The 72,089-nt window shown below is 38.4% G+C and overlaps 1 long non-coding RNA gene across 1 annotated transcript; it reads right to left on the minus strand.

The window, feature by feature from the left end:
- Window positions 1-17,508: 17,508 nt before the first annotated feature.
- Window positions 17,509-31,693, minus strand: LOC122358947. The gene is made up of 3 exons (XR_006252661.1): window positions 31,567-31,693; window positions 20,508-21,001; window positions 17,509-19,011 (listed from the first exon to the last, which is right to left on the minus strand). It is a non-coding gene; the product is annotated as an uncharacterized LOC122358947 (long non-coding RNA).
- Between the last annotated feature and the right edge of the window lie 40,396 nt (window positions 31,694-72,089).

Raw genomic sequence — 72,089 nt, forward strand, 5'->3', positions numbered from 1 at the left:
GGGGGAGGGTAGAGGAACGCTTTTTTACCCAGCGTCCCCTGGGCGTTGCAGTATCAGTCAATCTGAGGGCTAATTCGTGTCAGAGCTTGTATCGTATCTCCTTGAGAGACGAGCAGAAGGTTGCTAAAAATTGAAGTGGAAATGAAGTTGGATGCACAAGAGGATAGGCACAACAATAGTGTGGAGAAATAGGCTTGTATTCCTGATGCACTTTACCTCGTTGAGAGGACACCCCTGACCTTGTCTCTGTCCTTGCCGCTCACAACTTTGCCTTATGTGCCTGCCTGTCACACCAGATCCAACGTGGCCTTTCGGCTCTGACCCATGCTTCTACTCAGCAAGTTTTAATTGAGCCTTTCCGGTTCTTACTTTTTCACTCTCACACTTTGAAAAGACCTGGGTGAACTCACTAAAAAACTGCAGCACTTTTGCATACAGCATTTCAAAGTAAGACCTGTGTTTTATTCATTGACCACCAGTGATTGAATTTAACAAGGTACTAAACGAACAGAAAAAAAAATTGCATTGTGAGTACTATGTCATTAATTTCTATGCAAAAACTTACAAAAGCATTATTTGTTTATTATTTGCTGTAAGATTATCTATTTGGTCTAAAATTACAGATCATTTAAATCAACAGCACTCGTGACACAATAATGTTCATAACAAATGCTAATTCTGACTTCATCCTTATTTAAAAAAAAAAGTTTTAATTTAAACATTACATTTAAAGTGCAAGTCAATTTCTGAACAGTATAGACAAATAAAAATACAAATCTGTGAGTATTACCATGTAATACAGATATAATATTGCTCTTATATATACTTTTTAATACACAAGGTTTAACATGAATAAATATAAATGTCTTTATAAAATTAATCAGTTCACCCTCCAATATAAATGGCCTAATGGCATTACAAAGAGTGATGCTGTACAGTATGCTGCATTACCTGATTTGTAAAATACTTCTCAGGACCTAGGCAATGTAGTGCATAAAAATACACTATGCGTGCAAGTAAAAATCAATTCCCATTTGAGGTTTAATGGGCACAGGGAAAAAAAATGAAAACAACAAATGAACATTTATGTAATCGGAGTTTAAAGAATTACAAGGCATCAATTTGCAATCAGCACCCAGGACAGACTATGTAAAATATGAACGAACATAAATGACAACAATGTATGGCTTACATGCTCTTAAGTGGATAAAAAAAAGTCAGGGCAGGTGCATGAGTTTGTTTGACTGATGAGTAAATGAAATGACTTAGCAGCAAATCCACAACACGAGAGGAATTAGACCTGCCTCCCTCTGCTAATGACATCAATTAAGCAACAGATTTGTCCTCATTTTGAGGTTGGCTCTCCTCTGTTTTTTTCCATCCCTGCTTTTGTGGCATTCTTTGTGAACTGGAAAGCAGCAGCAGATATTTTCTGAGCTCCTCCTCTGCCTTTTCCTGCATGTGCTTAGAGTTAATGAGATGCTAGTGTATGTGTTATCACGAAGGCACCAGCAGCTGCCAACAGGTACGTTTTCGGGCTTTACACAAAACGGGCAGGTGGCGGTTCAACGGCTGCTTGCAGGAAGCTTAATATCTCTCTCTCTATCCTGAGCGGCATTACCATGGAATGCTACCACCAAATCATAGAGGGAACGGCAGAAAATTAAACACTTGAATTCGGATTCCACCATGCGGCCAACACAAGCGTGGAGGGAGTAGGTGTTTTGAAGAATATTCCAGGGGCTTTTGAGCAAGACGCCGCTTTCCTCTGTGTTAATGACATTTTCAAGAGAACAACAGAGGAACAGTCAAGATGGACGATATCTGTACGTAATAAAAAAAAAACGAGCACACAAGAGATGCAAGAGGACAAGCGAACAGGGTGATGATTGATCAAGGACGGTTCAGTAAGAAAAGGCAGTCATGACCTTTGTTTGGTCCACTATGGATAATGCCAATTAATCTGTCAATTTGGATCCTCAAATAGACTTTAAAAATAAACCTTTGCCCCAGACACTGGTCACAATTAACGCTGTCTGGCTTCTCCTCTATATACAGCAACAAGCTTGTCTCTAGCACTTAAAACGGTGCTGGCTGCTGGTCATTAAGATTTAAGTAATTACCACCCATCTGTCTATCTATTCTAACTGTAACTGTTTGATCTTCTAATTAACCTGCTTACCCGGGAATCACATAAAACTGTATCACTTTAATTGAAAAAATGCTATATATATTTTTGGCAACAGTAATTGAAAAGTAAATGTCAAAATATTAGATACAAAATGTGCAGTTAATATATAAAAACTATTATATTATTATTTTTTATATTATTTGTATATCAAATGTATAGAATCAGTATTCAGCTCTATGTTTAATCACCTTTATATAATATTCAGTGTCACCGTGAACACACTCTATGATTAATTTACAGGTGATGCAGAGCAGAAGTGGACATGTAAGTGTGTGAAATTTTCATGCACACTTGTTTTTCTATTAATAATGATGGATTAAGAGACTTAACTTTCCCCCTGACTCCCACAACTGTAAAAACAGGTCTGGGGAATCGCATGTTCCCCTATCCTCCCCCTCTCTTCTCCTACCCCACATTTCTGTGCTGTAGAGGGAGACCCAGCCCCCTCAAATCATGAATAAGGAGTTGTGGCAAGGCATATTTTAGACCTCCATGGTGCTTTTAGTGTCAAGAGACCAAACAAGACCAGAATACATTAGGGAGATGAGTATCAGGGTATTGTTGAACCTTCAAATACATTTTACACTGAGTGTCTGAAAAATGTCTTGGAAATGTTTGCATTTTACAAAAAGCACAGATTTTCTGATACAACATTTAAATATTTTTACATATCCATGCCAGTGTGGCATGATAATGTCAGTAATCACATAGAATGAAATTATGGGGGCTGTTTCACAAACATTAAAAGGTAATTGAATTTTATTTCTTTCAGTTGTGACTTTATCTTTTGTTATTGACACTTCATATGACAACTTTTTTCTCTTAAAACTTAAAATAGATAGATAGATGCAAAATAAATTTTTTAAAATGTGTACACAGTACACACACATATATTATGTAAACAAATATTTTTAATTTGCATGTTATTAGTCGCGATTAATCATTTGACAGCATATATTTAACTTGTTATTTTATTATTAATTAAACACTGAAAACTGTGAAAAAACAAGTAAAAAGCAACCTAATTTTATTTATTTATCTCATAATGGATGTATGGATGGATACATTACGATCTATCAGTTTGTTTTAATGTTACGCAAAAACATGCTTCAATGCCATAGGATTTATGGATTTTTTTAAGAAGAAAATCAATGTGTTGTGAATAGGAATCATGAATTGGGTATTTCCTACAGTTTCACTTATATTCATGTAATCTTTCGTCATGGTGAAAATGTATGAGAAGATGCTTTTCAGAGTTAATTATTTTATGCGGCACCAATAGCATATCAAACAACACCTGTATCCCTTTCTGTCTCATGGGAATCGGCAGCTGTCTTCTCTACAAACACAGGGACAATCCCAAGGACAACCTGCTTGTCCTCTGGTGATCTTTGACCTTGAACACTGTGCTAATACCCTCAGCTGCCAATGTCATGGCTGCCTGGCAGAGGGGCCTTTGTTTCCACGGCCCTCACCTCTTGCAAAGGCAGATAAATGATTTCTATTTGTCCTCTGCAGCAATGGAAGAAGTTATCGATACAATCCACAAATGATGTCAGGGATTTGTCAGTGAAGCTTATGAATGACAAAAACATCCCCCACCCCCTCCAAAAAACACCTTCTCTTCTGGCCAGGAAGATTGAGAGCCCAAACACATTATTGATTTTTTTTTTTTTCCCATACCTTCTTCTAAATAGAGGCTCAGGCTACAAAAGCAGGAGCAAGGGCTTTGTGTGCTAAAATGTGGCTAAAAGCTTTCTTTAAAAAAGGAAGATAAGGATTATATAGGCCCACATATAACATCAAACTGTGTAACAACCAGATGGATGCAAGGTTGGAGGATGCTGGGTTGGCACACTTCAGGTTTGGCCCAGTTGTTTGTTGAAAAGATTAGGAGAACAGCTGAGATAGAAGCAAACTTTGTGACGTTAACCAAAAGGGTGCTGAATGAGATCGAAGCTCTCCAGTGAGAATCACCTTGATTTCTGATAGAGTGGCACAAAGACGCTCCCTCACTATTAGACGATGAGATAAAAACATGGCAGCCAGTAATCTAAATCACCAAAAAATGGTCAACAAACACTGGGGGTATAAACACTACACTTACAAATGATTTAAAGGAGTAATTAACTAAAAATAGCAACACTTTATTTTACTGTATTTGAGAAGAACATTTAGTTTTACTTTTATTATATCAAAAACTTATATATTAAAAATTGTCTTTAATTAATATTTATTTAGATTTTAGCTTTAATTAAATACACTGGTTCAAATAATGATTCCAATGGTCTCATAATATAAATTATTGACTGACTAACGTTTATTTTCAGTGTGTAGACAGACAAAGAGATGGATGGATGGAGGATGGATGGATGAAAGTAAGGAATCAATGATAGATAGATAGATCTGTCTGTCTAACTGTTTTACTAACTGACTGACTAAACTAAAAAAAATGGAACAAAGGAAAAAAACAGAACAAAACAAACACTTTGTTTGTGGAGACAGTATAATCTGCATTTATTTTTATTTTAACTATAAAAGGGCTACCTGCTAGGCCCAGTGTTTGGCCTTGTCGTATCCTACCTGCAACACAGAGGAAAACACAAGAACAGCCACCTCCAGGAGAGAAAAAAGAAGACGCTCTTTGGCAAACATAGTGCTGATTAAAATGAACAGCGGAGAGCTGCCGGCGGCAGAAAAGGAAAGGGCAAACAGGCCGTCCCTGCAGGAAGTACACAGACATTCTCACCATTATCTGACTCACACACTGAGATTGAGTCTGCTGAGTCAGAGAAAGAAACAAACGCTGCAACCTCTCAATATCAAACCAAGAATGGCAATAATCAACAACTTCATAAACCAATTATGTTCAACAGCAAAACGTGACCTTTTGGTGAAAAACCGACTAAAAATGAGCAGTGCTACAACAAGCCACATAAAAGAAGCTAAGATAGGTTAATGCTATTTTCATCAGACAGAGAAATTACTAAGAATCATTTTCAGAAATTATTTTTTTGTGTGCTTATTTCAACACAATCAAAGAGAGGGGCACATAACAGAAAAAATAAATTACAATACATGCACTTTAATTCATTGTATTTGATGCCTGAATACTAAAAAGTGAAAGAAAAACAGGGATGTGATATCTGAGTCCAATCAGCAGATGACTATGAGGGTGATCCTGCCCTTTGCCCTTACAAAAACAAGGTTAATCCATATCTCACACATTGTTTTCTGAGAGTCTCAACACCACAGTGTCAATCATTTCCCAGTGAAAACTTGTCCCATAGGATTCAGTGAATGTCCAAGCAAGACACAAAGAAAACTACTAGAGAAGATTTAATTCAATGAAGTAACAACCACTTATTTGTGGAAGTATTTTTGATACACATACTTGAGGTCTGTCCTCCGAGTTTGACACATAAAGCGCTTGTGAACGAGCAGAAAGGACGAAGCCAGGAGGACACAACTCCCCCACTCGGCTGATGGCTGTCATTTGTCTGGACACAGAATGGTTTTAATGTCTTGGCTTAAAACAGCAGAGGATCCTGCCAAGATTAAGTATCAGATCTCAAGGCATTTGCAGAGCATGTGAAATCACTCTCGATGGCCTCATTCTGCCCTAATTGAATTAGGAGCTTTCCCAGCAAAAAGGAGGGCCTGATGTGATTTTTTTTTTTTTTTTTTCTAGAGTAGTAAGGCTACGTGCCCGAGGTGTCAAGGCCAAATCCTTCGTCTAAACCCCATCGTCTCTGCACGCAAGTACCCTGATAAACATCTGATGCGAGGAGGGTCAGCCAGGATCCCATGACATCATGATAATGAGAGTGCAGCTCTCAGCCAATCAGAAACAAAGGATTGGGGTCTGCTCCATCATTTTCATGATGTCATGTCTATGGCTTTCCGGACAGACAGCACCAAGTGGCCGGGCTTTAGAACAGGGTACATGGATAATTGTTTGTCCTAAAGGTCTTCTAGTTATCCATCTTTCCAATAAGGACAAAATCTTTTAGAAAATTGTTATCCAAACAAGAAAGTTGTAAGTAGAAAATAATGCTAATGAAAGTAAGTAATAAAGTAAATGAAGAAAATGTATTGAATACTACATTTGCTATATATATATATATATATATAATTTTTAATTAAAAGGAGGAATAATTTTTTTCTAAAGGTTATTTTACACATTTTCAAAAAATATGAATTATAAAATATTTAGGTTAATTTAATTACAATTAGGAATGGTGAATGTATTTAAAATTTTGTCTTTTGTTTTTTACTTTTATGTGTTGGAAGACATGAATGTTTTTATTCTGCAATGACTATTTTATGAATCTGGTTCTTTTGATATTTCTTTTCTTCAAGTATCCATTCAAGAATCCTAAAAAGAATCAGGATTCTACAAAAATATTAAGCAGCAACACTTGTTGAATGGATGTTTCTTGAGTGCCAAATTAACATTACAATGATTTATGAAGTATAATCTGACACTAAACATTCTTTTAAGACAATGTATTTTTTGACGTCTTTCAAAAACAAATACGCCCATATTTTAATTTATGTATGTGTTTAGTATATTAACCTGTACATTTTTAAGTTAAGACGTTTAAGCGGTGACTAAGCAATTAAGTGTGATAGACGCATGATACAATTTTTCACAATCATGCTGTGGTTTTATGGGCTTTGGCCTACGTATCAGTGTAAGTCCAGCCATAGCTCCAGGAATGAGAGCTGTGACACCTTCCCTGCCTTAATCCTGACCTTGGGAGAAAAAAAAAAGTTGTACAACAATTTCTTCCCTCGGGATAGAGAGAGTTCTCTAAGGTGGCTGACACAACTGCACAGCTGCTTTCTCTATTAACCGCCTGCCCATATTTACATGGGGCTTATAAACAGGTCTCAGCGTTTGGCTGCTGCTTCTAGGAAATACAATCTGTCTGCCACTTATCTGAGAGGATTACTGCGCCCGGGCCAGCTACCGCAGATTAAAGACAAAGGAGAAATTAAAGAGGGAGCTATCAACAAACAGAGCGACAACATGACAGGGAAGTGATCCAATTTCAGTGATAGCCCAGTGACCCTCTGAGGTGAAAAAGATACTGAGCTGAGAGGTAGACCAGTAAGGCACAGGTTAGGGTAGCCAACATCAAGGTACAAAATAGCTGCGTAAAAATCATTTACTTTTTGAAACAATAGACCATGCTGTAGGAGACATCTATTTTACAGCAATTAGTCCTTATCAAACTTATAAATAAGCAATAAATAAAAACATTTGGTCCTCTATGATTATGATAATATAATCCACAGCTGGCTGTATCTTTAGTAAAATACATGGTTTCCAAACAATTCAATAGAAAATGAAATACGTTGAAGAATAGATTACTATTATTTGACAGATAAAAAACTAAAAAATACAAACAAGGGCATAAAGTGGTTATCAAATAGGTATTGTGCAGATCATTTGTAATAAAGGGGAAAGGAAAATGATCCAAAAGTTTTGATCTAGAAAAAGGAATATGTTTATCTTGTGCAGTGGAGATTGGGCACATTTTCAGTTATTTTTCTGCTAAAAAAACACACAATGACATAAAGAGCTAATTAAACATATTGTGATGATTATATCTAATACACAGACAGAGAGAGTGTTTTAAAAAAAGTTTTCTTTGATCTTAATAAATATAAATAAATAATATGCTTATCTATGTATTGTAATTATCTAGTGAAGTGAAAATGCCACATCTAGTGAAGTGGCCACATTTTCAGTAACGTCCATTACCAATTTTATGGCAGACATTTCTTATACATAAAAAAGAAAAATAAAAGAATACATTTTGGTACCATGGCTATATTTAGCTAGTACTATTTACAGTATATATATATATATATATATATATATATATATATATATATATATATATATATATATATATATATATATATATATATATATATATATATGCAGCTAACTTTGAATTAGAAATACATAAATACATTTTCAATAATTTCATAATGATGTGCATTTTAGTAAAGAATCGGTATGGATATTTATTTTCACATGTATTTTATAACCTAACCCATTTGTTCAATTATAAAAAGCCCAGAAGGAGATTAAAGCCTTGAGTAAGTAATACAAATGTCTGGCAGCTTGAATGTAAGTCCGCTACAAAGCCATGATGACTGAGAAAGTGAAAAATCAGCCTGCCCCTAAAAATGCCCTTAACGCTCGCAGGCAGACAGCTACGAACCTCAACTTTACTTTGTCAAATCCTCCCAGAGCTCATTACTGCCCTGTCCCCATTGTGTTAATTGAAGCCACAGAAACGATGCTCCTCGCTTGCTCTATAAAAGCGGAAGTCTTGTCATTTTCTCTGCGCGGCTCTCCCTCCAGCAACACAGGTAATTGAATTGTGGCAGGGATCTCTGTAAGATGGCTTGTTTTAATAACTTCACTAGATTATGTTTAATAAGTGTGCCTTAAATGGTCTTTAGTGTGGTCAGGGAGGATGAGGAAGGGCAAATGTGATAAAAATAAGAAATAGACATTTCTGGCAGCTTTTGGGACAGATGTAATCGCAGACATATGCAGTGGAACAGGCAGAGAGGGTTAATTCTGCATAGCAACCACTGCACGCCAAAAGATATTGGAACACATATAAGAGCTTATTCACACCTGCTCATTCATCTATTTGATATTGACTGATATTTGTTTTAGAATAGCAGGTCTTGAGCGTAGCAGGAGAGGGGCAACTGTGTTATGTTAGCTTTAGCTAGTTTGAGTGTGTTTACCGTCAGCTGTCCTTTCAGAGTCAAAGGTGAGATTCCGGGTGTTTCTTTCAGTCAGCACCTTTGAGAGCCCACAGCGGTCAGGTGTCATAATATCTCATCTGCCCTGGCTTACACCACAGAAAATCACACAAACAAGTTGTTATGCCTATGTGCCCACTCAGATTTTTGAGGCAAGTGGATTTTAAATGTAACTTCTAAGATGCAGAAAGACAGAGAGATAAATATAACAACAGAAAGACAGACAGACAGACAGACAGACAGACAGACAGATAGATAGATAGATAGATAGATAGATAGATAGATAGATAGATAGATAGATAGATAATACTATTTATTATAATAATGCATATAATCATCTCTATATCATCTCTATATTTTCATATATGTATGTGTATACTATATATATATATATATATATATATATATATATATATATATATATATATATATATATATATATATATATATATATTATAAATAATACATTAATTACATAATTGGACTAATGTTAATTAAAAACTTTCACTGATGATAAAAAAAGAATGGACATGATTCACAAAACAATTATAATATGAGTAAACTATACAGGCGCAACGCTTAATATAAGTTTACCAAATTAAACCAACCTCAAACAATATCATATGTTATAAAAGAACACCGTATGACTAATAAATACTATTTTATGGATAGTAAGCACATAAACAAACAGCAGGGAAAGAAAAAAGTGAAAGACAGCGAGACAATATAAAAGGCAGAGAGAATAAAGACAAGTTGATCAGTAAGCAGCAAGGATATTGCAGTGACACAGAGGTACAGGCTGCCATCACGCAGATAACCATTTGCATAATATTGTGTGTTGTCATCGGAGTGACGGCCGGTTCAGGCAGTTATCTGAGGGCCACTTGTTTCCCTCACGTCCAGCTCGCCTGTGCTCATCACAGCGCCGGACAGGTGGCATCCCCCAGCCCTGTGATTACTGTGTCAACGTCTTTACATGTCACCCCACGCATGCCGTACACATCTACATATACATATAAATGTAAATGTGTCCGCCTGCTTACACGCACCTGGGTCGACAGCATTGACAGCTGGGATTGATTCTGGGCCGTCCCCTTACAAGACATCGAGAAATTAACGTAATGGCCACCTCTGACACCGGGGACTGACTTTTTGAACTGGTCGGCAGATGAGGAGAAAGTAAACTTTTGAGATTCGTGCGTTTTGATATTTCTTCCCAGAGAATTATTGACTCTGTCATTGCTATTTACTTGTTTTGTTTTTCTTCAGACAAGTGGTCATTAAAATGCCTGATTCAGCCATGGTCTTTGACAATTTGAATAACAGCTCCGTCCAAAGGAAAAACAGTCTCCAGCCAATACTTCAAGCCCCTCCAAATGATTGATTTAGAAACGAAGTGACAACCATTCTGTGAACATGCTCAACATCGACAAATCAGTAATTGATGTTTTGTTTGTGAGGGACAGCAAAGCACCCTGAAGTCTGGAAGAAAGACTGTATATATCTCTCCTAAATCCCTTCACAATAGCATTCGCTGAGCCCTTTTTGAAGTTTGGGCCTGCCAGGGCGCCCTATAGTTTTGCGAATCTCTCTGTGGTTGGGCGTATGTCACACCTGCCATGTTGTGATTGGCCTGGAAGCCAGTGAGGAAGTTATGCTGGCTCCTGCTCTGCTGAGCTCCCGTTGATGACGACCTTCAACCAGCACCTTCAGTGTGATCTCAAACAGCTCCTTCTATACCTCTGACACCTCCACCTCCTGCAACAACCGCTTGAGAGCTCCACCAGGTGACGTCAGCCTTCACTCCTAGGCCATGAGTAAGGCAACAAGGAATTGATATCCATTCGCGAGAACAGACGTCAGCTGGCAACTGTCCACCTCCATATTTTCCATTCCTTTTACTGTCAAAGGATGCTGTATGTCAGTTAGGCTGTTTTTGTTTTTCAGAATTCAGAATCAAGTCTTGAAATACTCAAAATTGACAAACGAGCTATTTAAATTCAAATGTATAGTATTAAAATGAACTGAAATTCAACTCTCACCTTTAACTAGGGTCATTTGAAGGTCATTTAAATAGTTTTTTGGTTTAGAGGTTTAGACGGGTTTAGGTTTGGAGATTTAGAAAGACAGGCAAACAGAATGAAAGACAAACAGACCGACTGACTGACTGGCAGACAGACAGATAGATTGACAAATAGACAGACTTTGTGACTTTAAAAAAAGAAGAGAAAGAGTGAGACAGAAAGAGAGTTATCAGAGTTAGCGCTGAAAGAAACAATAGCTGATTATCCTGACCTCAACCTCAACAGGTCAGTGTGTGTGTCAGCGATGATGGGGTTGACTTAGTTTGGACCTATCTGCCACCAACAGAGACCCTCATGCTAGTTTATATGTAATTGCTTTTGAATTGCAGGCTCTTATGAAGTGACACAACAACAACCATGAAAAGTGTCCCTGAGCTTAATGGCTGAGAGAGCAATGCGAGGCTCACTGGACCCTGACCAGATTCATGCCATGAACAAGACGGGAACATCAGCCAAGATGACGACTTCTGACATCTCACCACCTCTGATCAGGCCTTTCCAACACCAGCTACTTTGAGACTTGCTAAGTTAAAGCTACTTGTGACAATAACAAAACTATTACATCAATATGAAAATTGTCATTATCTTGATTATATTGACATTACATTGATCTTGTTTGTTTGAACTAAATCACTTATCATTTGGCTATTGGTTCTGTTCACTTAAATTAGTAAAATATGCCATAATGTATTAGTAGTGTCTATGTTTGTCATACTTAGACATACATGTCATGACCATTTGCGGGATAAGGGAAGTAAAGGGATTGCTGGAGTAGATCGCCTTCGTTCTCCCACTCAGTCTACTACAGTCTACCTTTCTGTTGTGTTGCTTCGGTACTCTGAGTGAAGTTGTATAAGCACTTAATCCCTGAGCCATCTGTAAATGACCATTTTCATGTCAAGAATATGGTTTTGGCTAAAGGGCTTTGTGAAATTGCATTTGGAGATCTGAGTATGATCTGAACCACCAACAAAAATCTGACAGAAAAAAATGCTGCCCTTCCAACAGCCCTCCTCATTGACTCAGGGACTAGCCATGCCTCTTCAGTTTAACGTCACTGTTGAGAATGAAAGGATTCACCTTCGAGAGAAAAGTCAATAAAACAAATCACACCTCACAATGAAATAGCCTCTACACTTAAACGTGGGTTTTGAATCATGGCTCAGATTTATGTTATCCAGTGTACGTGACTGAGATGTTGCTGAGATTATATTACTATATGATATTGTATCTAATCAGGACATTTGTTAATATTAAAATTATATAATTAGTACATTATTTATTATAAAATATTATCTACTTATATATATTTTAATATGAAACATACTAAATGTTTTTTTATTTAGTTTTGTTCTAAAAAAATAACAAAGTGACTTTTCCATTGTTACAAAGAATTCATATTCAAATAAATGTTGTTCTTTTGAACATTTAAAGAATCAAAAAGAATCCTGTGGGGAATTAAAAGTATTACAGTTTAAAAAAAAAAAAAAAAAAACATTAAGCAGCAAAACTGGCATAATTGCTATTCAAAATTTAGATTTTTATCAAAGAAATAAATTACTTTTAAATATACTAAAATGGAAAAGAGTTAGTTTTTATTGTGATTATATTTTACAATATTACTGTATTTATTGTACTTTTGATCAAATAAATTCAGCCTTGGTAAACATAAGCGATTCCTTTTAAAAACATCAAACATCTCACTGGATGCTGTGTGGTAGTGTGTACACAATAAATAAATTAATAGATAAATAATATTCAAAATATCAAGAGATTGTGCTCTTTCTCTGTTATTAATAGATCAAAACCAGAATGTAAAAAAGTTTAATTTGGCACCATACAACAAACAAAAGAAGCTTCCTGACAGCAGATGGGAGCTGTCGGTTGCATCACTCCCAGCAACATTCACTAGGGATGTTTAATCTGGCCAGAACCAGCCGAGAAAAGTGTACATTCATACCCCTAACCATCTTTGATATTCAAGAGGATTACACCTTGTGTTCAAACAGAGGCAGGAGAGAATGGGCGAGAGAAAGGCGACACAAAATGGAATTAGAGTCTGCTTAAAGGGCTGCTTCATTTATTGTTAACTTCTTCCAGTTCATTAAGCCTAATCCTTATTAGGGTGTAAGTAACGCAGGTCTGAATGGGCCGGCCCTGGCCAAGGGGACATGTGCATCTATTGTGGCTCCACAGGGTTAATCCGACCCCTGAAGAAGGGGGCCGCGCTGGGGTCCAGTGCCTCACCAAAGGCCTGTGGTCCCTCAGGGTCCTGAGCAGGTTGGGGCCTCCAGAGTCCCCGTCGCCGAAGAAAACGGTAAAAAGCGTGAAGCGGCTTCTTTTGTTAATCAATCTGCCAGGCCGGACACATGCAGGGTCATGTGTGGCGCTGTTAATACAGATGTAAATGCCAATAAGGCCTTGTAATCAAGACACAAGAGGGAAAGATTGACTTTTTGTTGGGAGACATACGGGACCGTTGCCCCCGAAGAGCAAGTCCCCCAAGAGTTCCGTGCAGCTTGTCTATAGCAAACATAAATACAAGTCTAGTTCTCTGACTTGCCTCCATAAGACTTTAACAAATTGCAAAAGTCTATAAGGATGTAAACGTTTGATCCAAATGAATGCAAAAGAGCATTGACGTTTCGTCCAAGAGGTCAGGAGGTGAAATAAACACAGGCACGTCCTATTTGGTCACACAATATGTGTCAATAACAACTGCAGAATAAAACTGAAAGAGAATTGAGAATTTACACAATGCAATCTACAGTTAAGATTTAGTAAGGCCTAATAAGCATTACAAAACATTACTGTTTATATGAACTAATAGATTAATTGAGCAGCTTTTCCTTAAAAAAATCTTTTAACAGCTAAATCACGTCATACTAAGCAGGAGACAGGTTTGAGCAATGAGGTCCTGTAAATTGAGAGGTATCAACAAGGCAACAAGAACAATGGCCTTAGATTAGCAGCCATTAGTCTACTGCATTACTGCCTCGTGCATATTAAGACCATCGTTTAGCACCATTTAACAAGACAGAAATCCCAAGTTCTAAATTGGAAATTCATTCCCCCAGGTAATTTTAATATGAGAAACTTGAAATGCATTTGATCTGCCCTAATTTCAATTAATTAGACGGGACGACTGTTTGGGGAGACCCAGAGGGTCGTTAATGTGGGCTGAGGGGCCAAAAGGAACACATTGGAAAAGTATGAAAGAGCCATCAATAAACTGTTAGAGACTAATTATTCCACAAATCGGTTTCCCAAAGTCTTGACTCTTTAACACCAGCCTGTACCCTAATTACTGGTCACAGCATCCATTACTACTGCCCAGCCCACGGTGCTCATGCCACATGGAGTATTAATGACTTCTCTGAGTGCCGTTATTAGAACCTGCAAGTGTGTGTGTGTGTGTGTGTGTGTGCATGTCCTAAAAGTGCCCTACGTGTCCTCTTAATACCTCAGAGATAATATCAGACTTGGCTCTACATTAAGTAAACATGAACCCTTTTTATATTTTAATAAACATTTGTCTCAGTGGCCTGACCGACCTGACTTTGACTTTTATATAGGAATTATACAAAATATTTTAATACATAATACTTTTTTATTATTTAAATTTTTTTATTATTTAAAAAATGAATAAAATATTGATACAACTAAGTACTAATAAATACATCTAAAAAAGTAGCAATGCCCATCATTTTTAAAGCTATTAATTAAATTTAAACAATTAAAAGATAAACATAATTTTTTGTTTTGTTAAATCTGATAATGTAGTACACAAACTATTGAGCCTGATTTCATGGAAATGCATATCAACTGCAGTATTTATTATTTATTAGTTTGTTATTTATACACAGAAATTGAGTTTGGCATGCATATGATATACATGTGCATGACGTGCATATAATATGCAGTTTTTACATGCATATGCATGCAAACTCAATTTGTGTGTATAAATAGCATGCCAACAGAAATGCACATGCAATCGCATGACAACAGGTTAAACTATTAGAACAAACTAATTTACTGGAATTAATCTGACTTTCCGCTACATCAAAAACGACAATTTAAGAAAGAAAATTAAACGTGCTAAAACTATGTATCAGTTATGTGATATCACAACTTCTGTGCTTCTCAAAACAGCTGAGCTACATCCATGCATACAAAACTAGTTAGGTTAGTATCACTCATTTTAAGTGAACCGTGATGACTTGAAGGGATCGAGTTGGCCTGACATGCCCTCTGAACACAAGCTTACATCATTCAGAGCAACCAGGAATATTACACAACTCGTGTAGAGAGGAAAAACTTATCCGAAAAGCACAGGCACAGCGCCGTAAACTCCCACTCAGTCATTTTCACACCAGCGCCAGGTAAAGAGGAAAAAGGTAACAGGAGAGAGTCAAAAAAGAGAGAGGAGAGGAGAAAAGAAAAATTATGAGAGGATATGAGAAGAGAAGGGAGAAGGAGAGATGATCAAGGCTCTGATTACCTCCGGCTGGGTGTCTCTCCAGCGCCCTGCTGAATGTGCTTAATTGGCAGGGTTGTGTGAATAGACAGCTGCCCTGGCCGCTGAGCTCTGAGAGGAAGAGGCAAAGCTGAGTGGCTGCGCTCTATTCTTCTCCGCTGAAAGGCTCTCTCCTCTTGCCTCCCCGGGACCAGGCCTGAACCGCCACATAAAAACCTATCTAATCACTGCAGATTATCTGCCTCTAATGGTAACCCACGAGTAGGCTTCTTTGCCTCGATGAGCCAAGAGGGAGGGAGAGAAATACAGATCAACAAATAAAGCTGATGGCTTAGCGCAGCAGGGGGTCTGGCAGTGGCGACTCTTGAAAGCCAGTTTGGAAATGAATCCTTGTGTCTGACTCCCAGAGATCAGGGCAAAGTGTAAAAGAGCTACAGGCGCACGGTGAACGATTAAACGCCAGCTACGCAAAAAAAAAAAAAAAAAAAAAAAACAAAAACGCAGATTACACATACTGTTTATGCACTGACAGACGAGAGTAGATTTTTGGTGTCATAGTTAATTACAAGAGAAAAATTACAGCACTGCGTGATAGGGAAACATCAATCATCGATTTCACACACACACACGCAAAAAACAACATTTGCAGAGACAACTTTAATCTATGGCACACTTCACAGACGTGCACACACATCCATAAACAAGCAGTGCGGCGGCTGGGATCTCAGTATTGTCATTCATCCTCTCTAATGCCTGGCCCAGGGTCTCGTCGCAGGGCAGGGGAGAAGGCAGTACTCTTTACCTCCCGGGGTTTCCATTATTTCTCCACCATTCTCTAAAATGGAGGTCATATCAGGTGCCATTTTCACAACCTGCTTCTCCAGATGCACCATTTTCTCCCAAAATGACACACACATTATGCTTTAACGGAGGAGCAAATCTGAAAACGCAGCTCGCACCCTCCGCTGGGACTGGAAAGGCAAAAAACAAACAATAAAACACAGAAACCATCACGATATACAAGAATTGTTTCCCTTCCGCACAATATAACCCATAAAGTGAGGGAATTTTCCAAAGTGTCGGCACCCTGTTGACAGAGGCCTCATTTACCCAGAAGAGGATTCCTGAGTTTGGGGTTATTTGAGTCTAAGATGTAAATCTTGAAGCGATGAAGGTGATAGACTAGACAGAATTAGGCTTTGTTGTTATAAGGGTAAGATGTAGGAACACCATTCACCTTTATCAGTGGTTACGGCATGCTATTTAATACGCCGGGCCAAATTACACACTTGTTGACAATTCTCACTTTCTCAGATCACAATTATGGCAGCTCTAATATGAAAATTCGATAACATATTCTCTACTATTTAAGAGTTTCCCTTAACAAACTCTTTTAAATTTACTATTAAAGTTTAGGTATGGGCTAACAAATGTGCGTGCTAATAAGCACATTTTTAATAGCAACAATTGTGGTACAGAATAGGGAATATTTATTCACTATTAACTATGCTCAATCATAGTTCCTCAACTATTTCCTCAAAAAAGATCCTAATTTGCTGCTTATTAATAGATAGTAAGGTAGTTGTTAAGTACTGAATTAATGATGTAGAATATGGTCATGTAGAATAAGGCATCAATAAAAGCTTAAATTACTACTATTAAAGGGCTAATATTCTAGTGATATGCTTTAATAAGCAACTAATTAAGAGACCCTAAAATAAAGTGTCACCATAAAGGGTTATCAATATTACTTGTTATGCTGATTTCCAGTCAATGGCCGATATTAAAATTCCTTAACACGTTTAAGTAAAAAAGCAAACTACATTAATTAATATGGCCTAGAAATGTAAAATGCTATTAAAGCATTTATTATTCTTAGTTAAATTCAATATTTATTAATTCATTATTAAAATCAAAAGTTTTGTATATTAATATTACTTAACAGACCTGAGCTGACAAGAACTAAAAATGAAGTGCATGAGTTAATGAGTTACAAATAACATGAGTTAATACTGTAACAAACATTGCTCATTGTTTGTTAATGTTAGGTATTATATTAATAAACAAAAAAAAATAATTATGTATATATTTAAATGCTACAAATTAAAAGATGCACAATTCTAATTTACAGAACAATGATCATTTTTAACAGTATCAATATATTATTAGATGAAGATTTACATTTTTGTTCATGGTAAGATAGTTATTTGATTCATAAAACAGCAACTACATTTCCAAAATATTCAGAGCACAACAAGTCTCCTTCCATGTGCAAAGCCAACCATGCAGCTCGAGTTTTCATCTAAACATTTCTAAAAAGTTAATATTATCTTGAATATGAGCACAATCAGACAACCAAAAGCTTGTTTGGAAAATGAAATGCTAAGATTGAGCATAAGGGTGATGGTGGTTTTCTCACCCGCAGCAACACTTACTCCAGCCATGCTGCTAGTCTCCAAAATCATGACCATAAAAACAAACGTCCTGATGAGACAGAATGATCGAAACACATCAAGCGCATCATAGTTCTTCATATTCCCGGACTTTCCTTTATTGCCAAGTTAACAGCAACCTGCCAGCAGCGAGTCCCTCCTGCTCAAACGCAGCAGCAGATGCCAGTCTCAGCTGCTCAGTAGCTGGTCAGGGAACTGTGGTGTGGTGGAATACCTGCCTTTGAAAGCAAAACAAAGCCAACATCTGTTTATTGCCACAGCTATGGTAGAAACCGAGTTTAAAAAAACAATGCAAAGCAGTTGTGTCGTGACGCTCCCTCTTCCAGCCATCTGGATAATTGATCGTTTGATATCATAAAAAGAAGGCGAATGTCTCGTAATAGCCTGCTTCTTAAAAACTCGTTCATCGGTTTACTCCTTCCCTGGCTTGCTTTTTATTTGCATGCATTCCTGGGACCTGTCATGATGATTATGAAAGACACATTACGAGAGGGATTATGCATCATTTGCGGTGGGAGATGATCAATGGCTTGCTTTAATCTGCCATCATGGCTTCATTCAACAGAGAAGCGCTACCTCAGAAGAGCTAGCAGGTGACTATACCGCGGCTATACCCTTGGTATGTCCGTGACAAACATGCTCGTGCGCTTGTCAATCAGAAGATGTAGAGTCACGCAAGCGGGTCATCTGCGGTGTGCGCGCTCTGAATCATTTGCTGTCACCTCAGCGACATTTCCAGTCATACAACGGCCGTCATTGTCTACAGGAAAGGTCTGATTGCTCCACGCTATCTCACTGATAGCTTTCTCACCCTCTCCCCCTGCATTATGTAGATAACCTGTGACGATATATATTGCGTAGGGGTCACCCAGAGGTTGCAATCACATACTGTGACAGAGATAACCAATCCCGGCACGTCAGCAGCAGTGGGGGTGGAGAAGGCCCTCCTGTAGGGTGTCCTCAGCGTGCCTGTTAGACAACCGCGTCAAGCGAGGGGGGTTAGAGCTGTGTGAGAGAGGGGACAGGGAGGAGGCCTTTGATCACTGGCAAAGGAAATTAAGGAGGAAGGAGAAATACATACCAACAACAAATACTCAGATAATGATAAGCACAAATTATATATATATATAGTGTTCGTTTTATATTATGTGTTCTTTTATATATATTATTTATAAATACACACACATGCATGTACATTTATAAAAAAGTTTATGTTTATATATTACTTTTTAGATAATAGCAATAATATGAATATAAATATAAAGTACATGAAAATATTTTTAAATATATACTGTATGTGTGTGTTTATATATGCATATATACACAGTACACACACATATATACATTAATTGCCACTAATTATTTGACAGCACTAATATATTTGCACACACACTAATACACACACACACACACACACACACACATATATATATATATATATATATATATATATATATATATATATATATATATATATATATATATACACACACACACACACAGCATGTGGAATACAATATGTGCAATAAAATATCTTCTTGTACCTGTTCGATGGAAATAAATAGACTTTATTATTATTGCCATTTAGACTCAGATATGTTCATTTACTCTCTGACAGAGTGATGAGGAATACTGCTCGCTTGACATGAACACACGACAGCAATTAGCCACTATAATTGTAAAGATTAGATTGAATCGCCGGTACAGGAAGACCTTTCGCCTGTGTACTTCCTCCCCCTGGTGCTTCTCCCACCATGTGACGACCTCCACATTGAGTTCAGTCCTAATGAAAATCTCTGATGTCTGACCTTTCGCCTGTGTACTTCCTCCCCCTGGTGCTTCTCCCACCATGTGACGACCTCCACATTGAGTTCAGTCCTAATGAAAATCTCTGATGTCTGATAGATGGAGCTCATAGCTATCATATCTACATGCAATCACCGTAAAGAAGCTCAAGGACAACAGAAGAGACATTGTTTTCATCATAAAAGAGTCAATTAAAGTAGTTTAAATGCAACAACATTCAATTATATGTAACTAAATACTAGGTTATGAGTATTTTCTACAGTGTTATGGAAGCTTGATTAATATCCCCATAGCTGACCTCTTACATATGCAACAAATCACAGATGAGCGGATAGAACGAACAGTTCTTTTGAAACAATCCCAAGAGACACCTGGACACCGGGTACACGAGGTAGCGAGAGCCACGGGAAGCAATATCTGATCCAGCGGTTTCAATAAACACCCCAGATTCACAGGGAGCATCAGGAGAGCCAATTACTTGCAGGAGCACTAAATGACTGCGTGTGTGGCTGGAACATGGTGAGAGGAAGTAGGATGTGTGAGATTAAGGAAAGACTGAGAGAACTGTGTCAGCGACTTCCTCGCGCTCTGATTTCTGCCCAGGGTTTGGAGAGAGAAACAGGAGCAGCGTGGCAGATAACAGTAGGTGGTGTTTAATAAGGCACTGACAGTAACTGTATACTGAAGAAATGTACCTGTTAATCTGCCTGAGAGTCTGAGGGGAATTGCTGGAAGAAGTCGGTTTTCTGGCTGAATGACAGACCGGTCCAGATTCCACTCCAATCTCCTGGCTTAGCTTTACAATTCAGGCTCGAACCCAAGACTTCCAAGCCGGCCGCTAGCATTCAAATGAGCCTGTTCTCCTGTGAATGGAGGATGTCTTAATCATCAGAGGCGAGACTGGACAGAAGGGCAGGAGATTTCTGGATGCCGTGTACTTTGCTGCCCCTTGTGGTTGAAGATGGCACGCCAGTCTTGTTGACAACCTGTTCAGGGCTGCTGTCAAGGTTTTTCCAGGAGAACATTTAGACTTTCTCTCTGAGTTTCATCCAGAGCAGGGGCCTCTTATTACTTTCCCGATAATTACATTCATTTGCAAAACAGCGAGACAATGGCATGGAAAGGACACAGTGCTGCTGGCGAGGAGGAGGGGGTGAAAATTGACAACGGTAAAGGGCACGCTCAAGTGCTGTAGGGGAGGAAGTGAAGAGAGAGGGGAAAGTTTAGGAAAAAAAAGAGTTTTTGAATTTCAAAGTTTGATAAGCTCCAATATTTTTTTAACTCGGACCAACTTTCTTGTCCAAAAAGGGAGCTCAAAAAAAAGGTGCTATTGTAGAAATGTGGAAAACCGGCACTACGGAGATAAAACTAAAGGCATTTAGCTGGTCATGCAATCTCATCATGATGACCTGTTTCATTAAATATATTTAAAATTAATAAAATTAAAAATAGGTACTTAAAAATATATACATTAAATGATAAATTATTCATAATATTTTATGTAATTTATGTACTTTTGTTGTGTAATTGCCTAATGTTGTATTTATATTTAATAAGTCTTTCTTTAATGGTGGATTATAAATAAAACTAAATTTAAATACTCAAATTCTGTGTGTAATTTGCCCATTGTTCACCAAAAACATGTCAAAAGCATTTCACCCATACGTCACCATATCTTATAAACGGTTTTTATAATAAGGTTTTTTCAAATCTCTCATGGGAATAATTTATTACAATTGATGAAATCTTTGTTGATTTCTGACGTCATGACAGTAGATATTACAGTAAATGTTAATGTCTTAAAATATTACATTTATATATTTTTTTTATATATATATATATATATATATATATATATATATATATATATATATATATATAATGATAAACGTTTTAAACATTGATAAACATTGATAAATAACAATTTCAAATAGAAAAGAATTACACTCAAAATTAAAAATTTCATTCCATATGGTATGGCTGAAAGAGATTTAAGAGGACAGTGACTCCTCAACCACTCTTAAAAAAAAACTCAATGTGAAATATTTGGGTACATACCAACTGCAAAATAAGGGGTCTACTAAGCACCCCTTTGACATATGATGAACTCTTCGAAACACTGGTTCACCCATTTAAATACATTCGACCTGAGCTGAAGCTATAATGAGGAGGAAATGTGAAGGCCTAATCCAGAATTGGAGAGGAGAGAGCGTGGGGTGGATTTACAGTGCTGGAGAGCACACAGAGCGCCTTGTAATTAGGGAGAGAATTTGTCATGCTCTTCGGCAAGGCACGCGGATGAGAGCTGCTGAATAGCAATCTCCCCAATGTTTACCCAGAGAGGGGCGGCCGGTGCTGCTGCACGGCGCTGTAGCCACACCGAGATTAATATTTGATGCAGAGCGAGGGAATGTGTGCTTGGCTCCTGTTTATTTAGGATATTGTGAAAATATGGGGAAATTTGCAATTTTATTGGCTTTTGCGCACATCACTGTGGGTGGGGGGAAGGGGGTGCTACAGAGTGGGGCGGTGACCTCTGACCTCTGTACAGATCCTCAGTGGGGCATGAGACATGAGACAAGGTGCACTGATATTCACCTAAGCTCAGCTACAATCTCACTGCATATCCCAAAGTGCTCTAACAGCAGGACATACAAAGAATGTAAGCAGCAGAGTATCTCTGACACGGACTAAAAGGCTTACTTTCACACTATATGTGTGCAGGCAGTAAATGGCTGCTAATGTAAGTACATGGCAATTAAATCATATTTAACTATTACGCAGAGATTGTGTACATTTTATACCTGTGATTTTAACATGTTCATTAAAAAATGGATTAATGACATAAATGATAACAAATAATGTAATGCAACCTTTCATATTTTTGGAGTTTTATTAATATTTGCTGTTTTATTTATTTAATTATGCAAATATCTATTAAATATGTAGAATATATAGTTAAATATTATGAATATAATATAAAATAACAAAAGAACACTTTATAATAAGGTGTAATTTGTTAACATAATAGTTAATGTATATATAAAAATAGTTAAACTATATATTTATTATAATATCATCTTTGTTAATGTTTGTTGTCAGTCATTTATGGTTTGTTAGTTTACAGTGGAATAACTAATGTTAACAAACTAACTTGTGATTTTAATAGTGCAGTTCTAAATGTTAAAATTAACAACTGAGATTAATAAATGTTGCTTATTCTTAGTCAAGGTTGACTAATGTAGGTAAGTAATGTTAACTAATGAACCTTATTGTAAAGCGTTACACTCTCATTAAAAATAAAGGTACAAAAGCTGTCACTGAGGCGGTACCTTTTCTGAATGGTACACTTCTGCACCTATTAGGTTCAAATATATACACTTTAAGAACTAATATGTACCTTTAAGGTACCAAAATGGACCCTTTAGTTCTGCCCCAGTGACAGCTTCTGTACCTTTTTTTTGAAAGTGTATGAAATAATATAATACATTATATAACATATAACATGTTTGTTAATATAACAAATATCTTGCAAGTCTTTAAAATTTAGTTAAACTAAACCAGCCTAAAAACGCACTACTTTACTGTGTGAAACAGCACTCTGGAACACATGTGAAAGCATTTCTACATTTTAGTCAGTCATCAGCCAGCACGGCTCATTATTCTGTTTATACGGTCATTACACAAGCCCTGTTTGGCACCAAAAGGAAGGAATTATCCAAAAAGCCTGTGTGTGGTTTTGCTAAGTAGCCCAAAATCTGACACTGGTAATTCTGGTGACATCATGGTTTGAAAGATAATGCAAATCAGATAGCGAAGGTCATCGGGAGAAATATGAAGATGGGACCTATTTCTAGTATGGAGTCAGTCAGCTCTAATCTTATTTATCAGCAGGGTTACAGAAAAGTCAACTGCTGCAGATTTATGTTGCACACTCAGAGTGAAACCCAAGAACCATACGACATCCCTTATTTCAGTCAAGCATTTTGAAAAAGCATTTTGAAAAGATTCAAAAAAAGGATTCATCCAAGATTCCTGCCCTGACTTCGGTGTTGAATGCTGGCTAGCATCACTAACACTCATCTCCCCAGGCTGAATGTGATTAATACTTGCTTATACACAACTAGATCCTGGATTAATCTACACATCTACCAGCAGAGGCATCTCATAGAGAGAGAGAGAGAGAGAGAGAGAGAGAGAGAGAGAAAGAGAGAGAGAGAAATCGGCTGCTGAACCGTAGGTGTGTGCGGGTCAATGGCATTTTCAACCACCTTCGCTACAGTAAGAACATCACTCGCTTCAAATAAATAGACGCTGCAGACGGGGAGACAGGGGGAACGAAATGCTAAAAACCCAAACTTCAATCCAAATCACACTGAGATAGAAAAACACGAAGGAAGCAAATACGTCTCGCCCAGCTGTTATTAGTATTCCAGATACACAGGGGAGGACCGACAGCAGTCATGTGTTTTTTCTTTTCTTTTTCTTTTTTTTTTTGCAAATATGCATATAATTTATTGTGAGGAACACAATTTACATGGGTAGTCAATGCCTGTTTTATAGCCTCACAAATAGATGTATGAACTGAAGCATATAATGGCTGAAACCAGCAGGTGCAAATACATTCTAAATCTTCCAAATGTGCAGCAGGAAAAATGTAACCAAGGTATATAAAACAGATTAATTCTTGCATGTTATGTATTGGTTTTTGATTTACAAATCTAATCCGAGGGAAATTCGCAGGCAAACATGGTGGGGTTCGTAAAATGTCACGGAGCCTGAGGGGTGGTGGGTGGACGGTGCAGACGTCTCTAGTGTGGCAATCGTGTGTAGATTTGAGATGGTAATTTAGAGGCGATATTAGAGAGCGGGGGAACAAGGATAGTTAAACGGGCAATGAAAACCTCTGAAATGACGCCTTTTATCCTGGAGCGTAATGATGGAACCGGTCTTCGTCGAGTGTTTTTTGAAACTACGTTCCCTCGTCATGCACTCAAGGCGAATGCGCGCTGCGTCTTCGAGAGGGGGATGACGGTTGCCTGTCTTTCAGCACTTTATCTTCAAACCACAATAGAGGCGGCACAAAGGGTTATAGCCGCCCGACAATGACCTCGGCCCAATTCCCTCCTGATAAATTTCAGATAAAACAGCCCTAAACCTCAACCGTTAACTACAGCAGCAATTGGAAAGACGACTATTCCCAAGTGTGCCGAGATTTCCAAAGAGACTCGATTAATCCCACTGCGATGCTGACGTGTGTGGCACCCAGAGTTTTGATCTGGGATATTGTTAACGCATTAGCCGTTAAAGGTTTACAACGCACATATAAAAACACGGCAAAATGAGATTGTGACATAAATCAGTTCATTCACCATTCAGACCGATGAAGAGGGAAGGAAGCTGTCTACAGAAGAAGCAGCAATGCGTTAATGGACAGCTTAATGGTCAATAACTGGCGATGGGGTATAACCTCCGTAAGAGCTAGTATGCTAATTGTACATTTGGGAATGGCTTTTAAAATGAATCACCGTCAACAAAAAAGGAGGTCGAGCGGTGCTGGTGTGAGGAGAATTGAGGTCACTGCATGCGTACATGTCCCATAAAGCAAAGCTTCTCACAAAGGCTCAAAGGTGTCAATATGGGTCACGGCCAGAATGCTAAGTTCCCCAGGGAAGCGCTATAAAAAACAGGAGAAATATGTCCATGCGAGTTGAGTCAAGCTGGACGTCCGCGTGTCCACGATACTTAAGTAGCCAGCGCTATGTCTCTGTCAAACACCAGATTGTGATTAGCATTAGGAAGACCACACAAGCATGCCGGGGTATAACATTTCCAGCACATGGAAGATGGGGCTGTTTGCTGACGTAGCCAAAGTACATCTGGGGTGTGGGATCGTGGGCCGAGGTCAGCCAAACCAGTCTTGCTTTCTCTCCACTACCTCACTTTTTGCTGCCTCTCACTGCCTGACTGAGCAAACGCTCTTTGGGCAGACACACAGGCGATCAATATCCTGGCTCACACACGCGCACACACATACGGCATTAGCAGAGCGAATCAGTGCCGCTCCTAACCTTAAAACAATCACACGCCACCGGTCTTATTAATCTTTAACAAGGCAATCTCTGCCAGCGCCACAACGGCTGACGCAAAACAAGCAGAGAGAAAAAAATACATCAAAGTACGTGCGTTAAATAATACATTCGGTTGTGATATGAAAGTGAAAATAGAACCAAAGTTATTCGTTTGCTAAGTGGCTTGTGTGGTTTCCCTCGAGTGGGTCTGAGGAATCCATTTGCTGGCAGTTTCATATCGTCCTACTTATTCCAGCTCTTTTTGGTGCTTTCCAGCTTTTTAATTAAATTGCCTTTAAATGAAAAGTCTTCCAATCTTATCCCAAATAGACATCAGCGTTTTCCTAAAACATCGTCAAACAGGGTACAATCTGACTCTTCTGAGTCTCGAGTTCAATTGGAGGCTTCTGTATACACTTTATGATGGCGTCTTCTCTGTTTGATACCCTGAGCATCAACCCAAGGAAACTTTCTTCAAAGTAGATTGGTATTTAAAATAAAAATAAAATGAAATTGGTTGGATGGACAGATGGATGGACGGACCAATTCTATTCTTGAATGTGTTTAAATTTATTATCCTTCCCATTCATGAAGTATACAAGGCCTAAGTGCTGAAGAAGTAAACTTGAACCGAAGAGACTACAATAGGAACAAAACAGATGATTTGTGCCCCTGACTATGGCAGGGAGTGTGAGAGCAAATAGATAAATCACAGGTGAATTCTCTGTCTGGTCTTTAGTAGGTCACTGTTTTTGTCCTCAATCCATTAGGGAATAATAGGAGGTGCATTATTAGAAGGTGGGGGGGTAAGAGGACCAGAGAGAAGCCCTGCGGGAGGGAAAACCACGTAATCTGGCACGGACGACCATCTACAAAATGAAAACAAATGGGGTGTCATCCCCAGGAGGAAATATATCCCTTTTCTATTTTTAGTAATCTGTTCTTTCAGACACACACAAACATGCACACACACATGCATACAGTACATATACAAAAGATCAGAAAGGCGCTTTCTGCTACAAACATATGCTTTTGTGTCACTCTCAGGTAATTGTGCCATTAGAGTTAGAAAATTCAGATAAAGAGCAACATTACTTCAACTCAGTCACAGTAAGATAAAAGTAATATGAACAGATAAATGTGTATATACTATTCCAGTGTCTGTGCTGAAAAGACGAAGATGAAGGTTTTATACATTGTGATATTACATGAATGATGATTTCAGTAATACTTCACAGAAACGCAAAAAATATGCATATGCTGTGTTGACCAATCAGCATTCAGAACCCCATTAAAAAAAGCAAAAAATTTGATGGACGGATAGACAGACAGATAGATAGATGATATGGATAGACAGACAGACAGGCAACAGGTAGTAACAGTAGTATTTGTCCACTAGATTCAGTGTAAAACGTCTCATGAACCGGGGTGAAGGGCTCACATCCTTTTTTATTTATTTGCATACTAGAGCAAAAAAGCTCATCATGCAGGCCTCTAATTAATGAATAGCTTAAATGTCATGATATTGGGGGTTGAAGGGAGCTTGACAGGGAAGCAGAGCTAAAGCACAGCATCTCTGAAATAGACTGTCTTTCTCTCTGTAGAGCCCAGACACCCCAGGGTTCAAACTTAATTCACTATGTAAGGTACTCAATCCTCGCTCTTAACAACCTCTCTGCCAGCCTGGCCCATCTGGAGGCCACGGTGGGAGGCTCCACCCAGACGGACGACCTCCCCCCTTATCCTGCCCCTACTCCTCAGCAGCCCAAATATTAAATTAAAAATTAGGGCCTTTTGTCGCCTTGTTAGGGGTCTGCTGAAGGATGGTAATTGAGCCTTTACCTGCTGGGTGGATCCGGGCACATGCTGAACAGAAGGGGCAGACCTTTTGGAGACCAACCCTCACACTTTCACACAGGGAAACCGGTTAAAGGGGGGGCGTTTAAACTTTTCAAGTAGTGAAAAAGTGGCAACAAAAGCACTGACATTAAAAAAAATCCTAAATAAATAAAAATAACTAAATGTATAAAATATATTGCAAAAAAAAAACAATTAAAATAACATTTTATTTTCAACAAGACCTGTCAGTATAAAAAAATCACAAATAATCAGGTTGAAATAAAATATTCAACCAGCCTTTAGAAAGTGAACTGTAATGAGTTTTTTTAGTTGTTGTTTTTGTCTGTTTATGTTTTGTCTTTTCTACAAATAACTTCCAATTTTCCAAAAACACAAAAGAAAAGGAAAGAAAAATCACCACAAGCCTAACCATATTACAGCGATATCACGTGTTTGAAGGGATATATGTTAGCTAATGACCCATTATAGATATGCTGTTATGACAAAAATGTCTAATTGTTAACACCTCTGATAGAAAACAAGATCTAACAAGAAGATCTCAACGCATGACACATATCTGGAGAACATTACATTGTGCAGCAGATCCATGTTTGGATATGTAAATAAACACCATGGAGTGAATAAATTATAATTCCTAATGCTTGTGTGAACATGGGGAACTGGCCCTTTAAAGCGGTCGCCCGTATTCAAAGCAGGACGATTTTACTCGGCTCCCAGATAAGAGGTTTGAAAAACAGGAGCCCAATTCCCATTATCTGCTTCCCTTATTGTCTGCATTAACCTTCCCCATGGTAACTTGTTCTTCGTAATGCTACACTTGTCTAGCCGCAACACATCAGCACGGCAAGCCAATTGTGTCATGCAAATGAATCCGGGCCCTATTGTACAGCCTGCGAGAGAGCAACGGTTTATCAGGAACATGTCTGCCTGAGCAGCGCAGGATTGTCTCCTCTTACTGGCAGGCTGGGGGGGCTTCTGCTTTATTTACAGCTCAATGGTCATCCTCAGAGCTCCAGACAAACACACATACATACGTGAAGCACACACACACGCACAGGCTCCAAGATAATGCATACTTCTGCTGTTCAATTTGGTCATTTTCTCTCTTAATTGTTACTGTGCTGTGGCTTCTGTGGGAAGGTGGGGGGACATATTCACGGTTTTGTTTTGCTCCTTTCATGGTTCTTTTTTTTAAACTCTGGTGTAACTGTTGAAAGGCTTTTCAAAAAAAGACAGCTCCATGCATTTCAGAAATGGCTCTAATCCGCCAGCACTGTCGACAGAGATTGTGTGTATGTGTGTGTGTTGTACAGAAGAGCTCCACCAGACTTAACCTTCTCCCCTCCGCTGCCAGTCCTCGAAGGCAGGCATGTGCTTGAAGGGGGGGGGGTGCTTTGGGGGCTCAAGACCCTGCCCTTACCATCAAATTAACCAAAAGTGTCCCTCTCTCAACAGTTATTAACAATAATGTTGTAAACAAATATTAATGAGAAATTTGTATTTGAATGACAAAAAACAGTGAATGGCTCAGAAAATACTTGTTTATTTTTACTCTCTGTCAGGCTCTATAGATTACTGTATATAGTATGCATATATTGAATGCGTCTTGAACAAGCTCAGATTTTATTAGGCAATGTGAAGTGGTCTTATTTATAGATCAGTTGAAAACTACGCAGCCACGTTCTCTTTTCAATTACATGAAATGGCTAAAATGGAAGACGTCACATTAACTGCATTAAGTGTTTAATTTACACCTGCTTACATAATGATATTCTGTTTAGTGTTTGAAGAAACTATAGATTAGCTGGTTAAAAGGAGCCCAAGTTCCACCAAAAGGTCTATTATGTGAAGTGTAAGCAGCACGGACTTACTATTTAATTACTATTACTATTTAGTTTAGTTATTTACTAAAACAAATACAAGTAAAACCTGCAATAAATAAATAAAAACATACATAAAATATATGAAAAACAACAAAAACACTAAAATGACCAAAACACACAAAATCTTTTCTACAAATTTTACATGCAACAAAAACTACAATCAAAAAGAAAACACAATTTATTTTTTTGTCTAAAACCCCAGTATATAAAAGAGATTGCATAAACTTATTTTTTTTTCTGTAATAATAGTTTTGTCAAATGACAAAGCCGTTTTTTCAGCAAATTTGTATGTGGTATTTATTTTACCATTGCATGCTAAATAAATACGGCACCCATGTAGAATAGAATGGAATGGATACATTTTTCTTTGGTCACTTCATGGTGGTCACTATAATACGAAACCACTACCAGTACTAGAATTGCTTCCTCCAATTAGAATAAAAAAAAAAAAAAAAAAAAAGAAAAAGTGCTGAAGGAGATCTATGTGATGCTATGACAAATGATGCTCTTGTGTCCTTTATACCTCTCCCAGTCTTCCTGAGGGATATGCAGATATTAGAAAGCCAACACAAGCGAACAAGAACATGCATAATAAGGCTCATAAACTTCTATTCTCATGCCGGATGAAGTCTATCTGTAGAATACGGCCTTAGTGGCGTCTCCTTGGAATGCCACGAAAACATAAGCCATTGTTTGCACATGTTTGCATCTCGGTGTGCGTCCACTTCTCATATTCCATGCGTCTCATCCTATATGCTCGGTCCCTCCTGCTCACCCCACTATAACAACCACCCCTCTCCCTCATTCATTTCGGTTCTCCTCCCACTTTTATTCGTCGTCTTTTTTTTTAATTTATGCTCAGCATACTAAGCACTCAATACTGGCAGTGTCTGCAGTGGCTGAGATAGCTGTTAATGAGAAGAGGTCCCCCTTTATCTTCTTTATTCTGCCACTATTATCTGCGTGCAGTCTATAAGCGCGCAGTTACCTTACTGGCCGATAACACCCAAGAGGCAAACGCCGCTGATGAGCTTTCTATACAGCAGAGCCCGCACAATACCTCTATCGGAGGAGCAGACCTCAGGAAAAAAGGGAAGGGGAGAGGGTAGAGCAAAGAGAGAGACAGAAAAAACCCTGAACCCCATGTGACAGACAAGCAGGGCCGGCTCGAGCTGAATATCCAGTGAATTTACAACCCGGGCCCCCTTGAAACACGGCTTCTCGCACGCCTGATTCTCTCCCAGCTGCTGCAGTTTCTTATCTCGCCTCTTCCTCTTCTGCCTCGGAGATAACAGTAATTCTTCTCTATGCTGTATTTTCAACCCTCCGGACCCCCAATCCCCCAGTACACCCCCCAGTACCCAAAGCGGCTACAATCAACTTACACCAATCTCGCTCCTCAACCGAACCCCGTCAAACGCGCACGCACACGCAGGCACTCACACACCAGCAGAGAAACCTCAGCGCGGGATGCAGCAAACGTCTTTCTGCTCAGTCTAGATAAAGGGTTAAAGACTACCGTCGGCCTGCCGCTTTGTGAGATGAGGGGAACGCAAAAAAGAAAGACGGGACGGAAGAAAGGGGGACGAAGAAATCAAGTATTCAAGTAGAGATTTTTTTATCAGTTGTACGCCGTATAAAACAGTCATTTTTGCCTCTTTCACTTACTTTTTTCATGAATGTGGCTGCAGCCTGGAGTGTTGAAGCTAGATAAAAGAATTAGCGGTTGCACAGAGGGGCCGGGGCGCTAAGTACAGCCACGAATTAGAATGTCTATCTCTGTCGCTCTTGGCTCATCCTCTCTAGCCAGTCTGGCTCCGAGCTCGTAAACAATTTAATCTTTTCACTACAGTTTGGGGGGAAAAAGGAGAACGCGGAGAAGAAGGGAAAAAAAACGAGACGTGGACATTACTTCTCAGCTCTCTGTTTCTCTCTCTTACCTCTTCCTCTCAGTGGCTTCTGCTTTAAACAAGAAAACTGACGCAAACATTTGTAAGGCGCTTGAAGATTGAATCTTATTTCTTTTTTCGACGTCGTCTTCTTCTTCTTCTTCTCTCCGGCTCTCCCTCCCTCTCTCGTTCTCACCCAGTGTCCTGAAATTTAAGATGTAGTGCTGCTTCAGCTCTGGGGCCCATTTTAGAGATGTAATGTAATTCATAGCCTATCATATACCAGGAGCCACTCACAGACAGGCTGTTCTGCTGCTCCCTCAGTGCAAGTTTCTCTGCAATGAGAGCACAGACTCCTATATATCTTCAACCGTAATAACCATCTATGAAACACCAAACTTCTGTAGTCCATTCAGGTCACCTGGTGGTGTCATTTTCTCACTTTAAAGCTATAATGTACGAGGCGGGTTTTGTGGTAGCAATGCACCCCAGTGTTGACATGTGACCCAACAGGTGAGCTACCTTCCTCATAAGCACATATGAGGCATCACAAAAAAAAAAAAAAACATACTGACCAATTACAAATGGATTTTTGACATATCCATAGTCAAACCTTAAAAATGGTTATTTAAAATGGTTTCCTACTGATATAATTGCTGGTAATTTCTATTATTGTGGTTCATTTTCACAATCTCTTAAAATAACTGACTTTCTCTGAGAATGATGAGAACGTAAGGCAGATACATACATTCAGTTGCTTTTGTGGAATTTAAATATCAAAGAAGCTCAACAAGTATGAAATATGCGTGTGAAAATATCTTAATGCAAATCTCTCCAAAAAGAAATCACTGCTCTATATCTTTGTCTTATAACCTAGCAACATAATTTTAATGAAATCATGGAAATCTGTGTCCTATTCTATCATCCATCAATATATTTGCATCTTTTATGAAAACAGATTACGAAGAGTTAACTTATTAATGCTTAGCAATTAACTGCACAAAGAAAAAATACAAATAAATTAAGTGTAGAAAGGTTTAAACCAATAGTTAAATTAAAGGGTCACTCACAAGTGGAAGAAGATTAAACTGATCCAAAGCCCATAAAGCATGTTCCAGGATTCATTTAAAATCTCTAAAAGATTTGTTACCTTGTGTCATTTCCATAATTCCATGATAAAGTCAATATCATTAGGCATTATAAAAAAACAGTATCTAAAGATTCATCAACACAACAGACTACAGGACAAAAGACCAGGTAAGACCACTGAAAGCATCTTAAGGGGGTGAGTCAGGGGAGGTCATATTCTCCCAGCAGGCTCTGGACTGGATATGGTCATGGAGGCATGAGTGCAGGATAAAGTGGCAGACTGAGGGGAAGAACAGCACTGAAGCTGGCAGAGCTTGCACGGTACTGTCCAACTGATACCATCTCACTTCGTTCCACAATCACACCGCCTCTTGCCCCTAGGCAAATCAGTCATGTTCTCTTCCCTGTCTGTTTTCCTGCTTTATTTTGCCTTCTCGTCTCTATTTGTGCACTCCTAAAGCTGTTATTGAAGAGAGCAGGCGTATTCAGGTCAGTGATGGAAACCGCAGAGAATGCGATTTTACCTCCCCTGCTGGCTGGACATGTAGTGGATGACAATCTGGGAGGGGCAAGAGGCTGGTGTGGGAATGAGGGGAGCAGGAACATAAAGAGCCAAAGAGTTTTATTAGAGTTAAATTGTGAAAACAAGTACATTTGTCCTCAAGTTGGAGAATGTTATTTCTAAACCGCTAATGTCACCAAAAAGGGCTGCAAAAATAATGTTTTTCAAATAGGTTTTCACATCCCTTTATCCTTCACTGGTTACACAATCCCTCACGCATGCCATGTTGCTGTGGCAGGTTGGTCTGATTTTCATAAACAGTTCTGGTATTGCCAAAGAACAATATAGAAACAAATGGCTTATATTCCCCTCAGCACATTTGGCTGATTTTAAAGAAAAATTAGAACTTTACTACATAAAAACAATTCTTCTCTCTCTCTCTCTCCTTATATATATTAACTTAAATAATTAATACCGCTGTTTTAGAATTTTATACAGAACTACAAAAATACATTTTTTCAAATAGATTTCCAGATCCCCTTATTTTTCACTGGTTACACAAACAGAAAGCCCGCCCCCAAAATCCTGCCATTGATTGAGCCAGTGTTGCCATGTCAGGCTGGGCAGATTTTCATCAAGACTTTTGATAGCACTATAAAATCAACAAAATACTTTTTTATAGCTGCCTTAGCACATCTACAAGGTTAAACTTTTATCCTTTATAAAGGCACTACATTATCTTTTAAAATATGCATTATTTGGTCTGCAAAGCTGTTTAAATCATTTATACAGTCATCAGCTTAATTGCTCCTCAAAACTAGCCCAATCACTTTTCAGGAGAGACTCTCCATTACAAAGTTGTGGTCCTGGGGTAAAATACATATTTCTTTGGCTGGGTTCCCCTGATAAAAGTCAGATTCCATATCACAGATCACATTATTGCGGTCACATCAACCCGCAGACATGAAAACATGCTTCAGAAAGAGTGTTAAAGTAGCCCATATTTTTTAGGCAGATACAATATGTAAACAATTAAATTATTAACAGTGTTAATAGCACCACAGAACAACTCTATATCACAATTTTGGGGTGAATCAACCCCATTTTTGTGCATACAATAAAAGTCAATGTTGTTTGAAACCCGCCTTCACCTTCTGGAAAGAAAGTCATCCAGGTTTGGAATTACTTGAGAATTAGTAAATGGCAACAGAATTATCTCTTTACCAATCACTGACAGATCATTTCAAGCTCTCCCACAAATGTCAGATAGATGTGGGTGTCTCAAGTCAAAAGCCTTGAGAAGAGTCAAAGTGCGTTACAAAATGAGACCAAATCAGAGGAGGCCTTCTCATGTGCCGCCCTGGTGCTTTGGAGGTGAGAGGTTAACCATGGTAGCAGACTGTCGGCTCATCACTGGGATAATGAAGCTGGTCGACCAGGCTGAGTGACTGTCGGGACAGGTGGCGTTAAACCTGCTAAGATCCCATCTCCAAGGTCAGCCCTTTCCACCCAATCTCACTGGTTGCTGATGAAAGCACGATTTAAGGAAAAGAGAGGCCGAGGGTGGCGGGTGAGGTGGGGGCACCTCGTCGCCACAGTGGATAAGACTCAATTTGAGAAGCCTGTAGAGGGAAATGACTGTTTTTGGCCCCCATCATGTTATACAGCGAGGGCAGTTTACTGTGCTGTTTGCTAGGGGGGTGCAATTTTACAGCCCTTTCTGTGGCGGGATTTACTGGATGTGCAGTTAATAGTTTATATAGTTGACTCGGAGCAGCAGGGATTAAAGATAGAGGGTTGTTGGGTGCAGTGGCACGGGGAAGACATTTATCCACAGCGAGCCCAGGCCTCTTACTGCACTGTCTGGCCCACTGACCTTGGGCTGGGCTGCTACTGGGACTCCACAGCCCAGTGGCTATCATAAAGGGCTCTGTGTCTGATTGTGTAAAAGTTTTGATGGTTATATAGAGCTCTTTTGCTCTCATATGCCGAGTCTTTGATTTCTAACCCATTTTGCTGTCCTGTCTTTAGTCCCACTCGACAATTGCAGCGCTTTCAATATCTTTAGGCTTAAAAGAATATTCTGGTTTCAAAACTAAGGTTACTCACCACCATGTGTAGCATAATGTTGATTAACACATTTTGGTTCATTTTTGGGTTAAATTAATTGCTTCGTTTAAAAAAAAGCAGGTTTTTACAATGGAAGTAAATGGGACCACATCATAGGCAATGCTGCGTTGAGTTGCAATGGCAACACATTTTTAAAGCTGCATAGAATTCTAAACAGAATGGCTCAGTTAGTGGTCTTTTCACAAAACTCATTTTTGTATATTTATATACTACTATTTTTAATGTATATGTATATAACTTTATTTGGAGTACTACTTGCGCAAAATGCACATTTCTTAAGCCTAAAATGTGTTTTAATGTCACTATTGATGAGGGATATATGATATTAATAATGCCTGTTGTAATAGGTCTACTTTAACACAATGAAGTATACTTATATATTTGTATATCTTTAGTTGAACATTAGCACCTCTTTCACACAATTAAAGTGCATTAAGTACAAAATTAGTTTCTAGTTCAGTAGACTTTACGTATACCAGTTTAGCATACCAAAAGTACAATCACAGGGTATTTTCATAAAGTATATAAATATGTAAATGTTCTTGTAATATGCTTAGCATGAAATACACATATTTAAATCAGTAAGTTTGCAATTTTCAGATTTTTTACCCGTTGTAATATTACTATTTAGATTACATTTATTTTTGTTTTAGCTTCAGCTTTTATTTATATCCAGTTAGCATATTATTTTCAGTTAACAAGAGTATTTGTAATAGTTTTAATGATAACAACCCTGTTCCACAATAAAACCATGTTAATGTGCATATTGTATACATTTCATGAATATAAAACATTTATAATTTCACTTCCCTATTCACGTCCATTGTGAGTGTTTCACTGTAACCCATATTCTAATTCGGATTTTTTTGTGGTAATCAACATTTTGCCACAAATGGTGTCACAACATTCTGAACTCCGGAATGTTCCGTTAACACAAGAACTCTTGTCTTTGATTCTGTCACCCGCTGCATGTGGTCTGCGCTAGTGCTTGTTCACTAGTGATACCTCGGTGTCACTGACCCCTGGCAATGCTGTTTAACTTCACGGCTTGGCTGAAAATTAAACCGAGCCTCCCTTCCCATCTGAGGCCGGCCTTTGTGTGCGATCAGCCCTCTCACACCCAATCGTCATACCTTCAACATCGCCCCACCAGCTGGACCAAACACAGGCCAGCTCTCCTGTCCTCACACACCTGCTCAGAGACCCTCATGACCAACCCAGAAGCCCAGAGCTTCACAGGGCCTGGCCATCATTGACAACTTACAGGGACTTCTCGGTTGGACAATGAAAATCCCACCATACTGACAAGAATGCATCAACACAATGCTTGTTCATTGCAAGTGGCTGACGTGGTAAACAGACTACAGGAGGCACATTTGTGAGGGGAGCTGATTACAGCTCGCCAGGCTTCAAGACACACTTCACACCATTGTTCTATTCTGTTTATTGAGAAGAATCTCACAATGTCAAAGGAAAAGGAATATAAACAACATCTGTGTCTCAGTAAAGAGGAAAACATAAAACATATGTTTAACCTGGAGAGTAGATGAGGTGTTTGTTTCTTGAGCTTGTGAGGGCGATGGATGGGTTTGATCACTTGAATGGACAGTTCAAAGGAAGTAGTATTCTGGAGACATTTGCAGAAAAATAAAAAAGATTATTGCGTTTAAAATGTCAATAGCCGAACCAGTGGTAATCTTGGCGATAAGTCCTGACAATAGGTACTGACAAAAAGTTTTTTATTTGTCAAACGTTTAGGCAGATGGAAATACAATGCACCTTGATGATAATGAATCAACATCGAAATATTAATAATGCATCAAGAAGGCTTCTGAAGAAGAAAAATCTAGAAAGACATGATTGTTTCAAATAATCCAATCCAAACGTCATATAATTTGCATCTGCACAAAAATCACACAGATGCATTAGTAAACTAGTCAAAACGTGTAATTCATGCTGAAAATATAATAACACACTAAAATACGCCTAAAACAATCTAAAGTATAAAGTGCTTTTAAACTTTTTAGAGCCAATGTTAGCCAATAAATACATTTTTCAAATCTTTAAACAATGAAAAATGCACTGATGAAATATCTGAAACAGTTGGTTACTCCAACAAAAACGTTCATCAGATGAAACAGCTCTTTATTCACTTGTATAGTGCAAGTCAAAAATACAATAGCTTTAATTCATTCATTGTGTGTGTTGTTTTTAGAGGATCAGCGGAGCGAGGACAGCCCTTAACAAACTGACCAGCAAGAAGTAGAAGAAGCAACACAGCAACATCATGACACACCGGCTGCGACAAAACCCAGTGCCATCACACAGACTACAACGGCTAAATGCCAGACAAACCATTAAGAACAGTTGACGGTTAAAGCTAAAAGCAGACAAAAAAAACAATAATTACAAGCAGTTACATTTCTTCCAACAGCATACCACCTAAGTGTGTGTGTGTGTGTGAGAGAGAGAGGTGCAAAGCAAGATTTTGAAGAGGTGTAATAAGCGGGTGAGATTCAGAAGGTAAAACTGCTCCACTCCAGCGAACGAAAAGCCCAGACTCTTGGGCAATTATAACTAACCAACGCTTCGAAAGGAATGGGGGAGAAAAAAAAAAACAAAAATTGACCCACTTAAATACAGTCAACAAAAACTAGCTTTGCTACCTTTGTTGTTTTGCTTTCTCCCGCGCAGCCTGTCTTGCTTTTGTGAGAGAAAGAAAAGGTTAGAGAAATGATTGTCGTGCGATGTTTACGGTGGCCAAATCGCAGCCGAAATTATGCTGTCAGGGACACATCCAGCTCGGATGAGGAGGACACAATTTAAAATTTTCACTGTTGAACACCTTTAATGACTCGTAATGCAAAAGGTGTGGCTATTCCTATTAAACGTGTAGCTGAATCAATAAGAGGCATAATTGGAGTTGTTAGAGCAAATTATAACACAGCTATTATGTATCAGTGCGCTATTTCTCTGTAAACTGTTATTACAGACTTTTTTAATGCTGGGATTCAGTAGGAGGAGTGTTACATGCAATAGTTACCACTATAATCGTCACTGGCTTTATTGACTGCGACTTCACTCTCGTCTTTTGTGTACTCTATAATTTCCTGCACCTCAGCCCATCTCGAAACACAGATTGCTCGTTTTTGTTGTTGTTTATGGATATAACGTAATAGGAGGTAGTTGTTAACCTCAACTCTGCACGTTTGATGCTATGCTTCTGAGTAGTATTGACAGATATTGTACAAAACTGGTCGAAAGAGAGGATCCTTTCTCACTACATTTATATGTCTTCGACAGACTGATTGCTCTGTGAGCCTGACAGACCTTAATGTACTGAAGTGTGAACCCTTGTCAGCTGCTTAGACAGATAAATATGTGCCTTTGACTTCATATATGACAATGGCAGTGTCAGAGGTACAAACGGATAAACAAATAATAAGTCACAGGGAAATGATGGGACGACAATCCTCTTTTGCCATCTCTCAGAGAGACGAACTGATTCTGACGTATGGTGGTGAACAGAGATTGGGTTAAGACAAAAGACAAATAATAGTACTTAAGCATGTAGAGGAGAATGTATGGCATTCATCATGTTCCGTGTCTCTGTGGCCACTCAAGCTTAACATCCTTATCGAGACAATTCAGAACTGGGATAGCCAAGAAATTGTTCCTCCTGCGATAATAATAAAATAAAATAAAATAAAATAAAATAAAATAAAATAAAATGAAATGAAATAAAATAAAATGAAATGAAAAATAATTCATGAGACCATATGAGTATTTTACTATAATATGTAAATATAAAATGTAATACTTTTTCTTTTCTTTTTTTTTTTGTCCAGTGGGATGTTACCTGATCACCTGATTATGTTTATATATATACATATACATATACATACACATATACGTATACATATAGACACATATATATATATATATATATATATATATATATATATATATATATATATATATATATATATATATATATATATATATTTTTTTTTTTTTATTATTATTATTTATTTATTTATTTATTTTTATATATATATATATTTTTACTAATAGATTTAGTCCATATGAGATCATATGAGAATTTAGTCCAGTAGGATGTTACCTGATCATCTGTCCATTTTTTCCACAAACAAAACATACAAATAAAATAAAAAGGATATCATTAGTGTAAAATAATTTTTGTATATTTGACTTAGTCCATTAGATAGTCATCTGATAAGAATATAAAAAATATAAAGCTATCAGCTATAAATCCGTAGTTGTTCATATGTATTAATGTTTCAAAAAATAATCGAAGTTGTACTTAAAAGCCCTCTTGGTAGAACAACACAAAGCTCTCATGCACAATCAGCTGAGCGTGTCGTGGAAATCATGTGCTCGGCAGTCAGCGGGCAGCTGTGGGGGCCTCTAGGGGAGACAGTGATTGGGGAAATATGAGATGACAGGAATATCAAATATTGTCAAACTAATTAACTTCTTAAGATCAGGTAAAATCTCAATTCTTCGCTGTGGAAAAGGGATAGCATGCAGAATGGGATTAGCGCTTTGCACGCTGATGAGATGAAATTGAATGGTCCTGGGGCAGCATGACATGTTCCGTAAGGAGATGTATTTTCACATTAAGCAGATAACAGTGACTGTGTCCTAGATTACCTACAATACGCCTGCAACAGGGGGAGAGTAATGTACATCTGTAATAGAGGCTAATTGTGTTGTGTGGCACCCTGTCTCTGTTCATTTAAAAATGCTTTGATAAGGAAAGACAATGAGCCCAGGAGCCTTTCAGACAATAAAGGAAGAGTGAACTTCTCATTTTTGCTTGTTTTTGACGATCAAACTTCACCCTACAAAGTGTAATCCTTCCCCCGGGGTAGTAGTACATTTTGCATAACTGTCATCAGAACTTAAGAGTGAAGCTAAGTTTGATGCATTTGTTGATGGAAAAGTAAGTGTTAGAGACCGGGGCTAGTTGTCACACAGGAATGCTATAGACATAGATTCCACTAACAATAAGGTTTTAGACAAATGCATTATTTTTCAAGTATAAAAGCCTTATAAACTAGAATATTTGGTCTTCCCAATTAATTTGCAAACATATCTGACATACCACTGTGCAACCGCAAAACAATGTTTGATATTGTTGAATGCTATATTTCACAGTTTTGCTGTTTCACAAATTCGCAAATTTGAACTACAAAAACAAACACAAACAAATTGACCCTGATATGGTCAATGTGTGTGTTAAACTAAGTAAATCTACCCTTTAGAAATATTCAAAAAAAAAAAAAAAAAAAAAAAAGATAGCCCTGTACTGCACTATAGCAGCACTGGTGTTATATTTAAGGTTCAGACAAATGTACAGTTTATCTACTTACACAATTTATACAAAAAAATAAATAAAATAATAACAATATATATATATATATATATATATATATATATATATATATATATATATATATATATATATATATATATATATATATATATATATATATAAATATTTTAAATAAATACATTTGCAAATAAATTAAATTAATTAATAAACTGTCATTATATAATAAATAAATGATTAAATACATTTGATAATATAATACATTAAATAAATAAATAAAAAATCGAATAAATCAATAAACACATAGTAGTAAATTAATATGATTGAAAACATAAGAGGAAAGTGTCTCTCTCCTTAATGAAGAGCGACAGTCAGTACAGGTGTAGCAGGACTGAAGGAAAGGAGAGCGAGAGGGGAGAAAGGGTCAGGGAGAAAGCATGCAGGGTAAAAGGAGGGCGTGTTAGAATGGAGAGAAAAATGGGGGGAAGGAGAGACGAAATGGGGTAGGAGGAGAGGGGGAGAAAAAAAAGATTGAGAAACAGAAATAGAGGTGCTGGAAAAAAAGAAGGAGAGAGAGAGAGAGAGAGAGAGAGAGAGAGAGAGAGAGAGGTTAATAGCACGCAGAAGGCTCAGGGCTGATAGAAATGCAGACCGCGTCTGTGGCATGGCGCTCAGTGATGGGTTGGAGCTGAGATCTGGCGCATGCTATAAAGGAGCTCATTGAAAATAATTCAGAGTGACGGCTGTGCAGGCCCAGAAACAGGAAGCAGAGAGAGAGAGATGGGGAGTGTAGGATGGAGAAAGAGGAATAGTGAAAAGGCGGTCTGAGGAGAAGATAAGCTGTAGAAGTTGAGAAGCTGAGGGAAAGCTACATAGACAATGGGGAGAAGCAGACACTGGGTTGTGATGTAAACACTCAGGTAAATTGACACGAGAGTAAACAAATACAAACATAAAAACAGAAGGGTCTGGAGTGCAGAGAATCGAACTGTTGCCCTGCAGCTGAAAAATAACATGATAAGCATGAGTATCCATCTATACACTGACAATGACGAAATCCCAGGAAACCTGTAGTGTTCCCAGGCATTTTTAAAAGAATAGTCCAACAGAAAATACTGCTGTTATTTACTCATGTTACTCATGTTTTTTTTAACACAGTAGAATTTTTTTTTTTTTAGAAGACTTCACGTAGCTATTTTGCATTACACAACAAACCTTCAAACAAGGACAAACATGAATGAACGAATGAATAAATGTAACAAAATAGATATTTAATTTAGTCTATGTGAGACAGCATCAAACTGAATGGTCATACGCGTCTAGAATAAATATATATATATATATATATATATATATATATATATATATATATATATATAAAAATATATAACATCAAAATTACCATTTAAATATTTAAGATTTCTTTTGCAGTTTAAAATTAAGTAAATATTAGGACCTTTATGATTGATCACATCATATATTGATCGTAAAACAAAACAAAACAAAAATCTTTTGTCATGAAACCTATGAAAATATCTCAATGTAGTTTTCCATATCATTATTATATACATATATAAATACATTATATATATATATATGTGCGTATGTGTGTAAAATGTTACAAATATATAAAAATATTTTATAATAAAATTTAATATAATATGCATTCAGTAAAATGTAATGTATAAAACATTTATATATATAAAAACAATAAAAAAACAGTTAACACTACATATATTGCTATTCATAAAATGTTTTATAAACGGGGAAAGATTTTCAGTGAATAGCTACATACATAATATTTTTGTATTTTTCCCCCACATAAACAACAACAAATTTTCTGAATATAGTACAGTTAGTAATATAGTTTAAAACCAAACGGGAATAAGTAATACACTTCATTTAATAAAGTGCATACGCGAAATCTCCACAAACTGCTTGCACGAATACAATCTGATATTTTCTAAAACGGCGGTCTTGTGTTTGGTTCTGATTCAGCCTTTTCAGACAGAACAAAGCCGTGCAGCTTAGCAGAGGAGTCACAGTGTCAGAGCTCCGAGCCTTTCAAATTCAGCACTGGCCTGAATGTGTCGCCAGCGCAGAGATATGACAGAAGCCCATCACAGGGAGCAGCCCTCTGCCCTCTCCAGCACCACTGTATTAATGTGGACCTGCAGACCTCTATTAAACTGTGCAAAGCTCATTCCAGGCTTGAGGACATCGTTTACGCTAACGTCGACGCTTAAGCACACACTGGCCCCAGCGAGAGGCATCCGGGGGTTAATGGGGCTTGTCTGCGCTGGGGTGCCAGGGAAGGGGCAAGAGAAGGGAGGGCATAGGGTTTAAAACAGGACGGAGCCATAAAGCACTGTACAACCCAGCTGAGACCCCCACCGACAGGCTCTCCATACCACTACAAACATAAATATGCTACTACAGCCAAAATAACGTTAGCGCATTTTCCATCAGTCAAGGGGGTGAAATTTGCCCCTTACTGCAGGCTGATGTAAATAGGATGGACGTCTGTGTTTTGCTCAGAGATGTGCTGTATTTACGCCGGCTCTCAGAGTCGCCTCGATGCACGAAGCCCTGAGTTCACAGCACAACGATGAGATATTGAACCGCGCAATGTGATTTATAGGACGCTCTCGCTGAGACCACCAGATCCACCGGCCCGTATTTCACTGACAGACAGAGGAAAAATTCATCAAAATATTTCTTGAGGACCTGGCCCACTTTTAACGCTCAAATTAAATTCATTCGACGACTGCAGCGAATCAAATCCACGGGAGTTATTATGAAAATAATAAACAATCGAAATAGTAAATGCTAAAAAAAAAAAAAAAGAAAGAAAAAAGAAAAACTGCAATTTACCAAAAACGATGCTCTCGCTCACTATCTCAGACCGGAATCAAATCAGAAGCGACTGCCTCTCTATAGCTGATCAATTTAGCGTACCTTCGAACATAACAGTAAACATCGACCAAGTCATTTTCTGGCATATTAATGTTTACATCCAATCAGTAGAATGTAGGGCAGCCTAATTAACTCAAACAGACGCCGGAATGTGCAGAAAATGAGAAGTTCACCTAGAGACCGCAGACAATTGATCACTTCAGACCCTCTTCACTCAATTGTTTCTTGACAGCACTTCAGAGCAGCTGAATTAGCAGAGCTACATATGGTGATTAAAAAGCTGTTTCTCCCATCAAAAAGCACAGCATCCTAATTGTCAGAAAATGGAAGAGGTCTGCACTAATGGTTATATTATATGCTGCATCACTGGGGTGGTTTAGTGGATTTTCAGAGCGATCCGAAACAAAAACGAAACTCTGGTTACGATACGCCAAGTCTTTTATTCTATAAACACATTTCCAATCGGCTTTATATTTGTCTGCTTTTAGGTTTTGTTTGATGTTTACCGAGGTGTTTGTTCGTTAGATTATCGTTTTTGTTTCATTTACTTTGGCTATTTATTTGTTTGTAGACCGCGTTAACGATTACTTTGTCGACCAAACACTGTAACCAAACAACCCTGACACAGATCTGTCTGCTTAAATAGATAAATAAGTAATAAATAGTTGAGAGAAAATCAACAACAATAATAATAATAAACACTTTAAAAGGTTCTCCTTTTACTTCCCTACAAAACCTACTTAATTCCGATGTGCTTTCTTCTGTGGAACACAAAAGATCATCCCCCTTTTTATTAGAAAAGTTAGCGTGGTCCTGAACCATATTCTTCAAAATATTCTTGGAGGGTAAATAAATGACATATTTTTCATTTTGTGTAGAGCTATCTACTACTACACAAATGTTTTATAGTTGTTGTTTTTATCTTCCTTTTCATTTTTGCCTATTACAGGTAATTCAGTTTTTTGTGATAGCTTGCCAAAAGATGTCCAGGCTCTGTTTTTCTCGGAAAAAACAGTCAGAGCACAACGTGATGCAAAAGCTGATATCTCGGACCACAGCATTTACAGGGCCTTTCCCTCTTTCTCCTTTTACTAAACTAGCCTTGCTCCTCACTTCCCTCCCAGCCTATGAAAAATCAGCAAATAAAAAGTTACATTAACCCCAAGCCGACCTTTCCCACGTAATACACTGCTGCATGATGGGCTGGTGGGGGAGCTTCATCGAAAAGCTGTCACTCTCCAGTATCCCAAGCACTGCCTGGGGAACATTTACCGGATAATTAATATATTAAATGCATGAAAAATAGTTACACAGGGGCCTCTAGTCAGCTCTTCCCTAGCACAAGGGGAAGAGGGATACAGCCTGTGAACCATCAATATACAAGCATCCCCCTTGAATGGCCCATCATAAAAACTGCTCATAATTTAATGGCTTCATTCACAGCCCTCGCTGTAAAGGAAGGCCATATTTCCTCGTAATTCACTGGATCTCTTCTGGCTTTTATGATTTGGCAGTTTTAAGCTGCCGCCCGCTGCAATTATAAGGTGGTCTTCACTTTTGTGTGAAGGACACACAGGGGTCAGCAGTCGGCACCATGACTAAACAGGACGCTCTAACTCAAGCCGGTCTAAAAATACAGAGGCAACGGCACGCCGCTGTTTCATGTATGTCTAGACAGTCGGTGGTGTTTCTAATGCTCGCAGTGGCCAAATGAGAGTTTTCTGGTTTAGGACACGGACGTTCTAATGTTGCTCATTGCCGTCGCTGCTTACGATCAGATGTTATCAAAATCAATTGCGAAGCAGAAAATTAGAATGGAGAAAATGATCTCAGCCCTTTCGAGAGAGAGGGGGACGACTATCAGAGAATAGTTGTTTACTGGGATTTGTAGCTGCTTAGAGTACCTGCTGAAACTCACCACCCTGAAATTTATTTAGCACACGACTCCAGCATGACACAGTCTCGCTGCATCTGTGCCTCATCTTCTGAGCTAAATATTCCATTAAATATTAGAAATGATATTGAATGGGAAATGGTTTTTAAACCAGACGAGCTTATGAACAATGGGAGCCTTTTTTGGGGGGGGAATTTGACATGTTTTTCTGTTTGGTTTAATCTACATGTTCGTTAGTTAGATTGTTGTGTTTAGTTTTTCGCTTTATTACGCATTTATGTTGCTGTTTGTTTTTGTTTAGTTCAGTTTTAATGTACTTGTTTGTTGAATAGTGTTTTGTTTTAATTTCGTTACATTCGTTTTACTTTCCATTCATTTATGTATTTCTTTGGTATTGACTGTTCTTTGCTTTGTTTCATCTGACTATGTTTTGGTTTGTTAGACTGTTGTGCTTTGTTTTCGTTTGTTTTCGTCAAATTATATTTGCTTGTTAGATTGTTGCTTGTTTTGTTTTTGTTTCTATTCACATTTATTTTTTCTTATAGACTTTTGTTTGTTTTTTGTTTCGTTCTGTTATTGTATTTGTTCGTTAGACTTTCTTTTTTTGCTCAATTGTTGATTGTTTCATTTGATTATATGTTTGTTAGATTGTTGTTTGCTTTGTTTAATTCAGTTTATGTACTTATTTGTTAGACTGCTGTTTGATCTGTTTAAGTATTTGAATGCCAGACCACGGTTGATTCACTTGATTATGTATTCATCTATGTTGTGCTAAGTTTAGTTTACGTACGCTACATGTTTTCAAATCCTTGACTATTTAACAACTGAACTGCTAGACCAAGCAGGAAGCACTTTGAGGCATCTGACTATCTACGATACAGATTCTTTGCTCGCAAGAGAATAAATAAATAAAGTGGATGGAAAATAAATAATATATAGATGAGGAGAAAAAACAAGTTTACTGGCTTCATTTCTCCTGTAGTCTATAATTAAACTGCTCTCTGCTATTTTCATGGGACATTAAGTTGAGTCACGTGATCATTATTATCGTCATCCAGACACAGATGAACAAACACATGGAAATGCATGCTGGCAGACATGTGCTCATAGACATAATAAAAGACTACCGTGTACAATACATACACTCTCATAATCTTTTTCTCGCTCTCTTTCTCCACCTCTCTTTCTCTCCCTCTCTCTATTATTCCCTCTCTTGGAGTCGCTCTCTCTTTCAAACACACAAACCTATAAGACAAACGACTGCGCACTAAGATGAGAGATGGTATTACATTTTGCAGAGCACCTGCCATAACGCAGTGATTTAAAAAACACTGAGAGCAACAATATCGGAGCAAAAAAAATATTTGTTATGGGAGAATATAAAAACATAGAGCTGGAGGACCGCATTGTACCTCCCGCTCCAAAAAAAAACACCAAAAAAAAACAGCACATCCTCCCTCTGAGGATGCATGAAAGAATCCAAACCTTAACAATGCCCTCTCCCATACGTAATCTTGTCTGCGCCTATCCGTTACCAAGAAACATCCCCCCGAGACCCTGCCGTTATTAATAGTCTTATTCATTAAATATTACTCTTTGTGAAAAGGGTAGCATAATACTGGCCTGGAGACAGAAGCCCAGATCCGGGGGTAAGCCGAATTAATTTTCTGGAGCAAACGCCCCGATTTTGCAAATGACATTCTGTACCGTTAACATTTTAAATGTGACACAAACGACATTCAAGACAATTTAACCTAAATACATTGAGAGGTCCAGGCATGCGGTTGAGGTGTGGCTCTATGTGAAGTGCTCACAAAAACAAAGGTCAGTCCCTTGCCACGGCTGGCCTGAGCACATTCCCAAGGCTGTCAATCTCCATGAAGGTGATTTACCTGCTATATCATTCAAAAAATATGTATATATATATTAGTGCTGTCAAATGATTAATCCCATTCAAAATAAAAGTATTTCACTACATAATATGTGTGTGTGTACTGTGTATATTTATTATGTTTATATACACACATGCATATATATATAGAAAAATATGTTATGTTTCTATATTAAATGTGTTTATATATTAATTTCTATAAATATATACATGCAAATATTTTCTAAATATATGCTGTATATGTGTGTCTTTATATATACATAATAAATTTGTGTGTGTTTTATTTATTATGCAAACAATAACTTTTATTTTGGATTTGCGATTAAAGGCTAAATAACATTAATACATTTTAAGAACATATCCACCAAATTTCAACACAACAATCAATGTGAAAATACATAATTTCTTTTTCCCTTTGGAATCAGCTCTCCAAAATATTTGGCAGCCTCTTCCATCACCTGCTGAGAGTGTAACAGTAATGAAAAACAAATGGCAAACTGAACCTATATGTGCTTGGCTAGCAGCACATAATAACCCTATAATTAAAACGGCTTTTAATCAGAACTAAAGGGGAATATTTATTTGTTTCTGTTTATGCTTTAAATGGCATAGCTAATGTACTCAAGCCTAATGTCATTTCAGGCAGGGACGGATTCGCTCCATCACCATTCCAGCCTCATCAGCACCCTGACATAGAGAAGGGAGGGGGGGCCACGTTCGTGTCGTAGCCAAACTGGTGAGCTAACATTGTGCGTGTACAATACAGAGTATAGGTGATCCTGGAGAGCCAGCAATAAGCAGACCTAATCCTGTTGACTAAGAATGGGCACAGGGAGCCATGCCAGGATGCAAAGAGCTCAGTCTGCCGAGTACACAAGGGAATTACTCACCATGCCAGGGTGGTCCTCATTGAGCATCTTCTGGTGCCAATGGGCACCGGCGTTAGGCTGGCACACCCATGTCGACAACCTCTCTTCCCTCCCCCCCTCGCTCACCCAGCGCCCGCCAAGGCCAATTTCCCAGCTAGGACTTGGAATTGAGGGATTTTCTCAAATTACTGCATTAGAATAGAGTTGCAAATTGACTGTGTGTCTTTTTTTTGTTTGTTTTATCTCTCCTCTGGCCTTGCAAACCTCCCTGTCCTTTTATGACGAGGCCACGAAGGGCATTTGCGGCCATTTTCGGCCTGCTATTTTGGCAGAGGCAGTTCGGTGCCAGCGTGCGCCGTTCCCTTTGTCATCCCCTGTCAGGTGGTACCAAAGCACAATAATGAAAAGGCCGGAGAAGCTGTTGAACCTCAATCACAGAATTAGCACAACATTATGAGAAAGCTGTAGCTGATATGACATTTCCACTCTGAGAGACAGCTTCTCATTGTTCCTCGGAGTGTATGTGTCACTCTAATACCCTTAACTCTAGACTAGACTAGCAGCTCAGTGTCATACACAGACCCTTTCAATACAGTGTAGTGCTGCACTGACTTAATGTCAAGCCTCCGTGAGCCCTGTAAAGATTTTCTTAAGTCATTACGAGAGTGTCACCAGTTAATGAGATGACGGAGATTACGGCGATCGAGAGAAGGAGCACAAAAGATATCATTATGAACCCCCTCCCCACTTTTACTCAAAGTTTCCATTTTTCTCCACTGCGGGCTCCTTTCAGACGATTGAATATTAGCTGTTTAATCAGCTCAGCCGCAGGTTAGGGGAACTAAGCGCTGGAACATCCTCCCCTGCGCCCGCTCGGCCGCTGTTTCGCTATTAGGACGTGGGCAGGAGACGGAGGTCCTCGGGGGGTCGTAAGCAGAAGCGACGTCCCCCGTAGCCCCATTAAATCATTACTTTCCTTCCCCGCTTGGCCTTTATGAGCTGTGTCCTAATGGCCTAACAGACAGGGCGAGGTGGCCTGCCACTGCAACTGCCAAGCAGAGCAAGCGAGCACAGGTGCCTTACCGCCTCGCACCACGGTTCAGGGGATTCCGCGGTGTGGGGGGATTTGTTTCTGTCTCACTGTTCCAGCCTTCACGCCTCCAGCCAAAATGTCATGGCACTGGTTCTAAGAGGCTCCGGCGAGCTGGCTAGGAGAGCTAGACGGACAAACCCTTTAGCGACTTTTAGTTTCTCATCCTACACGGGGGCTTTTCATTAGATCTGCAAGGCCGGAATTACATCACCTCACAAAATATGTTAGCAAAACATTCAAGCGGGAAACAGGACCATATGCCGGTGCAACTACACTGATAGGCTACGATGCATGTCAGAGAACAGGGTCTTGAGGAATAGGGCCATGTCCATGTGAAAATAGCACCATTCATCAGTCAGAAAATAAAACTTAAAGCAGCTAGGAAAATAACACCCAACAGTCAGATAAAAAGACATATACTGTGCTTTGACTATACCGGTAATGAACTGGACTATAAAAGGACCCGGGGAAAGCGCGCACTTACTCACTGGGACGGGTTATGAGACAGCTCCACAGTACACCATTGGTGTCATCATCATCATAACAGGTAGTCAGGTAAGTCTCTCTGAGGCCAAATACACACTGCAGCTAAATACGGTTGTTGTTTTGTTACTTAGTGGAGTGAGAATTCTACATGTGAATTTAATCCATGAAAATTCAAAGCGACAAATTTGCTAAATTGAGTAAAAAATATTTATATTTTAAATAATTTTTGTAAACAAATGACATTTTATTTTAATTCTATTTACTTTGTATTTATTGTATTTTAAAGTTTGATTAGCTGTGCACTAACCTATATAAGCTAAAATTGTAATTCAGTTTGTGTCTGAGGTCATGGGGACTAGTTCTCACTATTAATTAGTTGCTTATTAGCATGCATATTGGCAGTTTACTAGTACTTATATGCATCACCATATTTTAAATTCAATAATTATACACTCATAGAGTAACTAAACTTAACAACCTCCACTCTAACTATTTATAAGCAGTGAATTTGGAGTTCACTAAGGTAGAAGTTGTAGTTAATAGTGAATTGGTCCCAAACTAAAGTATGACACAACTTTTATTTTGACTGATACTGCACACGTTTCAGTAAGAATTTGGTATAGGGACCATTTCTCACTACTAGTTGCTTAGCATGCCTATTATTAAAATAAACATAATTGTGCATAACCATATTCAACATCCTTAAAACCCAATACCTCAACTTTACAACTACCTAACTAACTTTTGAAAGAACTGGGAGTTTATTGAGACAAAGTCATAGTTAATGGTCTGTTAATAGTGTGAATTGGACCTTAAAATAAAGTGTGACCATTTCCTCTAATACCATCTATTTTTGACAAGCAAACAGGAAATCATGTTGACTGTAACATAAAAATCTGATGGCCATTAAAACCAGTGATCAATAATAACATTTAATCAGCTCGTCATCATCCCTTTCTGTAGCTCAAAGAGTATATTGCAAAGTCATCAGATTGATTCAGAAAATGCAGGAACTGATAAAATTCAATGGAAGTTGCATAACAGCCAAAAGCATAAATGCATAAATAAGCCATTTCAGTGGAATAATGCTAGTTTGGTCAAAATAGCTAATTATGAATCATGTAAAATAGTCCTCATCCATGTTTAAAACTGCAAGATTCCACAACGGTTTTAACTAATTTTGAGTTTAGTGAAGCTCCGCCTCACCAACTACTTGATAACTGTATTCATACTTATAAACAAACATGACTGTCACTCCCAAAACTTTGCTAGTCTAATAATGCATGTGATATATAACAATGGATATGCTGCTTCATATGTTTGTATAGATTTGCAAATTCAAATCTTCTTGCACAAGAATGAGTCCAATTTTAATTGTGTGCCTGAGTGTGTGCGTATATGTGTGTGTGTGTGTGTGTTGGGGAAAGCCCGGGGCCCAGCAGATGTGAGCAGATGTCAGAGTAAGTGAGCGGGGACTTGGGAGAGAGAGAGCAATGTGCCGGGCCAACGCTCTAATTTACGCATGAGTGGAGCTGCACCACCGATATTTACATTTAAATTGATGTTTCAGATACTTAATTAAAGACGAGGACTGGGCTCTTCTGGTCGACGGCGGCTTCTTCCTCATCCTCCTCCTCCTCGGCGAAGCCAACAGACCACTCACTGGAACCTAGAGCACTTCCCAAAACCCATATAAATATTTCACTGGAGTCACATTAATGACAATGGTCCCAGTCCTCTGGATGGTAATTTGCGAGAACATTACTGAAGACACAATGCCCCCTGGTGGATTCTAATTCCAGCCGTACTTCAGGAAGGGGCTCATGGTTAATGTCGCTCAAACGCCGGCTCCCCCTTTAAATCAGCCATTGTTTCGCAGACCGCCCCGATGAAGACCTGGTGTTGCCCAGGAGATGAAGCGAGGGAAAGGAGGGGTGGGTGCCGATATTAATGCACTGGGCATACAGTCTGATGATGAGGGGACTCCTGTGGGGCCCCAGCTATAATGCAGTGGCACTCCAACCCTGATGAACCGACGTCCCAGCATGCCTCTCCGGTCTCCCGCTTCCACCCACCGAGGGACCGTGGCTCCACGCAGGACATCCTCCTCATCCACTTACTCTCAAACAGCCTTTTAATAGAGTTTAAAAGAGGGTTATTAACATTACCTGCTAATTATGTTAAGGACCTAATTAGAGAAAAAGAAAAAAGAGGGCCTTTTTTGGTCTAATTAGGTTTTCTTTTTAAGTACACTGATAACCAAGGGAATGCCAAGATCTCAGTAGAAATGAGAGTGCAATGAGCCAGTGAGAGGCTCCTTCGGAAAAGAAGTTAACCCTCTCATCAGCGGAGTTGACTCTATTAACGGGGCCCTGGCAGAGTGCAATTACCACCCAAATCGTTTATTTAGGACGTGTTTATCTGGAGTGGACCGCATCATTTAGCGCGTTATAAACTCGCTGCCGGCTTCATTAGTGATTACAGTTGGTGGGTGGTAATACCTGCCTGATACAGCCAACTGAAACCTGATGCTATCAGTGTAGTGCTGAATTACACCGATGGGACTTAATTTTTCAGCAGCCCTGAACACTTCCTGCTGCTTCCTCCACTCACCGCAAACACACTCGGCACCAAAGCCACCGCTCAGGCATTGATTATGGGATCTGGCCTTGAGATCCCAGGGACAAAACACAAGAACTGCACTGCATCCAAGTAGCTTCTCTGCGCTACAGTGACGGATACCTTCTAAGCACAGTGCAGATGCTGCAATAACGCTCAATATGGAGTTTTCTTTTTTTTGCGGGATATTGTACCTGTTCAATCACCGTAAGTTAGAGTGCCTTTATCCGGCTCTCCACAAAGAAATCAAATGTCAGCAAAGAGGAGACTTCTGGAGTGTTTCAAACACAATCCAAAGCCATTACTAGAGTTCAAGTGCACTATTCCATCTGCCTCTAGTAGTGACGCCGTCTTGGGCGATGAGTTTGAAGAGAACCAAGAGAAACAGGGAGAGTTTCACGACGCAAGGCTATGACACGGATGGCCCCGAACTTCACCGAGAACCTCCTTGCGTGATTACATGTTTAATTTACTTCTCATCTCAAAATTGTCCACTATGACAGAGCCAATTTGTCGCGATCCCAAGCAAGTGTCAGTCGAACGAGGGGGGAGCACACTCCCACGTTCCTAATGGAATCTCAATGAAGCCCAGAGCCGAGGGTCCACAGGAGCAGACAGCCCTCGCCATTACGAGAAGGGACCCTCCTTCACCCGGACACCTCTCACTCACGGCTGTTATTATCGCTTCAAGCCACAGGCTAAAGAGCCGGGCAGCTAGGAGGAAAAAAGCACAGAAGAAAAGAGGTTACTATTACTTATCGCTGTGTACCTTGACATTTTCTAGATCTGGTTTGGAGGGAAATAGGCAGTCTTCCAAATTGACAGCAGTGGACACTGTGTTTAAACTGATAGCTGATCGCAGCCTTGTAGTCATCTCCTATTTTATTTTCAAAGCCTGAATCATAAATAGACAGACAAACCATAGATATCTGGACTCAAGGCGTCTCCCAGACTGTCACCTTTTTGTCTTCAGAGAAACAAGCCTACTTTCTTTTCAAATACATTCTGTCCATTCAGTATAACTCAACTCAAGCAAATTATGGAAATTTTTACACATGCCCAATATTGTGCAAATTTATGTAACTGTGATGGTGTTGTTCAAACTCGTTTCTAAACATCAAATAATAATACCATGTAGACCAATTTAGCAATGACTTAAAAATATTGTAATATTTATTATATACATAAGCAGTCTGTAAGCAGTCATCTTTGTACATAAACATGAAATTTCAAACAAAAAAAGATAACATTTTATTTAATATGCATATTACTGGAATGTTAGCCATTTATTGGTGCTAATTAAGCACATATTAATGCCTTAGTCTACGTGAACTTATTCTACAGTCCTACTCCTACCCAATGTCTAATCTTAACAACTACATTACTAACTATTAAATTTATTGAGGGAAAAGGCGTAGTTTACAAGTGTTACCCAAAAATGGGGGGGGGGATCAATAAACCAAAACTAAATAAATAAATATTTATAGAGAGAGAATGGTCCATAAGTTTTACACTATACATATATAAATAAATACATGGGTTCTGCTTGCATTAAAATCACAGCTCAAAAAATCTCAAAAGGACTAAAGTGTGCACAGCAAACAATGCAATACAATTACACAACACCAGGAAGATGGTTATTTTATCTTTCATTATAATTCTAGAAGTTGTTCGCATCCTATTGTAACTCAGATCATAGCACAATATCATTATTAGTTCAAAAATTAAATGTACAAAAATAAGAGAACACCTAACTGTACTATTCTGGCCCTTGAGGGGCCCTTGAGGGGCCTCTCGGAGAGTTTTTTTTCGAGTGCAGCATGTTTAATGGGCCAGTGCTGGGAGCAGCGCCGTGCAAGCTAAATATGTTTACTGTTTGCTCAGCCAGACCCTAGTCAGGAAAGACAAGATGAATTTGATTGCTAATGCAAAAATAACAGACAATCATAAATCATGGAAGTGGGAGTGGGAGTCGATGACGAGAGTTAATCAATACGAGCCCTGACTTTGCCATTGTGCAGAGTGGCACTCCATTTATAACAGAGGAGTTTGAGGAGAAACATTATTCACATTAGGGTATGCATGGAGGAGGGCGAGGGTGCGAGGAGAGGGTGCTTAGTCACCGCAGCTGCGGAATGCCGGGAGCGTGCCTGAACATCAGCCATCATCCATGCACCTCGTAGCTCTGCAGGGGCACAAACATCAATTCCCCAGACCCCAATGATAACGTTTTCGGTCCTTTCCACGCGTTAAGTTTGTGAGGCAACTCAATTGGACTGCGCTCATAGAAAAAAAAGAGAGAGGTAGGCAATAAAACAATGTGCGTTTTGTGTGGCAGATCAACAGAAAAGTTCACTAAATTCCATTTTAGTCTGTTGAGAGGCGAGGCTTTCCACGGTTGCGGAGTCTCCTTGATTTTCTGTTTGAAAGTCGGGCAGCCTACTTGATTTGAGTGGGTCTAGGATGGAGCTCTCGGGGGAAATTGGGCCTGGGGAGCACAGGCTGATTTACTCTTGGCTTGACCTGTCTACTCGATGAGCTGAAGGCATAGAGGCGACACGAGGATCTCATCCCTATAATATTTCCCTCTGCACACTAAAGGACAGGCCTAATGCAGCACAGCCTGGGCAATGCTTTCTCTCCTTCATCTCCTAGCCTCCCGCACCTCGGCTACAACTTTCTCATGCTGCAGTAATTTTTTTTTCACCAAGATCCCCATTCAGTGGTTCCAGGTGGAATGTATAGCTTTATTTGAGCTGTGACTGGGTTTCATTGGATTTGTATTGCTCTGAACAGGAAAGGACATTTGAGATTCATCAAGAGCCAATTTAATTCAGGATTCATGGAGTCTGCATCAGTCAACATGCCAGGCAAACTGCACTCAATGCCGTCTCCATTTGTGGAGGTGAGGTTTCGCTGCATTCAGAGACAAAGTACAGCATTCCATGATTAGAAAATACTATAATGGTTTCATTTACTTCGATTTAAAGGAGAAATAAGGAATCTCTTCCTTTTAGCCAAGGTGATAAAAAGAAAATCTAAGGAAGTAAGAGATTAGTATCTAGAGAGAATTTAAAGTAAAAATGTGTAGACTATTTGGATGCAACGGATGCAACTGTGGAGCCAAAAATAAAAAATCTAAGAAACAAACAGGAATTGAATTAAACGGATGAACGAAGATAGATAGATAGATAGATAGATAGATAGATAGATAGATAGATAGATAGATAGATAGATAGATAGATAGATAGATAGATCTAATCAACCAGGATTAATAATAATGTATTGTATATAAAGTGTGCAAAAAAACAGCTGACCACTGTTGAACGAAACTATACCAAGTCCGTTTGTTTGTTTTGCTTCCTACCACGAAGTCTCATCTTCTACACCCATAACAGGTCACATCAACAACGTGCTAACCGAGATAACACAGCAGCGCTCACACACATACCCACAACCACTCTTTTCTCAGCCTCTGCTTCAGTCCACTCGTCCTGACCTCTGGAAACGGTTAGAAATTTCACACAATATCCCAGCACAGCAGTGTCTGTGGCAACGCTGGGAGCCAATATGTTTCCATAATTGGGCCTGTAGTGGGGGCAGAGTCCAAGGCAATTAATCCTTTCCTCCTCTGTTGTTTTGCGGCCGGATGGCGGTGACTAGGTACAGAGTAATTGGACAGGAGCGCCCTTGTCCCCTCCGCTTCACATTAATATCCCTCCACCCAAGCTTTAATCCCGGCCAGGCCTCAGCCCGCACCGCCTGAATTGTTCCCATGTCAAGTGCATGCAACATCCACATGGAACCAACCTGCAGAGAAATGAAGGCAACGCAGACCCGGGTCAGAAAAAGGAAAGTGCCAGGGAAAGCAAGGATTGAGGGATGCAGAAGGACATTCCACAGTATCCCTGGATTTATCCACAGGTGTCCCACATGTCTGCACAATGGTTATTTTGAATTTTTTCTTTTGAGTTAGAACATGCTTGCTGATCTACAGCAGTGGCAGTTTAGCACTTTAAGGTCAAAACTAAGAAGGCAAAGAGCAAAAGCAAGTAGCTGGTTAGCCAGTTAACACCTGTTGGTAGAAGCTGTAACTACATGATTCTGTGGGCCAAATCACATTTATTAGTCAAAACGGATCTTTGTAGAAGCACTGTTTGCATACTGTATACGATAATGTATTCAGAATTTAAATAAAATGTGTTTTTCATGCTTGACAAGCAGCCATGTACTACACAGAGATATCTGACTGCTACGCTATATATCATTCATCTAATTCTAATTCTGAGCCTGGTTCAAATGCAGGATTTAGGTAAGGAAACAGTTTGTATTATATTTCACTTCTTCCATTCATTACTTGTAGCATGCAAAATATTTGTTTGTTTATTTTAGTTTTGTTGCTTTTGATATAACACAGCTCAGCTTTATGTCATTTTTATCACAAAATACAAATTATCAATGTTTTTCCTCTTTATTTCAAGTTTATAGCAAGATATAAAAGTGAAGGGACATCAGAAGGCATGGAAAAATAGTAGCTATAGCCTAATTTATATAAAAAATAATGTGTAATTATTGCAATCAGAAAAATTATTGACTTGCAGCTTAAACTGAAGCGAATGCAGTGATATTTCATGCCACATTGAAGAGCATAAAAAACATTATAATGCAGGCTACATATTGTTTGTATTTCGCTATAAAACTGACAGATTTTGAAAAATGATACTTTGGAATATCCTCCGATGCTCCCAGTCCAGGCCAGTTGTATGCACAAATGTATATATCAAAATATTATCATTTTTAATCTTTATTCTCAAAACATTTCAACTTTATTCTTGTAGTATTTCGACTTTGTTCTCAAAACATTTAGATTTTTTATGCTATATCAATGCCGAATTTACAACAGCCATAGTCTTCAGTATCAGATGATCCTTTAGAAATCATTCTTATATGGTGGTTTGAAGCTCAAGAAACATTTCTTATTATAATCAAAAAAGTACATATAAGTATATATTTCTTCTACAAAAATATAACAATATATCATTAATAAAATATTTCACTAACGTTAATTTAAAACACAGCACATGAGACACCTATGACACTTGTAAAATGTTCAAAATAATGCAAAGCACCACAGGGGTCACTTTAAGGTCAAGGTTCACAAATCAATGAGCTATTTTCTGAGCAAAATCACTACAGGCTATTCTAGCATCACTTAAAGCGCACAAAAACACACTTACAGTCATTCTGACCCAAGGTCTGCGGACAAAGACTATTGAACTCCATATGCTTTCTTTCTCTTTATCTATCTCTCTGTGTTCTCTCTTTGTGGCCCTCTCTCTCTCTAATCTCCTCCAGCAACTTTTATAAGCCTAGGTGCACCTCAAAAACAAATCAATAGAGGTGTAATAGCACAGAGCACGCTTTGTAATTTTTATATCATTAGTTTTGTTTTTTTTTTTCTCCACACTTGCTTCTCATGCATTGAAAAGGTGGTTGAAGGGGATCGGGGGCTGAAACGTACGACGTCACGTCCTCGTAAAGTTTATTTAGTATTCTATGAATATCATATCAGTTATGTTTCCTAATGACTTGGCAGAGGTGACGGTGGACAGGGGGAAGGGGGTGCAGGTGCTGATAGGGAAGGCAGAGGGAGAAAAGGAAAAATCAATAAGAGTAGCAGACTTTTCCGCAGCATGCTGGAGAGGGGATCTATTGTGGAGGAATTATGATTTATGTCAGGGGTGGAAGGGCCGTCAGGGTGCGGCACGGACGGAGGTGTGCGCCAATAATGATTAATGCCCCCCCCTTCCTCATCCCCATCACCTCCGTTCCCCCATTTCTTCTCCCACCTCTGTTCCTCTTGCTTTTGCATGCTCCTCAAAACCAGGCATCCTTCACCAGTAGCCATGCTTTTTGATATCACCCTGGTCTGCATCTTTCTTTGTCTCCTTATGCATCTCTCTGTCTTTCTTCGTCCTAACAGAAGGTGCTTTTGGCTTGCAGGCTGCAGTTGGCTATGATAGATTTGCAGCTCCCCAGCTGTGCAGCTGCAGGACAGGGCGGTCACTTTTTAAGCTGGATGTCCGCACTCTGTCTTTGCCAGCCCTGTCAGCGCTCTCAGACCGGAGACAGAGTGTGAGAGGGATGGACTGAGAGAGAGATGGACAGAGCAGGAGAGCGACTGATGAAAGCAAATGAAAAGATGGAAGAGGGCCTGGTGACAGGAGACAGAAAGAGAAATGAAGCTGCACCGAGTAGAAAAGGCAGCCCAGTGTCATAAGTAAAACTACAGTTTTAAGCAGTCAAGGGCTACTTGTGTGCTGAAAATAGAGATGTTTTAGAAGCTTAACATGCATTTAAAATGGTTGAACTGTATGTGGATGTTTTATACAAGAGTTACCATGGTACCACAATTTAGTTATTGAATGCAATACCAAATTAAAAGAGCATTTTGCATTTTTTTTATGTATGAAATGGAATGTTCATCCCAAAACATGTCAATGTTTTGACACTTTTTTGAATGTTTTGACAAATTTAGATTTTGATTGTATGGGCAAACAGACATTTGTTAATAAGGGAAAAATATTTTTTGATTATTATGAGCAATGCTGTAAAATAAAATCAAATAAAATAGTAGCTCAATTCTCGAACTGAGGTTCAATTCTCAGGAAATGCATGAACTGATCAAATGTGCATTGGATAAATTGTCTGCCAAATGTATAATATGTAATAACAAAATGGAATAGAATTATATATATTGCATTGCCACGAGTTTTCCATATTTTGACATGTCTAGTTTATTACGCCATGATGTCAACTATCGATACAGACTGTGATGTCAATATCAACACTGAACCCAAACTAGAGCACCTAAACTAAAACAAAAAAAACTCAGATTAAGTGTTGTACGATTTTCTTCATCATATCTGAGATTCATCAATTCATCTGTTTCTCTCTCATTAGATCCTGTTTGAATAACTGAATAGTCCCCCATTTTGAGAGCACAAAAACAGTGACACTTGCGGAACAGAAAGACGTAAAAGCATTGATAGTTTTCCTGATAGACCTTCGGTCCACTTAAAGAAATATACCAGGGAAATTGAATTTCAACAAGAGGCACTGTTCACACTGAGGTATATTCATACCCCGAATGTGCGCTACTTTGTGAGGGGCACTGAAGAGGAACCGTCGTGTTGAAAGCATTCTTTGGAACGCCTTTCATTATCACCTGGAAAGCAGGGGCACCCTGTGAACTATTCTAATATGTGGGGAGCTGAATGAGGCTGCTGAGGAGGGAGTAAGAGGCAGCCCATTGTGCCCTCGCTCCTGGAGCCAACGCCTCAGCACACTTTCGACGAGGGCAACGGTGCCGCTGCAGTGATTTGCCTCAGCCCCTAGAGGGCAAGCCTAGGTCACCGGAGAAAGGAGACCCGAAAAAGAAAAGAGAAAGAAAAACTTTTTTCACCGAAGTACAGATGATCAAGCGGCAATTTGCTTTAAACAGCGTCATGCGGAAGGTGACGCCACGCGGTCTGATTTCACAGTCACAGATAGTGCCCTGAGCGTACACCCAGGGAGAAAGGGAGCAAAACAATGGAGGTGAGAGAGCTGAAAGAATAGAGGTGGAAGGTAAGGAGGGCACTGGGTACAAAAGCGAGGCTGAGGGGGGAATACGGGAGGGAGTGAGACTGAAAAGCTCATTTCCACCCTCCACTGCCTTCTTCTGCCTAGTGTAAAAGATTACCCTACAGCAGCAGAGTATAGGAGCGCTGCACACTGAGGAGGGGGGCACAGATGCGGAGGAAAACACACTTGCACACACGTGTGCACGTACACATTCTGACAAGCTCGCGGTGAAACACTCTGTCATTGGTTTCTATATGCTCACACTCATGCATCTGCCAGCAAACACTTTTGTCAAGACATCCAAGCAACATGGGACCTACTGCAGTCAACGTGTCAGAATGCAAGGAAAAGAAATTTGTTTTCCACCGGTGGGTCTGTTCTGGTAGGGATAGAAGAGGAAAATTAAATAATTCCCAAATAATTCCCATTAAAATAATTGTATAGTTAGAGTAATTTGGATACACTAATAATATATTTTGTATCTAGAGAAAGAGACTGTTATTGGTGTTAACTAAAACTGTTAAAAATCACTTTTTATTTAGTAAACTTTCAGTAAATTGAAAATTGGCAATTGAAATAAAGCAGTTAGATGAAAAAATGTTACAAAAATGACAATTAAAATTCGGCAACCAACTGATATAAATTTATTAGTCATCAGTTAGAACATATTATATATATATATATATATATATATATATATATATATATATATATATATATATATATATATAAAGCAATACATAACTACAGGAATACAAAATAGATTAGCTTTTTTTTTAAGCTAACTTCGCCCCGTAAATTAATCTTCCACTTCGCATATTCTAATGAGCAGTGTGACATCCTAAAAACATTACGGTCTGGTTTACAGGTTTGGAACTGTGTGGATGTCCAACATAAAATCTAAGTACTGAAGCAAAGCAAGTGAATAAGCACTGATCTAAAACTGAAACACAAACCTGACCAAATTCTGATCAGTTCTTCCCCACCAAGACCCCTTAATTTATACACCCTATGCATGAATCCATTTCTTTTTTTAGAAGAGAGCACAGAAGGCAAACAGCCCCGGCAGGGTTTTTTCTCAAGCCATAGCCGAGAACAATGCAGAGGTTGAATTGGGTGCCTACCGCCTCAATCTCTGGCCTTCAAATTCTGTGCAACAATGTAAATAACAGCCGAAGAACAAAATTACGTATAGACAGAATGCTAGTTCCAGCCTTGAACGCATGGCCTCTAAAATGCCACATGGCGTCCGGCCGAATCCCAATCGATATTGAATCAGCAAGACACAAGGAGCAAAAGAAGAGGCAAGACAGAGACAAAAGCAGGATGTTGTTACTCGGCTGACACATTGTGCTCGCAGTCTTTTTTGCTGGCCTGTGACAGAGCCCTCTCTTCACCCTTTCACCATGAAGAGCCTGTACGCAGACCCCATGACTTGTGCTGTGAATGCAGAAACACCCTGTTCTGACCTTCAGACATTGAACTTGGTCTTGACTTTACTGTCCTTTGTGGAGCTGCTGCATTCTTTAAATCTGTCTTGCACTGTGTGAAGATTCAGACCAACACACAGGCCCTCTCAAGAGGTCCAAGGTCAATTTACATGTATGCAACGTATGGACTCGGTTGTCTTTTCCACTGTTAAACTTCTCTTATGGCTGAAACAGTTTGTGTTTTGTGCAGCACAAAACACACACTGCAATAACTCTGAAAGGAAATGGAGTAGGTGTTGGGAAACTCAACGACCTTTGACCTACAAGGACAAATAAATAACAAATGCTTCCTTAACCCATTTTTTGTCCATACAAGAGAACTGATGCTTCAGGCCACCAGTGTGAAATTCACCATGTACACTGTTCACAACATAGTGAAAGAACAGTATACCTTATAGTACTCTGACGCAACTGAATGGATATATGTTTTGCAAGACCTTAAAAATATTTTGTAATAAATAAATTAGATAAATAATTAGATAAATTTATTCGATAAATAAATAAATAAAAGAACATGCAGAATTAAAGTGTAATCTACACTTCCATTTTTTCCTAATAAAAACTGCTGAAATACCAAATATCCAAAGACAATATATGCAGGTTTTTGAATATTGGACAACTGGGACCTTTGAGTCAAAAAGATACATCTGATCTACAAGCTTGCACTGAAACATGAAAACAATTGTGTGGCCACCTATAATCTGTTCCTAATGCATTTATTTCTTCATAAAAAAATAAATAATAATATTTAATAAAATTTAATTTAATTTATAACTTTGATAATATTTTTTATTAAATTGATTATATTTTCAAACAAAATAAACAATTATCTGTTTGTCTATTTAACAAATGTAGTAACTGCATAATTCCCATATTTCTATTTTGAAATAGATGAATGGAGAAAGTGTCAATTTCCCTGTACGAGGAGACATTCAAATAGTGTTTTTCTTATTCCATGTTCGGGTTACAATCAAATACATAAGCAAGCAGCTCAAAAACGACCCATTATGTCAAGCCATTAGTGATGCTTTTTTTACCTCTGTGAGCCGGTAGATGAGCAGGAAGATTGAGGTGCGCAGACAGACGGTGGCAAGAAAAAAGTTCTCCCGGGCTCCACGTGAAGGTGTAGAGTCAGTGAAAATAGAGCGGCTCCCAGCGGTGCTACTATTAGAGCCTGCGAATTATAAGACCATTAACCAGAATTGTAACTTCCAATTAAAAGATGATTCAACACTGAAATCTGATGGATGAATTTTGATTAAATGCAGACCCCATTTGGAGCTGAGGGAGATGGACTTCGGTGGGCTCAGGGTCTGGTTAAGTGGCAACGGTCTAATAAAGATTTCTGTCTTTTCGGCAAATTAAGGTTAATTACTTTAAATAACGTGGCTGGAAGCGGACTGAAAAGAGTGTGCTTTATTCTCAGGACAGTTGTAATGGATAGTGCAGGTATCCACAGGATTTCATGGACGGGCACCCACCAGATATGCATGAAATCACTCTTACTTATGCCAAGGACACATACATATACACACACACACACACACTGTAAATGAATATGGAGCTATGAGCTCCACTGCAAACAATCCGGCAGCACGTTTTATTAGCCGAGGTGTCTGATCATTGACCTCCTGTTCAGTAATCCCAGAACACATAGGGGTGAGTGACAGTGCCATTGGCTCGAACAAGATAAAGGAGGAGGCCACAATAGCCTCACTCTTCTGGAGATCTGAGTGCAGTATATCTAATGCAGCCATGTGATGTCTCAGTGCCTGTTTTAAAGGGAAAGTGCAGCCAAAAATGAAAAATCTGTCATCTTTTACTCATTCTCATGTCGTTCCAAACCTAACTGACTGACAACACAATGAAATACTGCACTGGTTGTGTTGGAATGTACAGTAATGCTTTCAAGGATGAAAAAATATCATAAATTGTAATTAACGTGGTCCAAAAAGTAGGTTTGTATAAGGATCATGCTGATTTTTGTTCCAAAATGTTAATGTGACGTTTTAAGAACAGCTTATACAGAATTTCCTTTTACACCAAATAGCTTTCTATTGGTCAGCAAAGTGAATTCATGTCACCAACTTGAAACTGTTGTGAAATCTGAGCGGGGAAATCCTTGAACCTTACACTAAATTTGCAATTTTACATTCAAATTGCATAGATTCCTATCGAAATGACAGAATGTGACCACAAATGCGACCACACTTTTATACTTTACAGTATATTGTGAAAAGTATATTGTGAATTAATCAATTAGATTTGGGGAAGGAATTAAGCAGCATCACTAAATGATGTAGAATTCTCCAATGCTATCTCACAACCAATTCACTGAAATTTTCTGGATAATTTATACAATTGTGCAATTTTGTGAAAATTCTTCAAATTTGTCACCTCGTAAAATACATGATTTTTTTACAAATCATACAAATTCACAAGTGAGGTCATACATATTTGTACAAATTAGCCACCTTTTAAAATATATTTGAATTAATGTGAGATCAGGTTAAGCTTTATTGTTCTACCAATTGGTTCCACAGTGACTGAATTATGAGACAATATTTTCTGACAATCTTCCTCTCCAGTGACCTACTGCCAAATCACTGAATCAAGAATCAGATCATGAATGAATAAATTAGGTCATTTTTGTGAACTGTAAGAATAAAACCACAGTGTTAGAAAATCACTGAATCTGAAAATAAACAATCAGCCTTTTTTCACAACTCTCAAAATGTTTCTAGTTATTTTATAATGACTTTTGAGACCAGGTAGGTTCTCATGGCATTAATGCACCTTGGTGCACTTTTTAGAGAGCCACAAAGTGCGTACCGATAAGTACATCAATGCAGTTTCCAAAAGAAATTAGCACTAGAGGCAGTAAAATTCTGACGCTTTGAACGTTAGCATCACACATATCCTGCTTCATATCTATAGGTTTTCATAGACGGCAGTTTTGCTCGGTCGTTCACGTGATTTGGCATTAGTTGGCAAAACAGTGCATAAAACAGTGTTGCACAAAATATGGTACCAATTGTTTATGAGACCAGGTTGACTTTTACCCAATTGTCCCGACAATGATTTTATTTAAATACACATTTTTATTTTACGTACATATTTTTAGTATGTAGTAATATGAGAATGTAGTAGAGGAGAAAGGCAGTACAATGCAATTACAAATCTAAGTACTGAGTAAAATTTATTAACTACATGCACTTACGATATGGTTAGGTTGAGGATTAGGGTTTGGTTTAGGGTTATGCAATTATGCATAATTAATTGCTATTATATTAGTAAGTACATGTAACGTGTAGTTCAGTAAATGTTTCATTTTGATCAACTAATAGCATAATATCAGCGTTCAGTTAGTCATACACTTAGCCTGTATCGTACTAACCTTAAATTGATTCTAATTAGTGCTCTGCTAAATGTTTTGAAAGCCTCATGATATATACTCACTGCTTGCACAAGTCACAAAGGTCACATCCCAACACAGAAAAGAGTGTGTGTCGAGACACTGAGCTGCGCTGCTGTGATTACTGATGATGTCTGTCATTGATTAGCCAAACACAGTAGGAAAGGTAGACACACAGCTGGGACCAACACTGGTCTCCATGAGTTTATATATTTACACATCAGAGTCCACTACAGACCGTTCAATGCTCCGGGACATACTGCTAATGTAAACAAGTCACATTTACTAGCGCCTCGATATCCCACCCGCTCACGCAGCTTTATGAAGCAAAAGGGAACATACTCCTCCAAGAAGCGCCTTACATCCTGCCTGTAAAGTTAGTAAATGTGAAAACAGGCTTTAAACACAGCCCAGAACAAAAGGCAGCCTTGCACTGGGAGTTTGTATCCGATCGCATCCTTTCCACACATTACTTTTCAATTTGTAGCTATAGTATAAGTCTCCGTTAGCCCTCTCGCAGGCGAAGGCTGCTGTGTAATTGACAATGACAGAGAGCAGTCAGACTTGATTAGTTCAGGCTTGGTAAGCAGTTCATTACTCCCCGGGCTGGCAGAGAGAAGGGGGTGGCAAAGTAGTTGAACCCTCCAAAGAACAGGGGAAATTTCATGGACTGGGTTCTATTTTTGTTTGTTATATAATTTTGAGAATTACATCAAAATCGGAGATATAATATTGTTTTTTGCACAGCTAATATGTCATGTTTTATGTACTACATGCAGCGGCCACTAAAGTATTTAGACACTTAAAGGGACAGTTAAACAAAAATTTTAATTCTATCATCATTTACTCAACCTCTTGTCGTTCCAGAAAGGCTTTTACCAAACATTTTAACAAAATATTAAGTAGCATTTCATAAATGATAATAAAGAAATGTTCCTTGACCACCAAATCAATATTTTCTGAAGGATTATATAAATAATTGCAGGAATACAGGAAAAAACTACATGAAATGTTGATATAGCAATTGCAATATAGTATTTCCCAATATTACTGTTTTACTGTATTTTTACATCCATGGTACGAGAGCATAAGAGATAGCATAAGAGACTGAAATACACAAAAAACACACACTCTGAACACTATATCTATTGCTTTCCTTCTTTAGAATCGAACTGTTTTTGGTGTACGATTGTGCTATGACATTTAAAACAAATGCCATTTGTTTAGATATTTTTTTGTAGTGTACAGTCTTTAATATTTATTTAGTGGCATGAAAAGAAGATATGTGCTATTTAGCTGTTAATATGTTTTTCAGTGCATAATACAGAAATCAGACTAACTGTGAGGCCTTTTTATTATTGACATTGTCCTCTCATGTACACAAGGTTGCAAGATTTGCATGATTTTAAGATGGGTTTTTATGCACATTACATTTTTGCGTTTCATCTTACTAGATACTTTTTTGTGCTATTCTGAGTGACCTTGATATAAATGTTCAGCTATTGCATTAATAGCATCAGCGATGAATTGAACAAATATTTGCTTTCATTATGATTCATCGGTCTTTGAACATACAAGTAAAGAATGTGCTTGTTTTGTCTCAGCAAGCATTAAAAGCTGTGACTTCTGAAAAGAAATGAAGAAACTCTACAGTATATTGGATAACCTCTCTAAAAGAAATGAGTGCAGCGAAAAAAAAAAACATTCTCTTTTTTAACACTTCTTTTAAGAACTTAACTTTGTAAGTCTTTGTTTATTATGTGCGACATGAAAGCATGGCAGCAAAAATAACCTCTTTATATCTCATTTACAAAATTTCAGGATAAAAACTTAAATTAACTTAAATTACAAGTACACGACAATCACATAGTAAGTGGGTAAAACTTTTTTTATACAATATTATCATTATTACTACAAAATAACAAAAATGTGTGTCATAGTTTGATCTAGGACAGATTCTGCTTATGTAGCCAAACATGTATGTGCATTTTAGAGTGATAAGTGACTGTGCAGCAGATGTTAAGCAGGAAAGCCCTTATATGGCGACGGGGTGGGTGTGTCTATACTATAGACACTCCCACCCTCATTTAAAGTATAGTACTCCTTCATAAGTCAGACGTTAACTTGTGTTTAATTTTAGTGTGAAATGTATGTAGAAATTACCTTACAACGAATTGTAAAGCAGGGACAGTATATGGACGGTAGAATGAGGATTGTAAATTTTTTTACTTTTTTTTCAAGCTCTCTAGTACAGTTTAAAGCATCTTATTCACTAATAGATGTGCACAAGCGTTCTTTTTTCTGTACGTAGAAAAGTTCACATTCTAAATGCATTCACAACTGGGGTGTAGTCTTATTCTAATATTGATTGGTTTGGTCTTACTGAAGAGGACCATTAAAAAGTGTTAAACAGGTGAGACACTGAGAAGCAGAGATGCATAAGAGAAGGGAAGAGAGGACGAGATACAGATGGAAGAACTGAGAGAGTGTTTTCGCCATGGCAGAAGCAGCTCTGTGAAGAATTGCAAAAGCTGGGCTTTAAAGCAGCTGACAAAAGGCCTGTCCCGAACGATTACATGATCTAAATTCTAATCAAACATCATTTACAGCTTGTTTTATTTGGGCCTCTTGAGAGACTGTCCCTCCTGCCTCTTTGCCATGGCAACCAGTGTCTCATTTCAGAAGTGTCATGCCACATTATCATCTGGCTAGCTCACACACTCCGCCTGACAACTTCGCCCACCCTCTCTCTTTCTTTTCTTTCTGGCTACCTCCATTTTCTCTATTTTTCCCTCTTTCTTTTATCAGCCTATGGTCAAGGTTCTACTACAGTATTTTAACATAATACATTATATCTCTAGTCTTACTCATTTTAAAGAGATCAAACAATGGAAATTCTGTCTTTCTGACAAAAAATGTCTTGAAGAACATTTTGAACCAAACAACACTGGAGCTTGTATTTACACTTCTCAAAATATCTATTTCTGATTACAAAAAGGCATACAAAAGTGTAAATCTGTCTGTCATAATTCACTATTTTATGTCAATCCATATCTGCAGAACAAACAAAAAACATATTGTAGCCCATTGACTTCCACTGACGTTTCTCAAAATATCTTCTTTTTTAAATTTTGGAACAACATGAGTGAAGTTTTAAATAAAACAATGATTATACAAGAAAATACCATTTCAGTTTTCCTACTTCAAGATTTTATGTTTAATCCAAAGTGTTTGTGAAATTTTCTAGCAATTTCTATTTGGAAAATGCTTCCACTGCAATTTAATAACTAAACCATATCTTAAAACTTTATTTGCATGCGCATTTAGGAAAAATAAAACACATAAAAACCATAATAATAATGACAACTATAGTCTTCGGTAGCTTAATGACCACTTTCTTTCTTTATATAACTAATAAATATACCAAAGGGGCTAATTATGGCCCATAACATTAGCATAAAGGCAACTGGAGAGCTACTTTATGATTTTATCTGTAATATGTTGCTAATAATGTACTTGCACTGAAAGGTTCTTCAGGGACGCTGTTAGTAAAGTAATATATATCATGCAGCGATGTGTATAAAGAAGGCCAAACTTGTTTCTTCAATATGTACGGCTTGTGATTGGTATGATGCACACAGCTGGTGGCTTTTTCCTGGCTGCCTCAGCCTGAATCGCTCTGTTAATTGTCTAGATGGATTGCCTACATACCGTGCAGCGTCTATGCACTCAAACAGACATCATTTTCTAAAGATAGCTGCCGTTTAAAGCAAATCAGGCATCTCTTATGCCGGTCCCATACGTACGCATGCCCGTCGCAAATGGAAGACGATGGCACACTCAAGACCCCAATAAACGTGGCAATTTAGCGCAAACGCAAACATTCTTAGCACAAAGTCCAATTTCATGAGAAATAAACGGAGTGCGCCGCTGATTGCACACCACATCTGTCCTTAAATCAACAAAATTTAAACGTGACAAAAATACAGGCATATGGAGACGGTGCAAGCCCTACCAGGGGTGGGCCTCCTGTTCATGTAATTCAGCATGCAATGCAAATTAGAGCCCTTCTTAGAGGGAAAAACAAAATCACCGCCCTTGCTTTCTTAAATAACAAGCCTCATCGCGAGCTTGGGCCTGAAGAGAGAGAAAGTAATTTGAGAGGATATTTGCTTACATGTGTATCAGCAATTTGGTGTATTAGGACGCCCCCTCCCCGGACGTGTGCGGGCGCGTGTGGAAGTGTCTGCATGAGTGGCACCACGCAGGCACACGTGCTGCCATGCCACAGGACGGCTGCTGCCTCGGTAACGCTCCCCCCACCCTCCTCCTCCATCCCCTCCCTCCTCGGGCTCGGTGGGAATTAGATTCCCATCATCAGAAGCTGCAATTTGCTCAAAACAATGTGAAATCATACGCCGGCGTGTCTGGACAGCCCCGGCTCCCGAGGCGCGCAGCACATATGCAGATTTCTGGATTAATGTCCCCTGCGTGTAGGACGGAGGACAGGGAAAATCAAGTGAGGGAGGAACGGGTGGCGAGAGGAAAGAGGAAAAAAGGGAATGAACAGGGTAACAAGACCAGGGGCTTTTTCTGTATTGTTCTTTTCTGGTGTTTCTGCTCATACTTTTATTAGTTATTTACATTCTTACATCATTTACTCACCTTCATATCACTCCAAACCTGTATGTACCTTTCTTCTGTGGAGCATAAAAGAAGATATTTTGACTGATTAACTGTTTCTGTCCAAAGTCAGTGGGATCCAAAACAACATTTACTTTTATAATATGGTCCAGAACACCTACCAAGATATCTACAGAAGAAAAGACATACAGGTTTGGAATGAGGGTAAATGATGACTGCATTTTTTTCCAATACCTGTCAGTAAATCATGAATAAGATTAATATTAAAATCTGCATGAACTGGAAGTGGCTGCCAACTTTATTTCAGTGTAATGAGGCATTTTTGCACTGATCCTCTCTGTCTCTTACTCGTGGCAACCTATCGGTTATGGGATGTTTATAAGGATATCCTGCCCAAGCCGTCAAACTGGCATCATCAGAAAAAAAATGCCATTTCCAAAACGAAAGTAAATGTTCAGATTTTGATTAAAGATTACCGAGACAAACATTTTTTTTTCAGCGGATTAACTTGCACGGATTAATTGTTAACGTTAAGACTTGCAACGTGCGATAGTAAAGTAAATAATGTTTAAATTTTGATTTCACGTGGAATATTCAGGGTTAACTAAAAGTTCAAAGACTCATGTTATCACAACCTCAGGCTGCTACATTCTCCATTGAAAATAAAAGCAGACATTTTTAAATAATCTTCAAACAGCCCTTTTCAAGTAATAACAGTGACCACATCTAACAAGCACCAAAGAAGCCCAAAAAAAAACATAATAGTTCCAAGAAAGCTTTTTAAGTGATTTTATAACAGCAATTATGTCAATAACAACAACAACAACAATAATAGCAATTCACTAATAATTTAAATAATTATAAATCAGTGAGCCTTTTATAACATTTAGCTTCTATTCGTTTGGTTAAATTGATTAATCACAATTATTAAAAAAAAAGGTTTGTGTTTACATACAATACATGTGCTTGTGTGTATATATATACACATAAATATACACAGCACACATACACATATATTATGTGAACACAAACTTTTAATTTGGATGCGATTTATGGCTATTCAACATCTTGACAGCACTAGTTATATGAAAATCAATGGTGTCAGTATTTCAGATCATATTACCAAATTATTAAAATGAGAATGAGATTACTGTACAGTAACCATCACTAGATAAATAACACAGTTCCATATAATAATATATTATCTAATATAATATCTAGAAATGCAGGTGATACAAAAAATAGAAGAAAATTCTCTTCCATATGTTTTACAGTGCCAGACTTCCTGTTTCAATCAGAAGTACAGCAAGCAGGTCAGGAGAATTTGTCATTAAAGAATAAAATATTACATTAAGTGACTGTATATATATATATATTGTGTTCATATTGTATCGCAAAACACTGCTGTTATTAAGGTGGGATACAGCCACGGTTAGGGACAGGATTTGTGGTATGAGTAGGTTTAAGGTATAAGGTTAGGGTCAACAGTGTAATTATAAATGTAATTTACGGAAATGAATTACATATGTAACTACATGCAGGTATGTTTAAAAGTACAATGTAAAAACATTACGTACACAATAAGTGCACTGCACCAAATGATACATTTAAATGTAAGTACATAGTAGTTAAAACAGTAATATTAAAAAATAGTAATAGTGAGTTTTCAGCATCTTTATTTCAGTGAGCATCTCTTGAGAGGAGAGACTTTCAGTATCACAGATGTTTGAGCGTGTAGGTTCACTGCATGATGTGGGAGACTGTTCTCGCCTGCCGTTGTTTGTTTGTATACCATGAGGCATGAAGCCGTGGGTATCACACATTTATGCAGCGGGTATATATATGTGTGTGTGTGCACATGTGCACCGGTTCACCCTGGCTGCAGAGGCAGAGCTGGCTAGCACACTGAGGCCTGTGGGGAGTCAGGGCTGTTCCAGGTCCCTGCTGTAATTTTCTGTCAGCCTGGCAGGATTTACCTCGCCTGGGGCAACAGCGGCTGGCTGTGGAGCATGCCACCAATCAAGGATTGAACCTCTCACCTCACTGGCCCTGCGTGTGCACAACACTGCCTCCCATCCTTAATGCATATGTGTTTGGGAGCATGCGCGTGATCGAGTGTGTGATGAAATATTATGTGCATCACACAATTATTTAATCCATCATTTTGACAAACTAACATTTACAGGTTGTGTTTTACAAAATTCTAATAGTACATGTCCAAAGCACTGTGTGAGTTAGCGTTACTTCACTGTTATTAATAAATTAACTTTTTTAAATATTTTAAACTGTGATATTTTTATATTCCTTTAATAATTTCAATTTCAATTTAGTTGAAGTTTTAGTGGTCTATAAATGTTTTCGCCTTTTTTTAAATTAGTATATAGTACATAAATGAAAACTATATGATAAAAAGACACATATACAGCGTACAACCCATCTTTTTAGCGTACAATTTTCATTTATGTAGTTTCAGCTTTTCATTACTTCAGCATAAACCAAACAAAAGTGAGAAATATTTGCATGAAAAAAAAAAAAAAAAAAAAAAAAAAAAAAG

Source organism: Puntigrus tetrazona, chromosome 15, assembly GCF_018831695.1.
Source record: "Puntigrus tetrazona isolate hp1 chromosome 15, ASM1883169v1, whole genome shotgun sequence".
Lineage (NCBI taxonomy): Eukaryota > Metazoa > Chordata > Actinopteri > Cypriniformes > Cyprinidae > Puntigrus > Puntigrus tetrazona.